The following is a 71,112-nucleotide window of genomic DNA, read 5'->3' on the forward strand; positions in this document are numbered from 1 at the left end:
GGAGAGGAAGTCGGTGCCCTCACTGAATTGTAGGAGGCTCCAAATTCTGACTTCACCTCATATGCCTGTATTAGTTCTTGTCTCATCCGGTCAACCTCTTCTGTGTCAGCTCGATGTTTCGTTCTGGCATCGGTGAGCTGTTCTTGGGAGCTGATTAGCTGGTGATTCAGCTTGTGCAGGCATCTCTGTGCCTCAGCCAGATGGTTTTCCAGGGCCTGGATCCGAGCATCCTTGTTCTTGAGCTCTGTGTGGGCTCTGTCCAACAGTGTTTCGGCCTGGTCCAGTCTGGCTTCGAGGTTCTCTTTGGTGGCTCTGGCTTGCTGTTCTTGCTGGTCAGCTTCAGCTCTGAGCTCTTCCAAAGCCTGTTGAAGCTTTTTGCTTGTTTGAGGAATCTTGCCTTCTTCTGTATCCTCTTCCTCATGGGACGGAGACCTTCTTTGTTGGAGTTCTTGCTCGAAGTTCTCAATGCGATGTTGAGCTTGGGCCGCATCTCGCTGTGTCTCAGCCAGAAGTTGTTGGGTGTCTCTCTCCTGCTGTTGGAGTGCTTGCACCCTTTGCTGGAGACAGGAAGTTTCCTTTTCATTTATCTTCAGCCTGGCTAGAAGTTTGTGTGTGAGGGAGCCGAGTACTTTGGTTAGCCTTTTACTCCCGCATTTCTGAGTGGGTGGCATAGCCATTAGTTCAGCGATGTCGTCCTCAATTTGGTCAGCTGCTTTGGACCGTATGAGATCGGCATGACTGGGCAGGAAGTCGGAAGTCACAACATCAGGCCAGGTACCCAAATCTTTCCACTGGTTGAGGGGGCTTTCCATGTGGATCATTGTGACTCGGTCAACTGCAGGGTGGCCGCAGAAATCTGTTACACTCAGACTGGGGGTTGTCTAGGTGGGTGACCTGACACCTAAATCTGGGTGAACAAATAAAACCAACAAAATAAAATTAAGTAGAACTGGGGCCTGTCACTGGGTAACTGGAAGGGTGTAGTGAACCACGGGAATAGTTACCCACGACAAAATAAACAAACAAAAATTGCTCCCTGGGAGAAGTTGTTGCAGGTTAGAACAGTGTGAGTTACTCTAGGGCTTGAGAGATGCCCTAGTCAGGGGTAAAAGGTAAAACCTTATCCAGGAAATTGTCGGTCTGTGACTACTGACAGTGTCAGAAGATGACAGGAGAAGTTGGGAATAGAAAGTGGGAAGCAAGAGCTTCAAAAGCAATGGGACTGCATTCAAACTTAGCTTGCTGTTGCAGATCAGATTACCCCTGGATTGGGCTCTATTGAACAACTCCGCTTTGACCAGAAGGGGGACCACTAGCAGGTTCTGCTTTACTTGTCCCTATCCGAATTGTTGTGGTGTTAAGCTAGTGATGCAGGTGGAGAGGTTTGAACGCTGTCAGGTGTCCCTCCTGAACAGGGCACGTCCCACAAGCTCAATCCCAGCCAAGCAGGCCTGAGTCCGGCTCCCACTCCCCCGATCCCCAGCAATGTCAACTTGGAAGGGGGTGTTCTGTATGCACAACTGAGACAACCCAGGTGGGGCTCAGCTTATCGGCTGCACTACCTGAGACCTGACTCGACCAAGGCTGGCAAAATAGCCTTCAGGTATCACCCACCCTAGTGAGAGTCCAAGCTAGGGCCGTTCTCAGAACTCACCCTAGACGAGGTCCTGCTCAAAAGTTGTAATGATCGCCTGAGGTACCTGTCAGTGTTGCCCTTAATGAGTCAGTGGGTGCAGCCGGGCTGGCACGCTTTTGGGCGTCCAATTGCTGAGAACTCCCCTTCGGTTCTGACAAACTGTATGATCGCAAGCAGTGACAGCAGAGCCACAGACAAGCTCAACCAACAGAGAGCGAATGGTAGGCACCTAGCACAGGAAGAGCTCAACTGATCAGAACCAAACGACTTTCCGATGTGATTGTGTATGTTGACTGTTGTTAATAATGGTTGAACTTCTATGCAAGTACCCTTGTTGGGGGAGAGGGAGTGAATAAAAGCCTAAAGTGAAATAAGACCTAAAATAAATCAAAAAGATAAAACAGAAATCAAACCCAATGAGTTGTGATTCTTATTCAATTGAAAACATCAATTAGTTATGCAGCAATAACCTAATTAGATGTTAATGTGTTGTAATCAAGTTGATTAAAAAGTTGATTAAGGCTTTCAGGCAAGAACCTGTGTGTCCAATTATGCGTGTTGGTATTACCGCAGATGACCACCAGAGACCCAACTCAGATGTTAACCTACTATGGCTGACCACTAGAGGTGCAATTTCAATGGAGTGGCACTGCTATGGCTTGCCACTAGAAGCGCAATTTCAAAATTGAGTGGTAATTCTATGCCTGACCACTAGAGGCGCAATTTCGAAATTGAGTGGTAGTTCTATGCCTGACCACTAGAGGCGCAATTTCGAAATGGAGTGGTAGTTCTATGACTGACCACTAGAGGCTCAATGGGGCGTTGCTCCCTTTGTGGGGGGTCCCAGGCAAGTGAGCCTAAGGGGTAGGGTCACTGGTGACCCAAAAAAAAATTGGCGTCAGGCAGGCCTTCAGGGCTCTGATCTCTAAGTGGTTAGAGTGGCGTTCGCAGACTGCACTCGTAACCAAAGAGATAGCTAGGCGGTTGCCGACGATCAATGAGTGTCACACACGTTTAATGCATGCACATGCCGCTTGCGGCCTTCTGCGCCTTGCGCAGTTTAACCCCTTAAAACTATTACTGGAGCGAGGAAGCGCTCGCGTTACGGCGACGGATCTAAATAGTGAGTGCACTATATCACGTCGCAAATGATGCTGAAACCACGGCGGGTCTCAAGAACTGGAGACTCCCAATTTCCAAATTACACACACACTTGGCTCGCAGCGCAAAGTGGTGTTAAACTTGCTTTGTCTAAAGCAGGCACACACATATGAGTAAGATCCTGATAGGTAGCTAAGCTATCGGTCTTATCTCAGGGAGTCCAAGCGCAACAGAATTCAGGTTAGAACCTCGTAACAAGAATTCCTGTTCGCTAATAGAGAGATCTCTGCCAGGATATATGGAAACGGAGAAACTCGTCCGAATCGATCCTGGAAACAACGCGCTATATCTGAGAATCTCGTCAGACATAGGGTTAAGGTTTACTGCAGTTTTAACGAAATAAACTAAAATAAAATAACCAAAAATAAAACAAAATAATATAACTACTAATAACAGAAATAAAAATAACTATATTAAGCCCGTATGTTCCCGCTTATATGCCTTCAGATTGCCCTGAGTGCGATTGATCCTCAACTTTTTGCAACCAGTTCACTGTAGCGCTTATTCAACTGTACGTTCAGTCATAAAAAGTTTAAATTGTGTGCTCACAATAAGTTTAAACCTTGTACCTGCATTCTCCACCAATTATGTAGGAATTATTAGCTCAGGTAAATTTTTATATCTCCACCAATATGTTTTGAAATTAATTAACTTTTAATTAATTATTATTTAATGCTGATTATTAACCAATTGTTATGCCGAATGGTCGGCTCCTCCAAACTCAATTGCGAATCCCCGATATCTGTTAATGTGAGACTTAAATGGGATTCATTAATAACCAGTATCGCTTAATAACCTGGGTTAGTGGGCTCGTCCAGCGAGCTGCGTCACCAGGTAATGTAAACGATCGGTAGCGAAGCTCCCCTCACGGCCGATGAGAGAGAGTCTCGCGATATTTCAGGCGAGTTTAGAGGTTTCAGAGCGTAGTAGCCAGATCGCACAGAGGCAGGGACTATTGTGAGCACTCAATGACGGAGGCTGAAGTTGTGTAAAAAGACATGCATTTATTCCTACAACTAACATAAGACAGACATTACACCTAACAAACAATAAACATGAAATAACGGAATAGACACAAACGATGTAATCATGAAAATGCAATGACCAGATTTAAAATGATTAACCTGAAAAGGGAAAAACTGTTCTGCAAAGCAAGCAGTTTGTAAGGATTATAAACCTAAAGGAATATAGCAGGTGAATAGGACAGTTTAGGTTGTTAGAAAGGAAAGGAAGTTGGTTTACTTGGATGCAGGAAAGAAGGAGGTCTTTGCAGTTGGTTGCAGTGGCTGATGAGCTGATGGGTGATGGCTCTCAGGGAGGCGCGGGGTTTGCAGCGGTTGTTGGAGTGGAGTCCCTCCGGTTCTTTCTTCTGGTGAAGCTTGGGCTGAGTTGCAGTTCTTTGGGTCTTCACCGACGGGCTTTAAGAACGCTGCTTGTTTCTCCGTTTTCTTCTCTTTTTCTTTTCTTCTTCTCCGATTTTCTCCGCTGCTTTGTTCTGAGATGCCAGGTTTTATAGCATAAGGTTCGTGATTAGGAGTGACCAGGAATTTGAGTCCTGGACCAATGGCTGACCATCCATTTGGCGGGCTTCGGAAGGGGGTCGGTATCAGTCTTTTTGGGATTTATGACCAGACTGACTTCTCTGGTAATGGTGATTTTCATTAGGCTGGTGTAACTTTTGATACGTCCACTTTTGTGGTAACCACTGACCAGATTTGGAAACTGGAGTGATTTTCCTTCGGTTTGATACCAAACATGCCGTACCAGCCTAGCGGTTCACACCAAATACCATCTGTGATGATTAATTAATGATTACTTATATTATGCTATTATGTTATGTTCTATTACTCACACCAGTATATGGTACAGGTGGTTTAGGTTGTACCTCAACAGATATTACCCTTTATACAGACATTATATGACATATTCTCATGTCATAAGCACATCGTACCCTTAGATAGGCATGGTAGAATACAAAGATCAGATAAGGGTTGCCGAGGAATGTGGCAAAGAAAAGGGGGGGGGGAGAAGGTTTGTCAAACAAAGAAAAAGAATCTCCAAAAGTTAAGACACATTCGAACATAACCTGTACATATCTGTATATTAAGACTAGTAGTCAAGAGTAAATAAATATACAGATATACAAAAGCCAAACTTAACAGAAACTTTCTGTGGGGTGCTGGGTGAGTGGTATGTAAGGCAGGACGTCGGGGGATGGGGTTGTGTGCCAAGTCGAGGGGCCCCTGTCCCTGGGGATCCACTCTGCTATCTGTAGGTTGTTAAAGCTTTGGGCAATAAAAGTTGAAGTGCTGGCCTCCCTGGTTATCTATGTGTGTGGGGTCACAAACCCCCCTTTGGGGCCTAGGTCGATGTGTGCCTTCTCGTACCAGGGTAGGCCTTGTCTCAGGCCACCTGGAATTTAAGCTTTGTGATATGTGCATGTGTGATCCTACAAACATGATCATTGTCAAACCCAGTATGCTGTAGTCCTCTTGACCATGGTGTGGATGTGACATCAGGTAATTAGTGCTACATTTGATTTCTGGGTGGTTTGCCTCTAAATTTAATTTCCAAATAGCAGGAAGCTTGCCAGGTTCATCTTAAAAAGGAGTAATTTGTGATCTGAATATTAATTATAGATGCCGGTAAATCTTGGCTGAAGAGGTCTTTCAGAATATTGAAAGATGGTTTGACGTGGCAGGTCTGAAGATTACTGTGAAATGCCTTATTTATTTGTCTTGCTGAGAAGCAGTTTGAAACTCTTTTAGGGCTGCGGTGATTAGTTGACGTAGTCGTTGATGTTGACGCTGAAAATATCAATATTTTAAGTCGAAATGCCGGCATCCATTATCTAAAGCACTGCAATAACATAAAGTTTGTTGTTGTCAAAATAAAAATCGATCATTTAGATTAATCGGTAAAATAGTCGATAGATTCATCCATAGAAAAATAGTCGTTAGTGTCAGCCCTAAGCTCTTTACAGTAATTAGAGTGACTGCTGATTAGAGAATTATGATCTCCTTCATGTGAAGATTGCTTGTACCATTGACTGTTGACCTTGAGATGACCTCCTCTCTTCCAGGTACGCCCTGCACTTCTTGGTTCAGAGTGGAATTACATATGGTATCATGATTTTGGCTGGTGTGGAGCACATGCACAAGTAAGTCCCTGTCTGAATTATTTATTCACCCCCCCCCCCCCCTTTTAATATCCATTTAGTTTAGTTTAGAGAGAGTAGTGGGGGTTGTTTTTGGAATGCTGTAGTGCAGTTTCTTTGCCTGTATCAAAGGAATACTGGTGTGAATGTAAATGGTCAGTATTTGTCCATTGTTCTTTTACCTTTCCCCTGTTGGGCTACAAGATCTTGCATGTCAAAATCAAATTAGAGAGAAGGTGATTCTTATAGTGTGCAGGCAAAGCATTGCTCAGCACTTAAGAATGACTACCCAACTCAGTCCAGTGAGATCCTAATCACTGGAGCCCCATTAACAAGTGTTTTAATGGCACTCTGTTCACCCGGCACAGCTAAACTCATCCATCGTGATTTACAGTGTCTTCCCTAGACTGGGCTCATGTTGTCGCCTTATGCCAGTGAGTAGGTATATGGTCCAGTGAAGTCGCTGCGTACTTGCTGTGAACCCAGTGAGCCTTGGGAGTCCTTCAGTGACATTCTTATACACCCTCAGCTATTCCTCAGTCAACTGGGCTGACGTGCGAGTGGTTGATCCTCACAAAGAAGCTGCCTACGTGTCTGACAGCACCCAGCCTGTAATAAATGGTCGCTTATAAGTACCTGCCAACATGTCGCTGAGACATAAAGAGTCTTTGAAAGCCCTGTTCTGTCTGACAAACTTGTTGAGGGGGTGAGCGATGCCACGGCCCTGATGTGAAACTGTAGCATAACAGGACTGCAACTTCACTGAATCCCCAAGGACGTACCTTCATAGCCACGAGGCCGTCTGTGATGTAAGGTATCGTGACAGCCGCTGTTGTCCTTGCACTAGGTGGCGCCCTACAGCCCTATGGCTGTGGCTTGAGTAGATCGGGCCAGAGTTACCTTGCATGAAGCACTTTTCTCTGTCTTTCTGGAGCTGTTATCCGAATGTGATTGGTATAGAGAGTAATCATGCTTTTTGCTTCTTTAAAAACCAGCTGGTGTTTCCCTCTGGGTCACTGGTAACTTGGTCGGACAGGGACTGCTTAGACAATATGAACATTTGCAGTGAATGGGCAATGGAAATGTTTCTGCCTGTGCTGGTTCTGCAGCTATTGCAGCCTCATCGTCTGTCTGTCCCTGCACAGAGGACCCTGATACTCCTTCAGCATAGCGACGGCCGCTTGTGACCTGATGGAGCGTCTTGGACCGACTGCCGTGTGTCCCTCATACACCCTATATCCTCATGACCGTGACCTTGTCTATCCTCCTCCTCATCCTTCCCTCCCTGCTTCCTGCTTCATTTTCTGTGATCCTCTCTATTCTTTGACTTAGCAGTCCTTCTCCCCTTCCCATCGTCCCTTGGGTGTGAGGTTGTTTCCTGAGGAGCTTAGGCAAGCAGCAGTTAGCCTACTGCTTTGAACCTGGCAATCCAGAGATGGGATGCCTGTTTGCATAGAAAGGATATGAGTGATGCTGCTCTCGGCTAGGAGGGGTCACCGGTTTGGCCGAATGCTATCCTGGGGCTGAGCATGTGCAATATCTCTGAAATCAGCACAGTGCTGACTCGGATCACTCTGAGCGTTACCCGAGGCCGGCAGCAGCCCCCTGGTGACGCCCCTTAAAATGTCCCAGGGGAGCGACATACTCCAGGAATAGTATCACAGCTTTGGTTTTTGCAGGAAGGTCCTGGCAGCCAGCTGGTAGTATGAGCTGGCTGGGATCTCACTTCATCGCCGCCGTTTGAGGGAGCTGGAGATGTTTGCGTCATCACCGAGGAGTTAGTGGGGGCAGGTCAGCCAGCCCACTGGGACTCCTGCTAATCTTTACCTCAGACGGAGAAGCTAAGAAGCGCTTTTAGCTTCTGGGGGGAGGCTTTGCAGCACCGGCTAAGGTGCGTCAGGGCTGCATCCTGCAAAGAGAGAACACCACAGCAGCACGGCAGTGACATCATGAGAGCGACAGCCAGCATGTTTGAGAAGGAGGTGCATCCCCTTGTTTCTGGACAGCAACCAGCCTGGATTGGCCACTGTGCGCCTGTGTTGGACATGTGTCTGTATATCAGGCAGGCATTTTGCCGAGAGCTCATTTCTGCACCATCCTCTGTAACTCTCTGTGCCAATCAGCAAGGCAATAATGGGGAAAATGATGCGCTCACACTGGGAGGAAAACGATGGACTGGCTTTCACTTCAAAGGCACAGTATTGGCGTTTCCATGGAGACCAAAGCGCTTCCCCTGCTCTCTGCTACTCCTCTCATGCGATGTTTTGATTGATATGCTCCCTTCCTGTAGCTGACGCTCCTGTTTATTCCAACAGGAAGGGACAAGGAATTAATCTGAACTCAAAATGTTAATTAGTGTTAAACAACCTCTGTATCTATCCATTCATCAGTTAAGGGATTTTGATCAAGACATTGGAGCTTGTCTTACATGTGGTTTTGGAATTATAATATGGAAAACAAAATCTTAATTATACAGTTGTTGCTTCCCACAGCGCCTGCACGAAGCACTTCCCACTGCAGAGGCTTTTCAGTGGGGTCGTCCCTCACGGTTAATTTTTCCAGTGGAGGGGGTTGATCGAAAAGGGCCACTCCACACCTTAAAAGGAAACACTTTTGATTGTTTGACCAAAAGTGGCAGGTGCTCAAGTGTCCCCAGCCTGCGTCAGAGACGGTCTGACTTTGACTCCTCTGGAAGCCAGCCAGTACCTTATAAAGTATCACAGAGTATCATAGAGTACCTCGGCTCCCAGCAGGCTTATTGGGAGGCCGCCTCCCTCACGGCTGGCCAAGAGCCAGCAAGAAGCCATCCTTCTGCATAGGCATCCTAGGGAGTGATCCGCGCCCAATCATTTCCCCCTGGGTTTATTTTCACATGCGGGAGGGCACTTTCTTGGGGGAGAACTGCCAGCCTGGTCCAGGTGGGATGTGCTGACAGAGAAGTAAAGTTTGATCCTCCTGTTTTGTCCCTGGGTGAATAATACCAGGGTCACTATGACGAAACCGACCATGTGGTTCTGCTTTGGTTCCAGCCAAACTGGTTTTGTCTTAACGAGATGTGGGGTAAGTATCAACGGTGCTCTTATGAATATTTATAGTTTTGAGTAAAACAGGTGTACCTAGAGTGTAAGGCCTCCTAGAATTTAAGTTGAGGCTCCTAGGCACTGTCCCCATCACCTAGCCTCCTAGGGGGACCCTGTGTGTGGTAGGGCTCTTGTAGCAGTTGGCATGTAAACTCTATGTGATGTTGAGGTGGCTGCCCTGTGGTGCATGGCTCTGCGGGTTAGCATTCTGTGCCCATGTTCCAAAGGTCGCGGTTCACATACCACCGCTGGTGGTGATGTCGCCGCTCTTGAGTAAGTCCCTTAAATCCAATGGACTGGCTGACCCTTCTCTCTCAATTGTGCGTCGCTTTGGATAAAAGCATCTGCTATATAAATAAATGCAGATGAGCTGTCTCAGTGTGGGTCTCCTGCACAACCTGATTACCATGATTCCCTTTTAACCCCTGATACAGCAGGCGAGATTAACAGTATGGAATGATCACTGCAATGAAGTGATGAAAAATCAGCGCAGGTGCTGTGAAGTTGCTAATCCTTGCCTTAATAGAGTTTATGTGTGGTGTGGCAGTCTATGCACATTTCCTACAGTATACATACTTTAAATATATAGTCAATATTCTAAATGGCTCTTTCATCCATATCCCATGTGTTGTAGTAGTGTGAGGCTGCATCCTATTCCTGGGTGCCCTTTATGGAATGTCAGTCCATCGCAGGACACACACTCACATACAGACAATGGGCAATTTAGAGACACAAGCTGCCCAACACGATGGTCAGTCAACCAATAGGTATCATAAGTAGCATGACGTAAAACAGAAAGCTCAGTTTGCGTACACATTACTGCTGCAAGCCATCTTCCCTTAGAGGTCTCTCAGACCTCTTCTTCTTCTGTGGCTTGATGACAAATGGTGGTTTTTCTTTTTGGCTCCCCCGGCAGGTACTGTTTGGTGGTGGCCCTGGGGTACCTCAGCATATGCCAGATCACCCGGGTCTATGTCTTTGACTACGGCATGTACTCTGCAGACTTCACGGGGTAACGCTCCGCCGTCTTGCTGTCACCGTCGTGCTGCGCAGAGGTGACAGGGTCACCGGCACACTTTCATCTCAGGGGACGCCTTGTGCTGATCGCAGATGAGCTCTAGCTGAGCATTTTCGCTCAGCAGTAGATGGGCAAGGAACTGGACATTTAACTTTTTTTACATTTCTGTCATCAAATGGCAGCAACAAATATAATGGTTTGAAATTGCTCATATTAAAAAATTTGTTTTTTCATCTAATTTTGTCGATTATTATAATTGGAATTGACAACCTTTGTATGCTGTGAAATGGGGTGCTGTTGGAAATAGCATGTTTACCTAAATAATGGAGCACTGCAGTGGAGCTTCAGGATGAAGGAGCGGGGCAGGCCTGGCTGTGGCCCAAGGGGCAGGAATGACAGAACAAATGAGCCATCCAATGAAATCTCTCCCCGTTCTTCTCTTGGCCAGTTAAATAAGGTCTCTCTTTATATTAAAGTAGCTGGACTTGAAAGAAGGAACATAAGTGGTCAGTGCATTAACTGGCTTATATGTGGGCATCAAATTACAGTGAGCAGTTTTTCACTTGTAGTGGAACCTTTACAGTGAACTGTCCTGTTTAGCTGTAAGACATAAATGGGAAAAGAAATTTCTTTGTGGCTAGCAGACACTACTTAACCTCACTTAAGGAAGATGATCCTGCTGCTGGTGTCACTTAAGCAAAACGCAGGTTTTTTTGTCAAAAAAATACCTAGCCATGAAAATAATTAAATAAGGGAAATTGTAATCCAAGTAACGACTGCGATACTGGTGATGATGGTAATGATGGTGATGGTGATTCCTGGAGAGTGTCTGCCCAGTCACCTCTGCTTCCCTGCCCCCTTTTGCAGACCCATGATGGTCATCACCCAGAAGATCACTAGTCTGGCATTTGAGATCCACGACGGTAAGTGGCGGCTGTAGATGCCTTGTCTTAATCGAGATTGCTTGTCTCACACGAGGGCGATTGCATGTTGAACCCATTTCACTGGTTCTTGGGTGAAGCAGCCAACCCCCCCCACTCATCATTAATGAGTGATAATTCAGAGGACATATAAAACAAAATGGAATTACTGTAAAGCTTATCGTTTGCTAGGCTCTCGGTTCATCCTTAATGATAAATAGTGTGACTGGACTCTGCTTGACATTTCACACATTGGTCCTTGGGTTGGTCACACTATTCATGGACCGCAGAACGCTTCAGAATGGGGGAGGGTGCAAGTTATGTCCACATATCTGTTTGCTTTTAAAAAACTCAAAACTTCTGATACTATTCATGTTTTATTAAGTTTTACAGGTTTTTTGTGATTATTCTTCACTCCATTCTTAATGATGTTCCAAAACCGACCCAGCTACGTCAGTTCTCGACAGCAGTGTCACCCACAGACAACAGGGGTAGTCGACCAGGGGTGAGGTCCCCCTCCATAAACTTTGCCGACCAGGGGTGGGGTCCCCCTCTGTAAATTTTGTGCCATCATCAGTGATCGAAACAGGACACTTACTGTAAAAGGGGATGCTTTCAATTGTTCAAGCGAAAGGAGCAGGTGCTCCAGCATAAACTACCATACCCCCCACCTCCCACATGTGCCTGCGTGATGGTATCTGTAGGTTTTTTAAGGATGGCGGCCTTGACTGGGGTCACCCTTTCATTAAGGGTAGTTGGAGAACGGGGCCGTGGATGACTCTGATAGCTGAGTAGCTGCAATCAAAATCCATCCTCTCTGATGAACAGTCAGAGAGTGCTGTTGGTCTTGCACATCCTTTCTTCACCCACCCCTCATTTGTTTCTGTGCTTTAGGAAGTTCACTGGAAGGTCTTAGACCTGACACTCAGTGGACTTGCAGCCTTTCAGCGCCAGCCCCGTGTAATGACCCAGGAGCATAAATATAATACTTAAGTTGCACTGATAAGAAAAATTATGGTAAAACCCTGTGACATTTTGAACTTTGACCTTAGTGAAAAGGTTTTATGCAGGTGTTCTTTACCCAGTGCTCACTGAGCAATCAGGTAGTTTATGTAGGTACTACAGCATAGCGTTGGACACCGTCTGCCATCAGACATTAAATGTGACAGGATAATTAAACCGCTGCCTTACTGCTGCCATCTTCACTATAAATGGAGGAAGCTGAATAGCCCGGCCTGTTGAGAGGGCACAGACCTGCAGGGGACCCGTTAAATCACCCCCCCGCTCCCACCCCCCCCACCCCATACATCACAGCGACTGTTTCAGAAGCCGTTCCGCTGGAGGGACGGTGAATTAAATGCCGCACACCCTGACCTGGAAGCCATGCATCTTACCGGGAGCGGAAGGCGTAACCCCAAACTCACTGCCGGTTTAAACTCCTCAAGTGTTTTCTGCATTACTGCATTACCAACGCAGGCACTGGGCCGGACAGCAGGTGGTATGTTTACAGCCCAGCTGAACCTGGCTCATGGACTGGGAGCAGATAGTCAGACTGCAAGACTGCGGCATCAATGTTCATTTCTATATTTCGAGTGAGGAGCGAAACACAATACGCACTCATAACTGGAGACTTTAAAGAACATTGCAAATATGACAGTTTGTAGTCACTGTCTTGCTATGCTGTTTCCCATGGAGACTGAGAGGTACCAAGGGACCCGTTTCTTTCCTCCGATCCACAAAGGACAGTCGTTAATTATTTGTCAGCTGTAAAACACCACAGGGATCAACCCAGGCTTTAACGTTACAGCAAGGCCTCGTCCTGCTCTGTAACGTGCCTGAACGTTCTGGGTTGGTGTCTGACTGATTGGCCTAGGATAGGCTGAGAAGATGGTGCAGAGTGGTAGAGAGCAGCTGGGTGCTGATTTAATAAGATCTGTGCATCACAGAGAACCAGCCAGTTTCCTGTTCTTCTGAAGTGCGCAGAACCCCACCCCAGACATCACTGTCACTTTGGCATTCCCTGCAGGAAAATGTGACTTCTCACTGCAGTGTCAGCAAAGCAGCAAATCTTCATACCAAAAAGTTAGCTTGACACAGGAGATCGATGTGCCCCCCTTGTTCCTGCCCACTGCCCGTGTCTCTGGGGGTGTATAGCTTTGGTCTAGGTAGTCCTCCTTAAAGAGGCTTTGGTCTAGGTAGTCCTCCTTAAAGAGGCTTTGGTCTAGGTAGTCCTCCTTAAAGAGGCTTTGGTCTAGGTAGTCCTCCTTAAAGAGGCTTTGGTCTAGGTAGTCCTCCTTAAAGAGGCTTTGGTCTAGGTAGTCCTCCTTAAAGAGACCCTGCTTCTTCTGTGGCTGCCCAGCGGAAACCAGGAGACCTCATCAGTCGGTGTCAAATTGATTTCTGTGGCCCGATTTAACTGTCAAAACACATTTGGAAATAGATGAAGAATTGTTCCGGAAAATTCCAGCACTGTTTCCTGTGGGCAACGCGGCTGTGCTGGGCTGTCCTTTACCAGCTCACTGCATTCACAGATACCTTCCTGACTTCAGAAGACTCTCTCTGTCGTTAGCACAGCCTCTCACCCTTAAAGCTGTATAAGCTCAGGCGAAACGCCAGGGGTTGCACCTGTGGTTTCGCTTAGTTGGGGAGTTATGGGAATTCCCTGCAGCTCTCGGCACTGGATGTTTTTTATCAAGGGAGCTGGGGGAGGGGAGAGGGAGACCTAGATTTTCCCCAGTGTCATATTCTATTAATCATATTTATATTTAAAATAGCTAAAATCCCTGTGGGACCTTTTACATCTGACGTGAGTTCCTGTTGTTTACAATGTTTGCCATGTTTTTGTTGTCACCCTCTGTCACACACACACACACACACACAAACACACACACACACACACATCGGCTTCCACTCTACTCACCTGCTCATCCCTGTAATGTAAGGGTATCCTGTACTGATGGAGGGAGGAATAAGGCACGGCAGCCTGCAGTGGCGAGGGTCGCTATGCACTGTCACGCACCGTTTAAGCCATTTGGAGTGGGGCACGGATTAAATATTACCACAGTAATGTTCCGCCATCTTTTGGAGGAGCATTACTCCAGTGCTCTGCTCACTGATGTACTAACTTGACTCTCTCAGCTTTTCCCTTCCTGCTTCCCTCTCTGACCTCCTAGGAATGGCCAGGAAAGAGGAGCAGCTCTCCCCCAGTCAGAAAATTCTCGCCGTAAGGTACGCCGTGGTTACACTGCATTATGTTGTTCTGGTGGGTGGCTATAGGTGTCATTTGTGTCCCTCGGCCAAAGGGGGCGCATGTGAGCATTGACATAGGTCTTTGTAGGACATGGTGGGAGCAGAAGTGCCATGGACCACAAAAATGACTTCTGGTTGCTGACTAGTTTAACCAGTTTCCTATCAGTTTCTCTAACTTCCCACTTTCTGGGCTCATGGGTCCACCCACTGTGGCTGGTAGAACCTAATTTCCCACGTTGCTGCTGTTCACCAAGGACCCTGCATCTAGCCCGCTGTGGGTTTCAGTGTCCCGCAGGCTGACCTGCTATTAACTAAACTTTTTAAAGAGAGTTTGCAAAGGGGAATGACACTTGACAAGTCTAAGCAACTTTTATTGCTAACTATAGTTATATGACGCATATGGTTATATACTAAGATGAAATATTCTCCTTGGTCATAGTGCAAATGATAAAGTAATAAATAGCATATGTTAAGACATATAAACAAAAAACATGACATTAAGTCCTAGGTAAGAAATACAGTTAGCTACCTAATAGTGGGGAAAGATTGTTCAAATTATCCTGGAAGTGGAATGTGCAGCAAATGAACATGTATAGTTTCAGATGTATGAGTCCAGAGCCATTAGTCTCTTGACAGTGTGTCTTGGATTGGGAGCGGCCGGACTGTTCAGCAGTCTGACAATAGTCTGTGGAAAATGCAGTTTTTAAGCCTCGCTATCTTGGCTTTGACTGAGTTAAATGTAGAATATATACATGGATTTGATCCAGATAATCATAAGGATAGATTTGTGTTGGAATGTTAGAGCTAAAATACAGGTCTGGGTAACAATCACTTGGGCGGCTACCTATAAACTGTTTTTTCTTAAATCAAATGAGGTCACTGAGCCACAATGTATTGGACATTCAAAGAGGAAGAAATCTATCATGCTTTGAGGTTGCAGACATCAGTTAGTGTTCACACTTGCTTTTGGTTCTTTTTCCCTGTACTAAATTGGATCCGGTCTCGTTTCTGCCTGGGGAAATCTCCATGTCTGTTGTTGCTACCCTTGCAGGCGGATGCCCAGTCTCCTGGAGTATCTCAGCTACAACTGTAACTTCATGGGCATCCTAGCAGGTCCCACGTGTTCCTACAACGACTACATCGCCTTCATCGAGGGCAGGTCCTACCACGCCAAGCACCTGCAGAACAATGGCAAGGTGAACGGGACGCACAAGCAGAGCGACCCATCGCCTAAGGTAAACCACCCCCCCCCCCCCCGCTGCTCTCCTCCTGTCCCCTCTCTGGCCTAAAGTCAAATGTAGATAATGGCCTTGGCTGTGCCCCCATAATGCATTGCTAAATTATGAATCGGGGAAAGTTGAAAGACAGTATAATGTCTTACGATCAGAGTTGGGTAATTCAAGTTGAGTACTCTGTGACTGTGACTCTTTCAACTGATCCTGGTCTGGACTTTTACTCTCTGGACCTGAATTACCCAACTCTGCTTACGATCTACAAGAGTAGAGTACAACAGCCAGATCATAATGATCAGGTATGTTTGCTGAGACGAAACTTCTCTTAGAAAACAAACGTAAAATTTTACCTTCAGCTACTATGTTATGCTGTTCTGCACAACTGTCATGTCAAGCCCTAAAATGATAGGTCATCTTCTGTTAGAAAATGACTTTTTTGAACAACTGTGATTGATGCATTAAATAGCGCCCCCTGCTGGAAAGAGGGCAGCCAGCAGGCCCAGGCATGTGTGGACTGGGGGAGCCCTTCCGTCCACTGATTATAGATCAGCTAGGCATCTGTTGCAGCATCACCTTCACTTTCCTTTTCCCTCTGTAGTGCAGGAGCTCATGGCCGTAGGGGTTTACTGCAAATGGTCACTCTTCTGTTGAAGAGCAAATCCTATCAGTGTTTAATAATAATTCATGTTACTTATTAAGCATAGCTTAATCAGATTGTTCTTTTTTCTGTGTGTCTTTTCCAAGTGGGGAACAAAATAGCAAAACCTGGTGTTTCTCCAGGGCAAGGATTATTTACCGTGATTTAAAAACATTTTTTTTTAATTGAGTGACAAAGGATTTGAGTGAGGTGGTGCATTACCCACCGTGTGTGCAGTGCGTGATCTCGTCTGTAGTTGCAGGTGGGGGGCGGGGCTTTGGGTCTGAGCCTGACTTGTTTTGGGTCTGGGCAGTGACCCATGTTTATGACTCTGCCTGGCTCAAAGGGCGCCGGATGACGGCACTGTTTTCTGCCCTCAGGTGGACGTGATCCAGAAGCTGTGTGTCTGCATGCTCTCGTTGCTGGTCTTCCTGTCCGTTTGCAAAGTGTTCCCCGTGGAGCGCAACATCGATGACGACTTCGTCGCCACCACACCCTTCTATGGCCAGGTGATCTACCTGTACCTGTCCATGCTGACCACTCGGCCAAAGTACTACTTTGTGTGGACACTGGGTGAGTGTTCCCTCGCCACAGTTTTGCGGTCTTGGCATTTTAAAGGTATCCTTTAATGCCTCTATTTATTGTGGTTTCCAAAGGCTGAACTACTTTAAATTAACGTTCAATTCTGCGCAATAAACAAGCCTATAGGTATTGATCGCTATAAGTATTTAGATGCAACAATGTCTTTGGCTCTGGGAGCGTTCTGAGCAATGTTTAGGTTGAAGGACAGGTGCTCAGGTCGTCTCTGCAGTGTTCAGGTAAAAGGATAGCTGCTCAGGATGTACACACAACAGGTTCAAAGACACGCCCACGTTATCTGCACAATGCTCAGGTAGACTGACATGTACTCAGATTGTCTCTACAGTGTTCAGATTGAAGGATAGGTGTTCAGGTTGTTTGTACAATGTTCTGGTTAAATGACAGAAGCGTGTGTCTCTGCAGGGGATTTGCACCCCTTCAAGTGACTCCAAGGTCTTCATTGCAGTGCAGATCTCAGTCACTGCATTGTCATGTTGCTTTACACAGTGTTCTATATGGATGCACATAATTGGAAGAAGCCACATGAAGTAATGCTGGTAGAGAGTAGGTATGACCTGTACGTCTCCCTATGTGCTTTTACCCCTGCACAGCCGACGCCATCAACAACGCTGCTGGATTTGGCTTCAATGGCTACAACAAGGATGGTTCACCCAGATGGGACCTCATATCGAACCTGAGAATTATGGACATAGAGGTGAGGCTCCAGAAGGCCATTAAGACCAATCCCGTGATGTCCATCCAGCAGTTTGTGACTGAAGTGGTTAGGACTCTGCCTGTGATCAGAAGGTTGCTGGTTTGCATCCTGAAACTGGAAGACTGATGCCACTATTGGGCCCCTGAGCAAAGTGCTTTACCTCAATTGCTCCTGCGGTGCCGCACGCTGGCTGACCCTGTGCTGTGCCTCCCACGTTTGCCCCCTCAACTTTATATGCATCTCAATTTCCCCATGGGGATCAGAAAAGTATCACTATTCTATATTCCCACTGTGTATCCTGGTCAGGAGGCCATCCCAGGCAGTACAGGCCCAAGCCTGCGGGTAGGAATCCTGCCTGTTTCCTCTGAACACCACAATGAGCTTTTCCCCTCTCCCTCTTCAGTTTGCCACCAGCTTCAAGATGTTCCTTGACAACTGGAACATCCAGACTGCCCTGTGGCTCAAAAGGTGAGTAACTGAAAATCTAGCGCTTCCACTATAAAATGTGTAATTGCTTTCTATGTACATGTCGCATGAATGAAAATGTGGAGCAATCTTCTTACTGTTAACTAATAGCGAGAAACGGAGAGATCCTGCCACCTCATTCAGGCCTGACCTAAATTATTAATGCAGCCCTAAATCTAGCTGTCACGGTTATAGAATGACACACTACCTTAACAGTGTAAGCTCAGCCTCTCCCCCATCTTATTTGAGACTTGAAGTCAGCCGTCTGACATCAGTGTTGGCCAGCCCAGAGCCCTCGATGGTGTCAGAAGTGTGTAGTCCTTTAAAGGCGCTTATAAAGCCAGGTGCACCGGGGTGACACAGCCACCTGCACAGTGTGAGACCTGCAGGCTTTAATTTACACGCTCGTCACGGTGCCCCGAGCCCAGATATCCTGCGCTGTCTGAGCTGTCGGAAAGGGCAGATATTTTTTTATCTAGAAATCAGTATATGTACATTGAACTTATTTTCCTCGCCCAGTACATATGTATTTTAACAGCTGAGGTTATTATTATAATTTTTCAATTTGCTGAAAGCCAGCAGATCCTGTGAAGGACAGGATGGAAGCCATTTTGTTTCTACATATAAAGTTATCTGAGATGTGCTGAGCCATCATTTTTGTTTGGTTTTTGGGTGCCCTTTAGCTGCGCTGTGCTGTTGAAGCCACCATGATGTACAGTTTTGCCAAATTCTGTGACCGCTTTTCCGGGGCATATAGAGGGGTGGGGTCACAAGGGCAGTGGTCCCAGTTGAAAGCTGATTGGCCCGTGCCCCTGTCACTCCCTGATGTATAACATATCATTGGCTAATGACAAAGTCAGCCCTTGTTTATGAATTATATCCCTGTTATACCCCCCAACTTAAAAAAAAAATCCTGGAATTGCCCCTGTCATTTTTGATCGTTGGTCAGTGTTAACAGTATCCACAGAGTAACTCTCTCAACACAAAACCTTCACTTTGAATTGTATGGGGCGTCAGTCTAAGGTTAGTGCTCTGTAAACTGAAATAAAATGATACCAAAATAAAATCTACAACTAAACAAAAATTATAACTATTGCTTTTAACTGAAATATTATGAATCCTACTACTACTACTACTACTACTACTATTACTAATAATAATAATATTTCTCATGCTCAAGGATGCTTAAACACTGAAATAAAATAAAAAAAAACTTTCAGATATTTTCTGTTACAATTCTTTAAAACTATTCAGCTAAAGTAATTAGCAGCCTATCTTTTATTTCCATTATTAATATGCGTTTTCATGTAGGGTTCCCTACCGATTAGACACATAAAATACCTCTGCAACTAACCCAAAAAGTAAAATTTATAAAACTTACAACTAAAGTTTGTTTTTTTTATATATATACATATATACACACACGGGTTTCGAATAAAAATTGAAAGTAGTATAAAAATAAAAGCAGGCTTTAAAAATCTAAACGGTAATAACGTTGTTGTGCCATGTTCGGACTGGTATCCCCGCTGCAGGGTCTGCTACGAGCGCTGTCCCTTCAAGCCCACCGCAGCCACCTTCCTGCTCTCGGCAATGTGGCACGGCGCCTACCCAGGGTATTACCTCACTTTCGTCACAGGGATTCTCGTCACGCTGGCGGCGAGAGCGGTGAGTGCTGCACCCCCACATCCTGCATGTTGCCGCACGTCCTACCGCTCTCCCTCTTCATTTCTTTGCCGGCAGTTTTATCCCTCATACTTCTGGGTTCATGTTGCAATCCCATATATTAACTGCTCAGAACCCAAAACAAACCCTCTAGGAACAATTTCCCGACCATTTAGTGGTGAAATATTGAGCTGTGTGTTTGTGAAGCCATGGTTAAAGTGTGAATTGTGTAATGGCGATGTGGCAGCAGCTGTGTTAACTGCGTATCTGTGGTTCTTGACACTACAGCATATGGATGAGCCGATTCCTGTGTCAATCAGTAAAACAGCCTTAAATGACTTTAGCACTCCATATTGGAAATCTAGTATAGATGATATGGATTTAAACGTTCATCATTTAGCGATGTGCTCTCTCATTTTGATCTTCAGGTGAGACACAACGTCAGGCCCTACTTCCTGGGCTCTGCGACGCATAAGCTGGTGTATGATGTGATCACGTGGGCGGGGACTCAGATCGCCATATGCTACACAGTGGTACCATTTGTGCTGCTTTCGGTGGCTCCATCACTGAATTTTTACAGGTAAAGGACAAGCAACATCTTCACCAAGAGCAATCGCTTCAGAAACCTCACACATTCAAGCAGACGGTCTTCTACTTGGGCCATGTATCTGACAGTTCCCATCCATCCATCCATCCATCTTCGAACCACTTATCTTTGTTAGGTTTTTTTTAATTAATTTCCCACCCAGCATGAGGGTGCCTTTTCCTCGTAAAGATCACTTTGTAACTTGAACATTGGCCCAGATATTGCTTTAATAAGCTTGAATGAGGGTTGATGTGGTTCATGCTATCAGTTAATTTATCCCTCAAAGCAGCAATGACACAGCCCCGCATTTTTCGGGAGATGTAATTTGCTGCTGGGGGAGACGATTGAGCAGGCTATTAAGAGGAAGTAAGAGATGTTCAAGGACATTTGGTAAAGAAGCGTGGAGCCGTAATGACCGGGAGTACGTGCTGGCTGCCTCAGTGGAGATGTAGTGGCATAGAGAGAGAGCTTCACACAGTCCTGAAGGCGACCATCAGTGATTGCTACCTCTATGAGAGTGGCGCAGTTACCCAGCGAATGATCGCTGCTGTTTGTCTTGATCACACACATGTTGGTCTCCCCTTTCCCAGGTCGTGGTACTTCATTGGTCATATCAGCTGCTTGCTGCTGGTGGTGGCTCTGCCCGTGAAGCCAAGGCACCTGCGGACAAATAATGCACCCAGCAATGACCCCGCCCAGCTGCCCCCTTCCACCGCGGATGACAGCAGCCAAGAGAAGACTTCATGAGGGACTGTGAGCAAGAACCCGGCCTGCTAAGCTGGGGAATTCTCCAACACTGAGACCACTGCAGAGATTTGTTCTTTTCTCTACTTTTTTTAATGAAAGACCATCAGAAAAATGGACAAACAAATGGGTACGATGGATGGGGTGGTGGGGGTTCATATTTTGGGTTGAAGATAGCGCAGCTGACCCTGAGCATGAGAGCTCTCTGGACCAAACGGCAACTACTGACAGCGAAGCGTGGTGGGGGGATCACATGACTCGACTCGTAGTGTCTGATTGGCTCCACCAGCACGTTGTGTGCAAAACGGCTGCTCTGGTGCCTTAAACCTTCAGTCTGCCCAACAGCTTCATGTGCATCTCCCTGGGAAGGGAGTAGCACCATATCAAAGCTGTGCATTTTCTCATTCTGGCATCAGGCAACAGAGGAGAGCAGCGAAAACAAAAAAGATTTTAGTGTTTATGGGGTTTTGGTCCTTGTTAAAACACACCAACTTCTCCCAAAATGAAATGCATACAGAATTCCTGTTAACGTGGTTATAACACCAGGAGAAGAGGGGTGATTGTCAGTTGCCAATCTCCTTGAATTTATTTGCTCTTGCTATTGTTTGATTGGTCTCTTTTTTTTTCCTTTCTTTTCGTAAAATGAGAGACTCTGCCATCTTTCATATTATAGAGACAGCCTAAATCTCCTGACAGTAATGATAGGAAAGAGTTTCTGTTCTGGTTAATCAAATCACCTAATTCAGTTTTGAGGCTCCCTTATTTGTGCATCTACTACATGCAGAGCCAGCCTAAGGCATAAGTGACCTTAGCAGCCCTTTGGGGCCCCAACAAAAACAGGGGCCCCGCTTTGGGGGAAATGAAATGATCTACTCCTCCCCCAGCAAATTTCATCAGCAACACATTTCCCATCACCAGCCCCCGCCCCCCCCCCCCCCCACCCCCACCCCGGACAGGGTTGGCAAGCCCTAATTAGAAGTTGCTGGTGTCTTTAGAGCCTAAGGAAGGAAGTTCATCCGGTTTACCTGGAGGGGGAGCAAGTGAGTCTTGATGAGCGCTTCAGTTTATCATTACTATTCTTACTGTTGTTTTCCATCATTTTAAGGTATAAGAAGAGATTCAAGAAATGTCTGGATTTGGATTGTGTTCTAAAATCTGTTTTATTCCACACGAGTTATTACACTGTGCCTCACCTTACTAGATATCTTACTTGCATTTTAAGATTGTTAAGAGATGTTTGTCTGATTTTCTTTAACTCCTTAGGATAAATGATAACAATAATTAATTATTGTTTTTAGAGTTGAAGATCAGAATGGAGCTGCATCTTTTTTGTGAATTAAAGAGAGTGTCTGGAATCCAGTGTCAACACACTCTCATAAGGTGAAAACAATGTTAGTCTGCTTTCCCCATCTGTGATTCACAGGTTCTCCATCTCTCTTGCCACAGATTGAAAACACCTCACTATTTTTCGGATATGGCTGTAATCTGTTTTATGTTGGCTAATTGCAAACATTCTTGCTAAATGGCCCAAACATATGGGATTATATGCTCATTTGAATATGGAGGAAACAGATATTCTGAAATTGTTTCTGAAAGGCCCTGAACAAATTTGCAGTGTGTATGTATATATGTGGTAGTGTGTGTGCGTGTGTCTGAAAGTCTGTATACATTTTATGGTCTTTTTTTGTATCATTAAAAGATGACTTTTGACACATGTTCTATTGGTGTAATATGTGATTAAAAGATATTTGGATTTTATCCATCGTTCTGGACATGGCTTGTTACTAAATATTCAAGTCTTTGTTTTCATGCAGAATCACTGCAGTAATAGACTCACTGATGCCCTCTGGGGTTAAAAACATAGAAGTGCAAGCGGAATTTGATAGTTATGTAATAAATACAAAAACAGCAAGTACATAACTCCCACAATGAGCCAAGCAGGCTGCTCATTCATCTTAGCTGCTGCCAGCATTTTGCACCATACAGGCTCTTCGTTTTGCATCGGTTCTCAGCCAAGGCCTGTCATATTAGACACAAAACATCCATCCGTTTGTGGCGACACTCACTTTATCCTGAAAGTTCTAGTCACGGAAGGGGAACTTCCTGTTTGTCTGTTTTGGGAATGGTATGTGGGTCTCCAGAAACAAACCCAGCTGTGTGAGCTGATGAAAGTCACTTTGGATAAAAAGAGGTTGCCTAAGTCACAGAATGATAGTATAAATAACCTACATAGAGCAGTGTTTCCCAATCCGGGCCTCGGGGACCCACAGTCACTCCATGTTTTTGCTCCCTCCCAGCTCCTGGTAGGGAGCAAAAATGTGGACTGTGTGTAGGTCCCGAGAACCAGATTTGGAAACACTGACAGAGTAATTTAAGTGGCAGTGATAGGGTGAAGGGCTCTTGAGTATGAGGATGAAAAAATACACAGACTTCCATGCCTATAAAGCATCTTCATTCATTAGTTGAGATGACACAGAGTTTCCTTACCCATTAGCATGCTCTTCCAAAGACGCAGCGCATACTCCAGGAGGTTCCAAGAATGCACTACATTAAGCATTGATTTAGCAGATGCTTAGATCCAAAGCAACGTACAATTGAGAAAGCAGGGTCAGCCAGTTCCTGGAGCCACTTGGGTTGAGGGTCTTTCTCAAGGGCCCAATGATGAAATCACTTTGCTGACCACAGAATGTAAACCGGTGACCATCTGATTACAGGCGCAGCATCATGAGCCATTGAACCACACAACATTCCCACTACCCCTTTGAACAAGAACATTAAGTACTAAGGTTTCAAGGAAAGTTCTTCCACAATGACTTATTCTTATTGAATGTTTTCTGTTTATCATGAATGAATGAATGTTATATATAGCAATTTTCAAGACACCCAAAGCCCTTAACAGAACCAATGGAGGGCCACTTCAACCACCACCACTGTGTATCACCCACTTGGATAATGCAACGCCAGTATTTCTGTGCTGGACACATTGTGATTTTCCCTTGGTCAGCATGGGAGGGGCTTGCTTTGCACTTTTTTAACCAATCACGGCCTTCAGTAACATCACCTTCATTCACATGACATCACCAAATTAGTTAAAAACTAGTGTTTTCTGTTAAGCAGCAAGGCAGCAAGATCTGTAAAGCACCCATTTTATTGCGTAAGCCTTTTGCCAAGGGACATGCTTACTCGCAAAAGCTGTATGGACAGTGTAAGGGTGCAGCGTTATTTCATGATGATGATGATGAAAATAACAATAATAGCAATAATAATAACAACAAGAACAAGGCTTGAACTGGTGACCTTCTGATCACAAGCACAGACGATTAAGGTTCTTAGGCATGTAATGCCACAAGCTCAATGGGCGGAAGCCTTTAGTTTGAAAATGAGAAAAAATTGACCAATGTGGTGATGTCAGGGAATGTTGACTGTGATTGGTTAAAGAAATGAAATGCAAGCCCCTCCGTTGTTGACCCAGGGACATGTTGAAAATCAGGACCTCTGTGCAAATACACTCACCACACAGTAGCTAAGGTGGTGAAGGGGCAGGTGAAAATTCACCAATTACATTCAGGGGATGATTAGGATTGTGTGCATGTGTGAGTGTGTGACTGTGCTCTGCGATAGGTTGACACCCTTATTCTGGGTTGTCCTTTGCCTTGCGCCTGTAGCATCGGACCCCCTGTGACGCTGAATAGGACAAGCAATTATAGAAAATGGATGTATAGCCAGGAATGTGTTGCTAAGTTTTTCTACATGTAAGCACTCTTTTCAGATGTCTAACCCATGGTGTGAGAGCCAATGGTGAATTTGCTATTATGTGTATGAAATGACTAATGTTTTCTTCTCTGGTAAGCCTGTCTTTCTGCTCTGGTCATGTTCATTGAAATCTTTCTGCTGTAGCATCTATGGATTCAGAGAAGTAGCCCATCCAAATGTTCAGGAGAAACTGACATTCCTGCTTGTTGTTCAGCTGTATGATGTTTGATCTTTAACAATTGTATAATGCTACACTTTGAGCAGACATGGTCAAAAACAAAACACAATTATCACTGAATAAAACATGTTCACTTACACCTGACTGCATACGTTACAGATGTGCACCTGAATATGTTTGTATATTGTATTTTTCAAAACACAAATTCACAAATTTCTTTTTTTCCTGTTATTTCTATCTGCATGTTATATTAGGCTGTGCCCATAACTCTCTTGTAATACAAGTGACCGAGCATTGTGTTTAATAATGTGACAACCATAATTATTGTTTATCTCTAGTTGAGTTACTTATGCAATATTTCGGCATTAGGTCAAGCATATTGTGTAAAAACAGCATGGTAGTGGAGTATTTGCACCAATTATAATACTGAATAAATTCTATATAAAATCAAATGTCGTTCAAAAAACAAAAGAGAAACATAGGAATTGTAAGAGACCAAGGGGAACTTCTGTATACTACAAATATATAAACCCAACGTGACCATTAAATTATTCTCCGATTATAAAATCAAAATGTATTTAGAGAGCACATTTAAAACAACAAAAGTTAACCAAAGTGCTTTACAAAATTAAAGGAATCTAACAAAGACAAATAAGAATTAAAACAAAAACGCAAGAAAAGAGGAAGAGAAAAAATAAGACACTCATACTAATGAAAGGCCAGGGAGAAAACATGATTCTTCAGTTTGGTTTTAAAAGTGCTCAGAGTAGGTGCAGACCTAATATTTGGGGGTCGACTATTCAGTCAGTCCTATAAATTATAGATTTAATAGCCGTTTCACATAATTGCCGCGGTTGCTGTCAGGCTGGAAAACGTAGTTTCGTGTTTGTCACGTTCGTCAAATATCTAAACGTGTACAAGCTTGAATCGGTTTGTTTAGGGGATCGGTGCTATTAACACAACGGTAAAATTTTAATGAAAATGTTATCTGCGAGTACTTGGTCGTGGTACGCAGCTCAGTTGCCAGCGATCGAGAAGGTTGTTTTCAACTTACAGGCGAGAAAATAAGCTCCGCATCGCCGGTTACTGTGAGCAGTTCACGGAATCCCGCTGGGGTCGGTGGGCGGGGCGACAGCCAGCACCGTCCCCGATTGGCCACGTCATGGCCGAGTGGGCGGAGCGCGCCATCAGCCGCAGAACGAGCTCCGTCTCCTTCACAGTAATGGCTGTCGGAGGGGATGATCGTGTGTGATTGATCGCGTATCGTTTAGGAGGGGAAAAGAGAGCACTGCTCCGTGTCATTTTCACGTAAGGTGAGTAGAAACGGCGTTAGCTGGTGTGATTTTTTATTTGTAACTCGCCGATCCCATGGACCGGTGTCTTGGTCTCCCTAGGCGGGTGATATCGCCTGCGGGCGCAGCCGAGATGCTAGGCGGCTAGCTGATGCCACAGGGGGAATCGTGTGGACTCCGCACCTTAGCTATACTTTAATGCTAATGGGCGCTTGATAGCTCTTCGTTTGGGGTAGCTTTTCGACATAAAGCCCCCTTCCTTCGTTAGGTCACTACGAAGGGTCTAGCCGTTTTTATTTAGATTCTGCGTCCCACCGAAACCTCCTTTCGCTCGATGCTTTAACCGGAGAATTCTGCCATACCGTCCTCTTATACATAGATACTTGCTGTTGTATGGCGTCCCCATCTCTAGATGCCATAGCCGTGCTCGTTAATTATCTAACAAGGATCACCAACATTTAAAAAGCCATACCAAAAATTTTTCATGATCCGGATTTGTCTGAAGAACCGGCTCGTGACGGGTATCCAGAAGCACCAGCTTCCAGTCTTTCTGTCAACCGGGAAGACTGTAATTTCAGGGTTTTATCGGTGCGGAAAAACAAAGCCCCGCTTTGCTGTCATTAGCGGGTATAGCAGGGGCTGCGATGGACGAATAGGTGGAAGGTTGATGAAGCCGTGGTGAATACACCCTCGGTGGTGCCGGTAAACAAGGCTATGCAAATCACCGTTTTCCATATAGTGTCTGTATTTTATTAAGATGTCGGGTGTTAACGTGTCTGTACTTGTCGGGATGAAATCCCGGCCCGGCGCCGTCCCTGACAGGAATCGTCTGCCTTTCTCCGCCTTATGATTCGTTTGACATCGTTGTAGCTCCACGGCAGCCATCTAGTCACCCAGCTTGTACCGACTGTATCTTAGTGTGACTGCCATAGATCGCCGGCATCGTTTGTCAACAAAAGAAACACACCCCTGGGAAGAGCAGGATGTGGTTAGACTGCATGTTTGCAGGCAGGTGACTGTTCAGTCATCCTGCCATGTAGCGACAGGGACCAATCGTGCTTGCAGGCAGGTGTCGGTTCAGTCATCCTGCCATTTAGCGACAGGGACCAATCGTGCTTGCAGGCAGGTGTCGGTTCAGTCATCCTGCCTTTTAGCGACAGGGACCAATCGTGCTTGCAGGCAGGTGTCGGTTCAGGCATCCTGCCATTTAGCACCGGGGTCCATCATCGCAAATAAGCCGTGTTTGTCTGCGTTCATTGCTTCTGCATCCGCCCCTGCATATTTGACTGTATAGTCAAACTAATGCTGCCAGACCTTCATCCCTTACGTGTGTTTCTGTAAGCACATAAATGTATTGCGTTTATTTAAAAATACTTAATATAATATAGAAATTGTCATTATAAAATAAGCTTATTAACCATGATGCACACACGCACCCTTCTCAGGCTTTAACAGAATGCATTTGGAGGTGTTAAATAGTGGATGATTTTGCTGTTATATCGTACCTCCTCCTCCGTGAGGCTTCCGATGTTTCTTTGTGATCCTCATGCGTTATTCATGGTGCTCGGCAATGTGCAGCTCCGCCTGCTGTGTCTGACACCCGCGCCGAACAGGGCGGCGACTTCCTCTGCGATCTGAGGTAAGATTTATTATGCAGATTTATTCTTGTAAAAGGAGGCACAGTGGTTGTCAGCGCATCTACCGTCCCAGTGTTATCAAATGCACTTTGGTTTACTTGCGAGAAATATACGGCGTTGTAATGAACCGTAAAACGGAGAAATTGCGTAGAGTACAAATGCGGTATTGCTTATATGCAGTATGGTCTGCATGTCAGGGCGGGGGTCTTACACCGTCGGTCTTTCAATGACTGTCCTTTATGAACATAATCCTTGTTGTGTTTCCGTTTGTATTATATGTTAAAATGTTTAATATTTAAAACCATCAAAGCGCGAGATGCCATTCATCAGTTTTAAATTCTACACTGTTTCGTATCTAGAGGGTCTCATCAATGGTTGATCGTACCTCAGCCTAGAATCCTACTACAAAGACGGTCTGAATCCTGTCTGGATTATCGGCCTGAGTGTATTATATATTTTAATAAGCTGCACTGTTTACCGGTAGGATCCCAACACAGAACAAATACACTTGCATAGTTTCAGGCCCATAAGGTACGTTATTGTAGGGCACCGGAGCAGACCTTAAGGATCTCTTTGTTCAAATGATTGTTTATGCCTCTAAACATGAAAGACTTCTGCATAAACTGGCATTTTTCTATGAGCCTCAGATTTTATTTTATACCATTTTATACCATTTATACCACTGGCCAGGTCCTTTTTAATGGATGGGTATTAAAAAATTAGTGACAGGAGATGGTGAGTTTATGAAACAGACTGACTTGTGCTGAGATGAGAGGGTCTGTGAGGTGGTATTTTTGTTGCGACCGCTGCTGCAGGCAGATTTATTAGCTCTGGGCAGCTTGGCCATCATGTGACATTTAAGGCACAGATAACGCGCACCAAGGCCGGGCCTGGCGCCTGGATTTCAGCCACCAATCAGGGCGTCTGCTTTGACAGGAAAGGTTTTCATCCCCTGTCCTGTTCCCCAGGTAAGATTGATGTCTCCCAGTTTGAAGCTCAAACACGGGAAAGCTTCTCCGTTATCAGCCCTAGGATTGCCTCCAGCAGGGGGCTAAATCAGTACCACCTACGTGTTTCATTGCAGAGGGCTTTCATGTGAAATTGCCACAGTGTGACCTGCAGGGCTTATAGTGATGAAACATTTGCAGTATAATGAAAGAATAGCTGTTGAATTATAATTGGGCGATAAGCAGGTGTTTTTGAGGATGTGTTTTTGATGTCGTGTCTATTTGTTTCGCATTCCTGCCTTATGAAGGGTGTATTTTCATCAGTCTAATAGATTGTACTGGAAGTGACCAATTCCTCAATGTGGCAAAGAGTATTTCTTTTTTAAAGGTTCTTATTTTATAGCTCAGTGTTGGTTTCCGTAACCTGTCCTGGTTAGTCATAGATAATTTTTCTTTGTGTGTTTGCTGTGTGGGTCTTGAATTGATCTCCCATCTGTTCCATCAGGTATAGCAGTGTCAAGGTGCAGCCATGGTGGACACGACCACCTCCATGAAGATGACCACTATGGCCATCCAGAACCTCTTCAGCTACGTGGAGGAGGAGAACCTGTCCGCCGTCAAGGTGCACCTGGACAAGTTCAAAGAGGTGGATGGCAGAAGCGATGTGAGTGGACCACCAGAGTTTTGTTTGTGTGATTTCGGAGAAAACAAGGAGTTCTGGCTTGTCTGGTAGATGAGACCCGTTTGGATGTGGAGATGGATAGATGGAGGTTCAGAATGTTTCTTGGCAGTGAAGTGGTGTACCTCCATGAAAGTGTAGCTATTCACTTAGCTGGAGCAGTTTGAGTAAGTGGGAGTCAGTGTTGAGGGGTCATGTGATTTCTTCGCAGAATGGGCAGACCCCCTTGATGCTGGCTGCTGAACAGGGCAGTCTGGAGATTGTGCAGGAGCTCATCAGGAGGGGCGCAAATGTCAACCTGGATGATGTGGTGAGTCTGCGGTCATAGGAAAGAAGAAAAACACACCCCCCCAATCCCCTTTGGAACTCACATAGCAACAGGGTCTCCATGGCAACAACATTCGGTTTTGGTCACCATGGTAACAAGGCCCACTGCCACATTTCTCCTTTGTTGTCCAGGACTGCTGGACGGCCCTGATCTCGGCGGCCAAGGAGGGTCATGTGGAGGTGGTGAAGGAGCTTCTGGAGAACAGTGCTTACATAGAGCACAGAGACATGGTGAGAGGGGAAGAAACTCGGCCAGGAAGATAAAGCAGAATAAATGAATCAGTCAGATAATTCCCAGTTTGGTCACTTCATGCAGATAATTAACGTAAAACTGCTGTATTGAGTTGATTTTATCAAAACATATCATGCAGATTCATTTAAACCGTCATTTTTTTAGGAAAAACAGCCAAGGCTGTGGATGTGTTTCGTAAAATGTCCCAAATAATCATTTGTCTATTAAAACAAAACCGTTTCTCCATATGAAAAAATAGGCCTACCCTGCTGAGCGGGAGATCCTGCGTTCTTAGCCTTTTATACAGTAGAACGAGCTTTAATGTAACTGGCAGAGGATCCTTTCATTACTCTCATAGGTAGATTCATGCAGTGGTGCAGTGTCTGGGAGTGCTGCCTCAGACGCATCCTGCCAGCCGTCAGCAGGCTCCATCAGCATCTGTTTAAACTGTACCTTTTCTATTCCTGTTGTTTTGTTTTATGCTGTTACTGGAACTTCTGCTATTCATATTAGGACTAATAAAGTATCTGTCAGTCTGTCTGTCATTAAAAGTTTAACTTTGACTATATCAGTACAGGTACTCGGGATATTTTATGTATTATCTAATTGGTTAATGGTTTGTAATAAGATTACCCATAATTTTAAGTAATTTTTTGGCCATAAAGTGGAAGCCAGTGGTGGGGCAGTATTGGTATAACCATGTGACCTTGCCTTTGATGTCCAGGGAGGTTGGACCGCACTCATGTGGGCTGCCTACAAGGGCCGTGTGGAGGTGGTGAAGGTGCTACTGGAGAATAACGGCAACCCCAACACCACGGGGCAGGTGAGAAGCGGAGACTCGGCTCACGGCATTTAGAACGGCAGCGAGGGCGAGACAGTCGGCTCATTTTCAGCATAATCCTTCTCATTGGACCAGTATAATAACCTTCGCATATAATAATTATAATTCTTAGATGCTTTTTGTGTGTCGGCACCTTCAGGTTTGTTGTGCTCTATGCTGGCAGGGGAGCAGACCAGGGTTATTACCGTGAACAGAAGCTAAATCTACACAAAAACATTTTTGTGAACTAAAAAATTAGAACTAAACGAAAACTATAAATTATTTCTTCTGAAACTGACAAATAAAAACAAACTTACTTTCCATTGCTGTTAAATATTTAGCTAATGTAATGATTTGTTTATCCTTAATGACAACAGTGCATAATGTACACTATGTATTTATGTAGGATTGCCTAAAGATGAGAAACGCAAAATAGCTCTTCAACTTTCAGTCTATTCCTGAAAATAGAAAATGAAACAGAAATATCTCTGTAAAGTAAAAAGTAATAAAAAGTAACTCATTTTAAAGAAACAAAAATAAAAACTAAAAAAAAACATCAAAACTAATGCTTCAAGTAGGCAGCCAGCTTTTGATGCGTGGTACGGGGCGGGCTTTCGGTCCGTGATGCTGTTGGTGTAATTTCAACCTCCATCCCCCCCCCAGCAATATAGCGTGTACCCCATCATCTGGGCAGCTGGCCGCGGGCACGCAGAAATTGTGCACCTCCTGCTCCGACACGGTGCCAAAGTGAACTGCTCGGACAAGGTAAGCCTCGCACGTGCCTCGCACGGGACAGGCACGATGGCATAATGGCCTCAGTGACAACTGATGGGTATGTCCTCACTCCCTCTCAGTACGGCACAACCCCACTGATCTGGGCAGCCAGGAAGGGCCACTTTGACTGTGTGATGCACTTGCTGGAGAATGGCGCTGACGTCGACCAGGAGGGGGCGGTAGGTGGTACTCCTGCCTCACATACACACAACAGCATGGACTCTCTCTCACTCTTACTCCAGTGTTTAGGCCAATCACATTCTCAAAGAAATAGGCTTTTTTTTAGGATATGGTTACTTCTTTCAAAGAACCTGGATAGAGGTGAGCTCCAGTATTACTTTAGCATAATAAGGACATTATAAGTACATTACCCCCTTTTTTTTTTTACTTCCTTCCCCTCCCTCTTGACCCTGAATTTCTGCTTGTGACAGATAGGTCATGGTCGCTGTATTGTGTCAGTCTGCAAAAGCCTCACCCTCTCTGTTCCTCTCACCCAATCCCAGAACTCCATGACGGCCCTGATTGTGGCGGTCAAGGGCGGCTACACAGAGGTGGTGAAGGAGCTTCTGAAGAGGAACCCCAACGTGAACATGACAGATAAGGACGGCAACACCGCGCTGATGATCGCCGCTAAAGAGGGTCACACCGAGATCGTCCAGGACCTGCTGGACGCCGGCACCTACGTCAACATCCCGGACAGGGTATGGGCTGGAGAATTTGGCTCAGGCACACCCTCACCTATCTAACAGAAATGGGAGCCCGGATTAGATTAATGGAGTGATTTGGATTTGCAAGGAATCCTTTGTTATGTACCTAATGTTTTGAAGCCACGGTGGCTGGTCAGGGAGACAGGCGTAAATTTTGGTTGTCTTATGATCAATTTTGCAGTGGAAGTAGCTGTATGTGTAACCGCTTTTGAAGGATTATTGTAATGTCATTAAATCCCCCAAATGCCATACACGTATTTTAGTGACACGATTGGTGCAAATAATCTACTGAGCTGAAATGTAGCTGCTCTGCTGAGAAGCCTGACCTACTGTGTGTGTGTGTGTGTGTGTGTGTGTCTGTCCACTCCCCAGAGCGGGGACACAGTGCTCATCGGAGCCGTCCGGGGCGGCCATGTGGAAATCGTCCGGGCTCTGCTGCACAAATATGCCGACATCGACATCAGGGGACAGGTAGGTGGTGTCACTGCACTTCCTGCACCAGCAGAGGGCATCCACATGCCGTGATGATCTGACCTGCTCTATATTAGTCCTGTCGCGTGAGCATCTGCAGAGAACTACTCATTATTACTGCCCTTCTGTGTGATAAAATCTCTGCTGTTTTACGTGTGTATCGCATAACAGCTAAATATTTCAACAGCTTTAACAAGATAAGCATATTTTAGATATATTGATATATTTTATTAAGGTTCTTGCAAACACCAAGAGCATTATTCGTTCACATACTTTATCTATCAATAAACTAACAAGGTATATTAGGAACAGCAAGACTGGAAATGTGGGCCATAGTGTCTGTGTTGTTATTCATCCTTATATATTTAGTTCCAGTGGGTGACCACTAGGGGGAGAGCAGAATAAACGCTTATGTTAGAGTCACTTGTGCTTTTTCTCACAACTCTCATGCCCTCCCCATGCTTGTTTCCTTCCTTCAGGAGAACAAGACTGCCCTCTACTGGGCTGTGGAGAAAGGAAATGGCACCATGGTGCGGGACATCCTGCAGTGCAACCCTGACACAGAGACCTGCACCAAGGTGAGGTTTGCACTTGACTCCCCCCACCACCCATGCCTCTCTCCTCTTACCCCCCCCCCCCCCCCCTGCGTTTTGGCGGCGTGTACATAACCCGTCCTTCCATGGATCGATATTCCAGACTTCTGATTCTGTATTTTCCAGAGTTTCCCGACGCCTTCTTAAGGCTACGTTGTTCCTAAGTTCTATGTTAAAAGACAGAACATACGAATGGCGTAGCATTAATAAGACTTCGGGGGACTCGGCCCAGATCTTTCGAGATGTTTGGTGTGGACAGTGGCACCTGCCTGATTGATGGTATTGAGTGTTTGTCTGATCTTCTATGTGTGGCCAGGATTTAGAGACCCCTCTGATAAAGGCCACCAAGATGAGGAACATCGAGATAGTGGAGCTTCTTCTGGATAAAGGCGCCAAGGTCTCTGCAGTGGACAAGGTATGATGCAGAGCTCTCTGTGACCAGAGCAATGTTGCCCAACCCGGCCCATGGGGACCCCCAGTCCACATTTTTTCTCCCCCTCAACTTCCTACTAAAACATGGACTGTCTAGGGGTCTCTGAGGACTGGGTTGTGATATGTCTTCTCCATTGACCCTAAAGCCAGTTGTGGGTGGAGGATCTCACTTGGTTATGAGCCAGGGGGTGGGGGTTGAGGCCTGAATCTCAGTCGGATGCTCTTACTGCAGAAAGGAGATACAGCGCTCCACATCGCCATCCGGGGGAGGAGCCGTCGCTTAGCTGAGCTGCTCCTCCGCAACCCCAAAGATGGCCGACTACTCTATCGGCCCAACAAGGCGGGTGAGACGCCCTACAACGTCGACTGCAGCCACCAGAAGAGCATCCTCACCCAGATCTTCGGAGCCCGTGAGCAGAGCTTCCCTCTTTGTGATGTTTATTTCCATTGGTTGCCAATCACAGTTTATGATACAAGCATTGGTTTAAATTAAGAGGGTGGGGTTAAAGGTTTATGTAATTTTTTTTCTAATTTTAATGTGAGAAGCTACATACAACCAGGTTTTTAACCACTCCTCCTTTACCTTTTTCCACTCTGACCTGGTATGACCAGGCCACCTGTCCCCCACGGAGTCTGACGGTGACATGTTGGGCTACGACCTGTACAGCAGCGCGCTGGCGGACATCCTGAGCGAGCCCACCATGCAGCCCCCCATCTGCGTGGGCCTCTACGCCCAGTGGGGCAGCGGCAAGTCCTTCCTGCTCAAGAAGCTGGAAGGTAAAGGTTCATCCACGGTCCCAAGGACCTCCTAACGGCAGTCTGTGCTTTGTTGTGTCGTCTGTCTTAGGAAGATGGGAGTTTGGTCCTTGTATGTGTGTGTGCATGTATACAGCTTCCTAACACTCAGTCAGAGCTTAAGTATTTTTTTTTTCTGGTAATTATTGAAAACTGGGGGTCATTTATTATTGTTATTCATGATTTTGAATATGACCTGAAATGAGACATGGTTGTTATCTTGTTACAAGGATAAATATAGGCCCGGGTTTGATCTAAATGTTGCCCATGGAAAGTTGCCAGCCAGGCGGTGTCACTTGTCAGTTGCGGTGCCAGAACTATCTTTGCGCTCGCGACCCGATCGGAGATGTAATTCCAGTATCCCCTTCCCTTGGCGCAGACGAGATGAAGACGTTTGCTGGCCAGCAGGTGGAGCCGCTGTTCCAGTTCTCCTGGCTGGTGGTAGTGCTGTCCCTGCTGCTGTGTGGCTCCGTGGCCCTGGTGCTGGGCTTCACCGTCGACCCCAAGCTGACTGTGGCCGTCTCCCTCAGCCTGCTGGCCCTGCTCTACCTCTTCTTCGGTAACCCCTTCGGCTCTGTGGCCGCCCCTCCCTCAACACGCTCCTGCTCCTCTGTGCCTGGGAATCAGTTCAGTGCTCCCCATGCCAGCAGATCTGCTGTTTTTCCACTCCATATAGCCTTTAATGTAACTGCACTGATGACTGATCGATAGCATTGCTGCTTTTAACCACAAACCTGCTCTGTCACACTGCCTCTTCCTGTGCAAAATAAATATCCCTTTTAAGCCCCCCCCCCCCCCCAATTTCAATCTATTGTCCTAGACCTCACTTTTACACTTAAACCACTGCAGTATAACAGCGAGTAGAATAAGGTCTCGCTGTTACATGCATCATTTTCTGTAGCCCTAAATGAGCCTTTTTCTGCCTTGGGCTGTACGTTGTTCTGGATAACAGTGAAACGCACAGACATCACAGGACCAGATGGGTGTTACAGATATCAAACTCCAGTGTTTAGGCATAAATTCATAAAATTAATAGAATGAGCAATGTGAAGTTAAATTTGTCTTTGAAACCAGTTGTTACCGGGAGTAAAACAGAATCATTGGAAAGCGTTGATAAATCCAAGCGTAGGCTGTGATACCACCAACGTTACTTGCTATCCGCTGTTTTGGTCATTAGAGGGCACTGTTGTGCTGAAAATAAGACACTCTCAGACTCCAGCACTCATTTCTCCCAGACAATATAGTAATCAGCTGGAGCTGTTTGGTATTGGTTTGCACCTTTAAATAAATAATTCTTAGAAATTGGAAACATTGATACGGTGTACAATGAACGATATAAATCTGACAAAGAGTCATGACCTCTGCTGTCTGGCACTGGTTTGTATATGTGGGGGCATGGTGTGGGGGGGCATGTGCTGTATCTGAGCTGTGTGTGTCTCCTCAGTGGTGGTTTACTTTGGTGGACGAAGGGAAGGTGAAAGCTGGAACTGGGCCTGGGTCCTCAGCACCTGTCTGGCGCGACATATTGGCTACTTGGAGTTGCTGTTGAAGCTGATGTTTGTCAACCCCCCTGAGCTCCCGGAACAGACCACCCGCGCACTGCCAGTCAGGTACCCTTCCCGATTTATGCCCAACCGTACCCTGCACGTTGGATTCCTGTCCCAAATAATGCCCGTCCACACCCTGCCCATCAGGTAACCATCCCAAATAATGACCATCCGCACCCTTCCTGCAAGGTACTTGAGCCATATGATCACCACCACCCTGACTTCCAGGTACCTCTCCCATATAATGGCCACTACTGCCCTGCCCGTCAAGTACCCATCCCAAATAATGACCACCCACTACCTGCCCGTTAGGTACCTGTACCAAATGAAGACCATCACCCTGTCCTTCACGTATTTGTCCCAAATAATGGCCACCTGTGCCATACCTGTCAGGTACCCATCCCAAATAATGACCACCACCCTGCCTGTCAAGTACTTGATCCTGACCTGCCGATCAGGTTACTGTCCCAAATAATGACCACCTGCGCCCTGCCCATCTGTTTACCATCACAAATAATGACCACTCATACCCTGCCATTTAGGTTCCCGTCCCAAATAATGACCGCCTTGCCCTACAGAGTCCCATCTTGAACAAACACCTGCCCCAATCAGCATCTTGACCTTGTTGCTAACGAGGTGAAATGCAGGCTGTTCTCCATGTTCAGTTGTAACGGGCTGAATTCAAGCTATATTCCCATAAACTTGGGAGCACAGAGTGTCCTCATCTCAGACACCCCGAGGTCCTGACTGCTGTTCCTCTTCACAGGTTTCTCTTCACAGACTACAATCGCTTATCAAGCGTGGGCGGAGAGACGTCTATGGCTGAGATGATCGCCACACTGTCAGACGCCTGCGAGAGGGAGTTTGGCTTCCTGGCCACCCGCCTCTTCAGGGTCTTCAAGACGGAAGACACTCAGGGTGAGAACCTGCTGCTAGGGGTAGTGAAGCTGGAAGTGGAGGGAGGAGCCTATAACGTGTGATGCCCATTAACTGGGCTCCCTAATGGTACAGTACTGGACACTGAGGGCAGTTTTTGGCATCCTTCATCCACAGCTGTGAGGTTTACCATGTCTTATTTTTGTGGTCTATGTGTCAAAACTTATAACTTCCTATATCCTCAGCCTGACTCCTCTCAGATCTACTGTCCCCCCTCCTGCAGAAGGAGGTGGTCTACACCCTTACATCGTCCAAAATATCTGTGTATGACTATATACACATGTAATTTTTATAGTACATCAGTTGGCTTGTGGGAGTTTTACTGGTACAAAAATGTTCTGAGGCCAGAAATAAAAATGATTGGTTTAGAGATTTAGCCAATAAGATTGTAGAGGAGGTGAGTCAAAGCAACTAGGAGGTGGGACCAACCAGTCAGATGTCGAGATAACCAATCGTTTTACCCATGAGCTCCAAAAGATCGCTAATGGGTTTAGCAGCCAGTGGTGGTGAGTGCCAGACCGAACCTGACGTGTTTCTGACCAAAGCTGATCCGTTTCACGCTTGCTCTCGCAGGGAAGAAAAAGTGGAAGAAGACGTGCTGCCTGCCGTCCTTCATCATCTTCACTTTCGTCCTGAGCTGCCTCATTGCCGGCATGGCCCTGCTGGCCGTCTTTAAGGTGGATGGCAGCAACACCACAGTGAATGCAGTGTTGATCGCCATGGCCAGTGTGGTGGGCCTGGCACTGGTGCTCAACTGCCGCACCTGGTGGCAAGTGCTGGACTCTGTGCTGCACTCGCAGAGGAAGCGGCTCCACAGCGCCGCCAACAGGCTGCACAAGCTGAAGAGCGAGGGCTTCATGAAGGTGCTGTCCCCACACATACAGGCGTGCCTGCACACACACACACACACACACACACACACACACACACACACACACACACACACACACACAATGCTCATGTTAATGCCATTAATATTTCTTAACAAAATAATAAAAGACCATAAAATGATTTAAATTCCTTTAAAACTGCTTTTTAACCACATCACTGATCTCTGTGCCAGATCAAAAACAAATCAATTAGACATGTTTATAATGTGGGGTGGCATGGTGGTGCAGTGGTTAGCACTGTTGCCTCACACCTCTGGGACTTGGGTTCGAGTCTCCACCTGGGTCACATGTGTATGGAGTTTGCATGTTCTCCCCATGTCGTCGTGGGGTTTCCTCTGGTATTCCAGTTTCCCCCCACAGTCCAAAAACATGCTGAGGCTAATTGGAGTCGCTAAATTGCCCATAGGTGTGCATGTGTGAGTGAATGGTGTGAGAGTGTACCCTGCGATGGGCTAGCCCCCCATCCTGGGTTGTTCCCAGCCTCGTGCCCATTGCTTCCGGGATAAGCTCCGGACTCCCCGTGACCCAGAAGGATAAGCGGTTTGGAAAATGGATGGATGGATGTTTATAATGTTTCACACCCATAAGCATATGTCTCTCTCGTACTCCTCTTTAAATGACCCCCCCACCCCCAATAGGTGCTTAAGTGTGAGGTGGAACTGATGGCCAAGATGGCGAAGACCATCGACGGCTTTACCCAGAACCAGACGCGACTGGTCGTCATCATCGATGGCCTGGACTCCTGTGAGCAGGACAAAGTGCTGCAGATGTTGGATACGGTAAGTGACCCCCCCCCCCCCCCCCCCCGAGACAACCAGAATTAATGCCTGTAATTTATCAATGTCAAATTAGCACTTTTAATTTAGTTCTTATTGAGAGGATCATGTTAAAATTAATGACAGCCTGGTCGTCGCCTTCCATGTCTGTGTCCGACACCAGATGCAGAGAAGGTTTTGCTTTGAGCAGGAAAAGGGAATTTCACACAGAACTTAACCGCAAATACGTCATGCTGCAGCGAATTTCCTCCATCTTAAACTGGCTTATGCTGGTCAGAGCCTGTTCCAGGCAGGACAGGGCACAAGGTTGGGGGACACTGTGGACGGGTTTATAGTCTATCACTGGGCCCGTAAATAATCACACATTCCAAAACGATGGGCTATTTAAAGATGCCAGTCAGCCCAATGGAATGTCTTTGGGTTGTGGGAGTTTCCCAGAGGAAACCTGTGTCAGGTAATATAAATGTGCAAAGTCAGCACAGAGTGTTTATCATGATGAACAGTTTTTAAAATAAGTCCCAGTAAAGCTCAGTTCTCAGAACCCCATCTAAACACTGCTGGTGATTTCATTGTCATTTCCAAGCATATAACAGCTGTAGAAGCTAAGACTGACGAAGTCAGTCCCTGGCGTTAGAGTCCAGACCCTTGTGAGTCTTTCCCACCCCCCACCAGGTGAGGGTGCTCTTCTCCAAAGGCCCCTTCATCGCCATCTTCGCCAGCGACCCGCACATCATCATCAAGGCCATCAACCAGAACCTGAACAGCGTGCTGCGTGACTCCAACATCAATGGGCACGACTACATGCGCAACATCGTGCACCTGCCCGTCTTCCTGAACAGCCGAGGCCTCAGCAGTGCCCGCAAGATGTGCGCACTCGCCACCGTCCCTGCCAACGGCGACGCTGCCACCAACCCGGAGGGTAACCACCGCCCCGGCCGCTGTCCTCTAGCCACATGCGAGTAACATGGGTTAAACGTGTTGGAAACTGCATGCATTTATCTGAGAGCTTATAAGCCTGATTGTGATGCACAAAAAGCTGGAGGATTTGATTCTCGCTGCGGCAATCAACATATCGCTCTGTGTCTGTATATATTTTTATGTCCTTAATCGTCTACATTTGCTTACATATTTAGACTGCCTTTATTTGCATATGTTTAAAAAAATTAAATGATGCTTTATCTGCAATTTGCACATGTACAGACACATTGGAACACTTCCTTTTGCATAAATACAAGATAAAAGTATAATTTGGGGTGTGGGTTTAGGGTCAGACATGCAACAGGATTCAAACCCACAACCTTCTGATCAAAGTCACAGATGCTTAACCCACTGAGCCACACACCACTTATATTCTTGTAGGAGTTTTATTTAATTCAGTATATCATTATAATGTATATGTGCATCGACTCCCCAGGCTGGCATGAAGAACTGGACAGGAAGCTTTCTCAGCACAGTTTGGGTGAACTGACCAAGGTTGGCAGCAAAACCACGCTAAACAGGAGGGTAAGAGAGCCTGAGTGGCCGTCTGTCTGCCCCGGCAAACGAGAAACCCACAGAACGGAGCTCGGCCAACCTCACATCCGGGGAAAGGAGTCAGTTACTGCCTGTCGCTCTGTGAAGCGAGCATTCAGGGGAGCCGATGGGCGGGAGTGAAGTGACCCGGAGCGAAAGAGGAACAGAGAGGGCCAGAGGGGGCCAGAGGGGGCTTCCCACGGCACATGCCGAAACTGCCAGGCCCGGCATGCGCTTCTTTGGTCCAAGCCTCAATCTGAGAATGCAGAAAACTCGGGTCTCTTATCCTATCTCATGAATCATATATTTTTTTTCATTATTGCTCACACAGGAGTACAGGATCTGATTATCTGCGGTATACTAGTAGTCTAGTTAAGAGCCGTGCCAGGAAGTCATGTGATGTTTATCTGGTGGTGCTCTGATCACGGGACTGAGCGATTTAAAGGCGCGGTAAAGTCCGAGGTCGCCAATCCCAGGTTGTTATACCGTATCTTGCGGCATCCTGTCCTGCACCGCCTATCTATTCCCTCTTTTTGGGTATAAAAGAGATTAAAGAGACTGGGATGTGGCCCCCAAATCCACAACCTTGTCTATCTTTCATGTCAGTGTAGAAACGTTGGCATTTAAGTGTCCACAGCGTCCTAGGTGTAGGGCTCAACTTTAATGCAGGTCCTAGTTAAAGGCAGTTATACTACGGTGCAGCTGAATTCTGAAATCTGATTTGGTTGGAAGGGTGTTGATTGATTTTTGCATAACTGCACGCATAGTGTTAGCCAGGCGAATCACAGTACTAAATCGATAGTTCTAGCTAACATTACTTAATGGTAATTATAAAGACAAAGAAATGGCTACAGGTAACTTAAGACAACAACAGTGCTTCAAACTGCGGACCAAGACCTGTAGTTAGTGATTTAATATCGAAATGATTTACATAAATGGGATGGTACTCAGTAACTGCCGTTTTACCCACAATGCAATTGAATAACAAGATGTTCATAAAGGCTAATTCATAAAACTAATGGCTACATACTGATGTGTTTAGTTTTCTTTGCCTCCTCAGCCATGCATTAACACTTAGTTATGGAGTTCTTACAGGACTCGGCTGTCAGGGTCTTGCTGAAGTCTTTTCCGGTGTCGTCTCTACGTGCCGGGCATATCCATCTGAATGTTGCACTCCGCCGCCCCCTGCAGGACACTTACCGCCGTCGGCAGATCCAGAGGAGTGTCACACGGCAGATGTCCTTCGACCTGACCAAGCTGCTGGTGACTGAGGACTGGTTCAGCGACATCAGCCCGCAGACCATGAGGAGGGTGCTTAACATCGTATCCGTCACAGGTGACCCCCCTCACCGCGGAGCTTGTCCATCTGCTTTTCCACATCTGCACAGGTCCTCCGGGGGGGGAATGGGATTAATATTATTTGATGTTAGCAGCAAAGCCACCCAGAGATTTTGGTTAAGACTGTGTCAGATCGCAGCTTTTTCTTAATGCCCCTGTTCCAGAGGGTAACCCTCTAAGCGCACGCTGTGGACGCCATTGTCGCTGAATCTCACTCTCCCTCCACGCTGGCAGGTCGGCTCCTCAGAGCGAATCAGATCACCTTCAGCTGGGACCGGCTGGCGTCGTGGATCAACCTGACAGAGCAGTGGCCTTATAGGACCTCCTGGCTAATCCTGTTCCTGGAGGAGACGGACGGCATCCCGGACCAGGCCACACTCAAGACCATCTATGAGAGGTGAGGACGTGTGCACTGAGCGCGTGCGAGCCAGCCGCGCAGACAATGGCGCGGATGTTAGGCGCGGCCTGTACCACTTCTGTCGCTACGCTAAGCAAACGCAGGCCCTGTCATTCAGGATTCCTGTATAAACTCTGATAAGCTGGCCTATTCACCCATGGGTGTGATGCTGTGATGAAAGCAAACACCTGTGACGTCAAGGATGGGGGTGAGGCTCCGCTTAGCGTGCACACGGGTGCCCACGCTGCCGATCCTCTGCATGCTGGGAGGCTTTGATCATTAACCTTCATTTGTATGATTAACTGTGAACTAAATCTGCAGGTTCTGGGTTTGGCTGCTCTTTACAGTGGTGCACCTAGAACATCCAGGCACCTAAAGCTAATTTGGCCGAATGAGGAGGGGGGGGCACTTTGAGCCCCCTTTAATGTGTGCTGGGCCGTTTGAATCTGCGGGGGTACCTATACCCCTCCAGTACCCCTGGTGTTGCATTACTTGCGGTGTATTAAAATGCGTTTGACTGCTGTATCCATTTATATGACCAGATTTGTTTACTGAAGAGGCTGCGGCTGTCCTGACACATGCAATATGCAAACAAGCACAAGCAGCCATGTGCAGTCCTCAGTACTGGGCTGGCATGATGTGCGACGTTAATGTCGACGCTGCATGAAATGCACATGCACTTGTCACATCTCAAAAGACAGCAGTAGTCAGCTGGGTTGAGACCATCAATAAGTTACGTTACAACAGGAAGACGGGAATAGGAAACAACTTAGCAAGCATTGTCATTTTAATAGTATTCCTTTTCAACGTCAACTTGCATAGGAATACCCAGTTACGGGACTGGAGGGCCAATTTGCGACACAGTTCACAAATTTCTCTGCTCAAGCACACCTTAAATTAAACTTGGTAATCGGCTGGCTAAGATGTATTTAAGCAGCAAAATTTTCAAACTGTTTTGGGATCCACTTGAAATCGGGAAACCCTGATCAAGTATATGTTGAACAAAAACAGTCTAAGGGTCCCTACCGTTGCTTTTGCATGAGTTCTGCATGGACTCTCCCAGACAATCATAATAATTCTTGTTCTTGCTGTCAGAACCACGTACAGACAGTGTGGCGCGTTTGTGGTGAATTTAACAAAAATGACTGAGGAGACGAAAAGACGAACAAGAATTGGTCATGAAAAGTTGGCTTTCACTGTATGGAAATATTTTTGATTCCAGAGATGATATTGAGCAAAAACAAGTGTATGTCAGCACTGCCACGTGTTGGTTTGCACAGCTCGCAGCTGCACTGGCAATATATTTGACAGACTCCATTGGAGGAAAATAGGTTCTATTTGACTCTAGTTAATTTTAAATGCCTAAATATCACAAAAACTTCACATATTGCACTGAACTTCCCCCAGTATCTTTCAGCCCTATTCAAAACACAATACGTTCACGAAAAATATATTATATGGTGAATATTATTTAGTTTCTACCAGAGTTGCACAGCCAGGGTGATATTTGCTGTGTGTGCGTGTGTGTTTGGGATTTCACGCCTGAGCTGTGTCACTACTGCTGGTCTCTTGGGACTAGCTTCCCGTTGTCTTTAGGCCCTGCAGACATTGCTGAAGCTCATTTACAAGCCAGCTTCTGGACAGTAAACTGGTTTCTGAACCAAAAACCTCCCCTTTCTTGGCCTGCAGCAGTGTGAAAGCTGATCTCATGCACACTGGTGATTGATCTGTCTGCCTATTCATCTCCTAAAAAACACCACAGAATCTCCAAGAACATCCCGACAACCAAAGACGTGGAGCCCCTGCTGGAGATTGACGGGGATGTGCGCAGCTTCGAGGTCTTCCTGTCCTCCCGAACGCCTGTCCTAACAGCCCGTGACATCAAGACCTTCCTGCCGTGCACGGTGAACCTGGACCCCAAGCTGCGGGAGATCATCGCGGGTGAGCCCCCCCGTGACGAGTGCTTGAGCCTCTGCGTGACAGTCCTTGGGAGGCTGCTGTGGGGCCTCTGGGTGTGGCTTTCACTCCTCCATACAGTAAAAGCTCTCGTATCCAGCATTCAAGTAACTGGCACAATGCGAATAATATCATTATAAAAATGAAAAATTTACAACTAATAACACCATTCTGTTAAAACTTCCACTAAAAATAAAAAAGAAAACCAGTACGCAATACAGATGCCAGTTCCTGTGCATGCCTATGGAGTGGCACTCTTTAGGAGTCTCCGCTTGTTCAGCCATGATTTACCTTGCAGCCTCCTGTGTTGTATCAAATATCTGACATTGCAGTGAAAGTAAGTGTACAGTACCAGTCAAAAATTTGGACATGCCAATCTGCCTACAAAGGAGAGTGATAGTGTCAAATCACATGACCTGGCCACCTGACCTAAAGCCAGTAGAGATGGTTTTGGGAGAGTCTGACCAGAGAGTGAATGGAAAGCGGCCAATGAGTGATCAGGATATGTGGGACCTTCAGGAAAGCTGGAAAAGCATCCCAGGAAAAGCACCTCATGAAACTCGTATAGAGGAGCCAGCAGGCTCAGCCAATCCCTGGAGTAACTGGGGTTAAGGGCCTTGCTCAAGCGCCCAGTGGTGGGACCACCCTGCCAGCCATAGGGTTTGAACCAACAACTTTCTGAGTCCCAACCTATAGAACTGCCCCCCACAAAGTAATTTAATACTTTTAATTACTACAGTGTATAATCCCATATATGTCATTTTATAGTTTTGATGGTCTTTATTCCAAAATGTAGAGAATATTAAAGAAAAAGTAAAGCATTCTATGGGTAGGTGTGTCCAGACCTTTGACTGGTTCTGTATTATAGAAGAACTAAAGTAAGAAATGTGTTACATTTCAGTTTTTTTTCTTTTCAAAAGTAACATTTAACTACCTGGAAAACTGCTACTATATGTTGCTGGATACAAGAACTTTCACTCTTTTCATGAAAGCTATTGGGTCAGTTTCCAAGTGTGGATAAAGACTGAAAATCCCGCTTAATTAAAAACTACCGTCACTTCCAAAAAAGAAAACTACCACTGCAAAAACCTACTCAAGTAAAAGCACTGCTACTTCCTAAAAAATAGCTCATAGTAGAGTAAAATTACCTCTCCTAAGAGGAGCCTAAATAGAAAAATCTTGTTTAAAAAGTACTCATAGTATTATTGAGTCTTCCATCCTTATAACATAATTTACAAGTAATTTTCAAATATAGTGCACACATTTAAATTAACCTTCCATTTTGTTTTTCAGAAAAAAATTGAAAAACTGAAATGCATCCTCTCACTGTTTTTAATCTCAACTTGCAATTAATGCAATAATACAGCCCTTTGCATGTAAAATTTAATCCCTTAAAAAAGCACTAAACATCAATCAACTCAATGTTCCACTGCAGTATTTTATGTGCTTAAGGCCTCCAATTAATAAACTCAAGACTGCACAAACTCCACAGCGTCGGCCAGAGGCACATATAATATTACAGTGCAAATGTTTAATGTATAAGTTTGTATAAAATAATAGGAAAAGTGCACCAGCATGCAAATAAACTGAAAATGGGGTTTTTTGTATGTTCTCACATGACATTAATGCAAGTTTCCGGTAACTTCAGTCTATGGGCCTGTAAACATTCAGTTTAGCTTCATGTCGGTGTGATGCCCTTGAGCAAGGCCTTTAACATCAGCTGCTCCAGGGAATGTCTAGCCCTGTTTAGTCAATTGTATAAAAGCATCCCCTAAATAAATGAATGTAATTTAACATAATTTTTATTGTTAGTATTAAAAGGGGCCTTTTTGTATTGTTGATTTTTTTTTTATTTTGTTCAAGTACTAAATATGTTACAAATCAGTTCAAAATGTTTTTTTTTTCTTGCAGTTTAATAACTACTTGGACTCATTTAAAAAAATAACAAATAAAAAATAATTCTAGTAGGTCAATTTAACAGCTTGAGCCAATGGCATGTGCGTATAGTATCCGTGCAACAATGCAACTACCCAAATCAAAATAAAACAGACATTTACACCAACACAGAAATCAACTAAAATGTGTCTTACCTTCAGGTGCAAAATAAATAAATCTCAAGTTCTCAGATTTACAATAATGTAGGTTTGCTGTAGGTTTACCAACACCGAGCCTGCATTTTCAATTTGCTGTATCAGAATGAGCTGATTCTCAAACATTGTACTGTCCAGCTTGGCTCAGTTAGGTGTAAATGGTCACGTAGTACAAGGGGAAGGCATTCACAAGCTGTGGAGGCAGTCAGGGCTTTTTCATTAGCTGTATTAAAAAACACACATCATATGTTCTTGGTTATTAATAATGATGCCCTGATGGCCTGTTCACCAAACTTATCACCATTTTAAATGACATCATATGAATAACTTAACATCGTCTTAGTACTTTGATTCAAAACCCTCTGGGGCAGCGAGCTTCGCTGATGAAGCTCAGATAGGTCAACAAAGTGAGCTGATGTTACACTGCAGCTCTACAAGTTAACACATGGGCACACACACACACACACACACACACACACACACACACACACACACACACACACACACACACACACAGGTTTGTAATTATATTTATGTGGGGACTCTCCATTCATTCCTATGGGGAAAACTCTTATCACAACATGATGAGCTTATCCCTACCCAGCCCCGACCTTAACATTTGTTCCTCGCAATGTAATATAAATGGCACAGTAAAAGTAACGTCATGTAAAAGTACTCTAGTAGAACTACACCAATTTCAGCTACTTAATTACCAATTTTGGGGAAAAAAACACTCAAAGTAACAAGATTATTTGTGGTTTGTTACTTTACACCCAGTCAATTTCCAGAAAATCATGGCCATTGCAGAAGCTTAAAACCTTTGAAACAAGTATCTATACTATTGTTATTACTTATTATTTTTATTATTGCATGTTGTTATTGTTGAAAGTTAATAATACTCCATTGTTAGTATACTTTCTGTAAGTCTGCTTCTTTACAAGTTTACTTTATCTCCTGAGTGGTCGTGACAACGGAAACTGAGGATCTGTGTTTCCGTGGTAACCCCCCCCCCCCCAACTCCTCCCCACTCCCCCAACTCCCCCCCACTCCCCCAGACGTGCGCGCCGCGAGGGATCAGATGCACATGGGGGGTGTGGCCTACCCCACGCTGCCCCTGCAGGACGCCCCGCCCCGCGCGTCCTCTGTGTACAGCCAGCACTCATCCGCCTGCTCGCCCACCGCCTCCTTCAACGGGCCCTACAACCCCCCCGGCGTGGTGTCCCCGCCCCAGGCCCCCAGCAGCTACTTCAGCGGCCTGACAGGACCCCAACACCCCTTCTACAACAGGGTGAGTTCTTCGACACCCTCTCTCTCACTTACAACAGGCTGCTTCCCTCCTCACGTGGACCAGCTGCCTGTACCCTCCAAGTCCCAGGAACTGAACCCATGCCTCACCTATATGTCCATTGTCATGCTTCTGCTCCCTTGGCTCACCCACTTGTCAATCATCATGCCCCACCCACATGCCAGACATGCCCCTCCCCATGTCCCACTCGTGTGCCAATCATCATACCCCTCCTCTGTCCATCATCATGCCCCACCCCTAACCGCACCCATATGTCACTCATCATGCATAGCCCACATGTCCATCTTGTCCTGCCCCCTTTCCATCGTCCATGTCATCATGCCGCACCCACACGTCCATAATCATGCACCCCCCTCTTTTCCCACCTTCATGTCCATCATCATGCCCCTCCCAAATAGTTTCTTTTTCGGTTCCTTTTCTTCCTCGGTCAGTTGCTTCACATTGCATTTGATATAGTGTTGCTTTCATTTTGTGTTCCTCTATTTGAGCCTCATTGTGTGTTTTTATTTCCGTTTCCTAAATTTTTGTTTCCCTTCTCCCCCCGGGTCTCCTGACCATAGCCATATTTCCCCCATCATGTTTATCAGCTGCCAAGGCAGTACATTGGCAGCTTCCATCACGTCCCGCCACGTCCATCCGTTAAATCCGGCTTCCCCAGGGATCCCTGCAATGGACTCGTAAGTACAGAACTGTCGCTCGCAGACGTGGGAACTTCGGCTGGCGTTTAGCGCAGGACGTCATCAGGACATTGTGCCCCTTAAGCTTAGAAAATCATCTGCAGAAATCACGGGGGTGCCTCCGATGGGTAGATACTATGCTCGCCGTTCCGGAATAAGAACGTTCGCCTTGTGTCTTGGGCCTCACGTTGTGGCAAATCTGTGAATTATCATAATGATCTGATCTTCGCTGTTTTCTGAACACCTGTTTTTTTTTTTTTTTAAATGATCTCAGTGCCCTTTGAGTCCATTGTGTGTGTGTGTGTGTGTGTGTACGTGTGTGTACGTGTGTGTGTGTGTGTGTGTGTGTGTGTGTGTGTGTGTGTGTGTGTGTGTGTGTGTGTGTGTGTGTGTGTGTGTGTGCGGCCCCATCTTCTTCCCTTGCTATGATGGCTCACTTTCTCTGCTCTTATTGTATCGCCTTTTCTCCGGAGCCCAGTACCGGGATGCCTGTCTCCCCTTGTCAGTGAGGAAGCTCTGGATGACTACTCCAAATTTTTTCCATCCTCTTCCTGGTTTTCGTGGTAACCCTGTGTATCACGACACTACTTGCAGCAGTCAGTCGGATCGCAGCATCTGCTGTCGCTGCAGTGATCTGGTGACAAATCAGCAAGAATATGATTAAATGTCAAAATTGCCCCTGCAACTGAATAACGAAGTTTCAGACCATGTCAGCAGGTCCGTCCACATGAACGCCATTGTTTGACCCTCCGTGATAAACGTTCATCAGTTTCCTAATGTTTTCTGATGCCTCTTTCTCTTTCTCTCCACCCCCTCTCTTCTCCTCCTAAGCAGAATAGGGCACAATCTGTCAAACACAAGCAGGTACAGAATCTTGAGTTTTTTTTTTTAAATGCCAGCTTTCTGCATTATTTTTTTATTTTTGCTGCCCCCTTAGTTCAAAACTAACACGCTCTGTCATCTTTCTGCCACTGAGTTCCCAGCATGCTCTAGGGGAAGTGTAGTACATTCCCTGTCAGGAATTTAGTCATTAAACCTGTAGTTATAGCTGAACCGAGGACTTTACCTGGTCTGAGTTTGGCCCACCTGCACGGCTTTCATGTCGACCTTGACCGCCGTCATTTCAGTGTCGCCATTTTGCCTTCTAGTGGGTGGGTCAATCTTTCCATCCAGTTCCGGCTTCCTAGTTCCTGTTGTGTCCACCTTGCTCGCTTTACCCATTTTGACAGCCTGCTTAAGTAGCTTTTTACTTGACCCTTCATATTGCCATCGTGGCCTCTCTTTGCCGGTGAAGGGCTCTCTGTACCGTCACACAGCTCCCAGGCTGACTCTGATTCGCCAGCTGTGGCCTTATCTGGAACACAGATTGGCCCCTAACTATAAAGGTAATTTGAGCTCTGCTCTGCAGTGAGTTCATATTAGGAGGCTAGAGGGATCTGCTCTGTGGAGGTAAGAGGCTGGAAAATACCTCCAGGTTGAGGTTGCACCCGTTTTATTCATTGTCCTATTGGATGAAGGTTGAAGTGCATCACACAATGCCTGTTGGTTGTTTCTCGGCAGCATGGAAGCCTCTAAGGTTTGGGGTAGCTACTGGAACACATCTGGTGGTTCACAGTGTGTGTCAAAGACCAAAATGTATCCTGTGTCCTTTACCTGTGATTTTAATGATGTAATTTTTCCCAAGGCATTGTGGGATGTGCTTCAGTCCTTGTCAGTGTGATCTGAAAAGAGGTCATCAGTTCTTTGCTAAGCCGGCCAGCTCAAGGGTAATATTCCCTGATATTGCCATAATACCACAGCAGTGAGCTATGTTGTAGACGCTAACTGGGTAGCGAGTCACCTGTGAAATGTCCTAATGTCTTCATCAAACCCACTCTGACCCTGTACTGCAAGCAAATGTAATACATTTAACATTAGAACGTTGCTTATAACATTGTAGTCGGCAGGGGAAGCTGCTTTTAATTATGACGCTGAATGTTTTTGCGCATATGACTTTGTAGCTTTTGGTTTGCACGCCGCCTTGCCAAACTGTTTGCTGTGGCGCCCCCAGACCGACACGCTCATAGCTTTTGCTCTCTGCAGTTGCTTTCTCTTAGCTATTTATTTCAAAGCCAGTCCTTCTCCCTAATTCCCCCCCCTGTTCGTTCTTTTAAATAAAAGGTAATTATAATGATGCTTTTTAATTACTGGGCCTTCTCAAGCATGCACTGCTCACAGCTTGCTAAGTGTTGCTGTTATTTACCCCAAGCCATGATGGTCCATGAAACATGACGTCAGAGTTAATCCGCTAATTGCATTCTGTGGTGCTCTTACAAAAAAAAGTAACCTTAAATTCATTACAGACAAAATGGAGTGAATATTCAAGTTATTAAAGTTATTAAAGTCATCTTTCATTTTTTAAAACCAAGTCCTTTTCCTGCAAGATGGTAAAACAGATCAGTTGTCAGTTTTGCAGGCTAGTTTATCAGCAGCTTAGGAAGGTCATAAATATTGCTTAAGATCCACTTAATAGCACCTTCTTTTTTACTGATTATTACCATTATTTACACAGAAATGAAAGAATATTGAATAAGATGTAGCATTTGGCCTGGAGACGTCTCTGCCAGATGAATGTAAAACAAAATAGCACGAAGGAAGCCCCTAATTACAGAGTTAACTGTTCACTCTCGTCTTTGCTGTTGTCTTAGTGCGTGTAAGGAAGGAATAACCTGTTAAGTAATACATGTGCAACGGAAAGACACGCACGACTCATGGTGGCTTTTTATTGGACGCCGTGGCTGATGGTGACCTTTCTTGCCTCACCCTTGACCGATACATCGGGCTCAGACTGACTGGTTCAGTGCTGTAGGTCTTGCAGACAGCCAATGGACTAGCTGCATGCCAGGCGGCTGCTGAAGTTAACCTTCTCCCCACCTGCTCAGTGCAGACTGTGGTCCCAGCGCTGGTTTTATTTCACGCAGTTTAAATGCTCCAATGTTCAGCTTTCTTTCTCTGATTAACTAGGCTTCGGGTTACATTGCAAAAGCAGGAAACTCTGTTTCTCTTTTGACACAAAACAGTCCCTACCGTGGCCTGGCTCACGAGTGTTCTGTGTGACATCTGTCTCTGATGTCGTTTTTTATTGGCTCTCCTTGGGGGACAGGGCTCGGCCTCCGTGGCATCTGGTGCCCCGGCCGTGATGCTGAGCTCCATGAACACGGACTCCGTGTGTGAGCACATGAAGCAGATCGAGGGCATGGACCACAGCATGCTGGGACAGTACACAGCTACCATCAAAAAGGTGAGGTTGGACCGTGATGAGTTGGCTCCCAATGCGTGTGTCTATATGCACTCTATCTTTTTGCAGATGAACTCAGACACTAGGAATTGTAATAATCTTGCTTATTTGTTTGTCGAGGAAGCTGCGGTTCTTGTGGATCTGCTTATTAAAAATGAACCCACAAGCCCGTATAGCTCTGCCCACAGCCTGGCTGTCCCATATAAACCAAACCAAAACAATTCACTTGCATGAACAGCTCAACATGAGGGCAGCCCCCACAAAGGCTTCCAGCTTGCAGCCAGTTGTTAAAGCCCGTTTGTATTTCTCCATTGTAATCTTCCATTACGCTGAGTGCTGACCTCTTTGCACTGTCCCAGGCCAACGTGAATGGAAGAGTCCTGTCGCAGTGCAACCTGGATGAACTCAAGAAGGAGATGAACATGAACTTCGGAGACTGGCAGCTTTTCCGAGGAATGGTAGGCTGGTCAATTTTGCCCGACCGATGTATAGTATGGTGGAGATTCCCTCATGTTCTTTTTTCACTGTAATGTATGTCACTTTATCAGAGGACCATGATTTGTAGCTGTCTAGGTTCAGTTTTGCACTTATGTGCACGAGTGGGAGAAGATACATTGACGAACGCTCCCTGATCGGATCCCTGCTGCCCCCCGCAGGTGATGGAGTTGCGTGTTGTAGAGAGCCAGACACTCCAGGATGGGGCCCCTAGCGAGCAGGGAAGTGGCCCCGTAAGCCATGGGGAGACAGCCCGGCGTCCCCATGGCTCTATGTACGAAGGCGGGGCAGCTAACCCGGACACCTCCCCCATGTACAGCTTCAACCTAAGCTTCGAGGAGCTCAGCACTGTGGGCCTGGAGGAGCCCCAGCGAGTCAACAACACCCAATGGACGGTAACTTACAGCGACCCAACCAGACGCATGTGCCTTGGCCTGTGTTGGCACCTGGCGATGTATGTGGGCAAAATGTTGATAAGGAGTTAAAATAACTGCCTCTCCAAGATAAACTAATAGAGATAAACTATGAATAAACACAAACACCTACTTATGCATAGGATTCTGTTTGAATTACTTTTTGCTTACTGCAGACCATCAGGAAACGCAGTTTTTGCTTGATATTAAACATAAATCTCATACCTTTTACCAAGGAAATTTTATTTGAATTAAATGCCAATATAATAAAATGCCAAACTTGTAATAATTTGCACCTAATCAGTTTAGTATTCGCTTATTCAATCGATCATTTTCTTGAAGTTCCTTAAGCTGCTGTGTAGGAAGTTGGAGTTGGTTGATCATTGGGGTTTGGTGTGAGCTGCTATATGTTCCTGCATATTTGATAATTTGTTTGACGTTTGACTTCTTTCCCAACACAGACCACCACACACAGGACGCCCAGCATGTCCAGCCTGAACTCCCAGGAATCCTCCAATGACATCTGCAAGCTGACTGACAAGCAGCAGGCTGAGTACCGAAATGCGTACCAGGAGTACATTGCCCAAATGGCCCAGTTGGAGGGTACTGGGAGCACAATGGAGAAACCACATCCTGGCCAGTTCGCACACTCTGCCTCAGAGGATAAAGGCAAGGAGAGCTCGGAGCAGGATGGCCGTAAACCCTTCGTGAAGAGAAGTTCCGGCAAACCTGGCGATGTTGATTATACCCCAACCGCAGCAGATGCTTCGCCGCTGGACCCCATCACGGAAGAGGACGAGAAGCCCGACCACAGCACCTCCAGATCACTGCTAAGCCGCAAGCTGTCAGGCGAGAGGGTCGGCATCTTCCAGGGTGCCGACCTCAAGCTGAAGGCAGCCGCCGGCCCACGGTACCAGAAGCTGACAAGCGACGACGAGGAGTCGGAGGAATCTGACAATGCCCCGCTACTCGGGGACGGGAATAAGACCGACGGCAAAGCCGCAACTCTCCCAGAAGACTGCGGCTCTCGCCCGTTAGCCAAAGGCAAGGAGTATCTCTCAGATGCTATGCTGGACAAGAAGGACTCCTCGGACTCCGGCGTGCGTTCCAGTGAGAGCTCGCCTAACCACTCCCTTCAGGATGAGGAGGCGGATCTGTCACAGCTGGAGCGGAGCAGCCTGATTGAGCTGGAGGAGGAGAGCGCTGCCAGAAAGCGTACCTGCCTGCCGCACAGCCTGAGTGGCCTGCAGGACCCCGCCGTGGCCCGCATGTCCATCTGCTCTGAAGACCAGTGTAGCCTGTTGGCCAGCAGCCCCGAGGAGAGCTGGCCATCCTCCAGGACATATAACCTGAACCGCACCCCCAGCAACACCACCCTGAACAACAACACCAACAATGCCCAGCAAGGCACCCACCGGCAGCCCAGTGAGGGCTCCAGTGCTGAAGTCATTGTTGCCCCCAGCTCTGGCTCGGGCACCAGCACCAACGCTACCACGGCACCAAACGACAATGTGCGTGTCGTGCACTTCAAGAGGGGCCTCAACCCCGGTGACCCCCCAGAAATCCGCACAGTCACTTCCGAGACTGTCACCTTTGGTGAGGAGCGGGAGAGCATCCTTTGAACATCCTAAGCATATCTGAGTGGTCTTTCTGTGACCTTATTAAAAAACCATTCCTGACGAGGCTTATCTGTAAAAACCGTGAAGACTTCCCATGATTCCTTAAGAAGACTGAAGAAAAAGTTCCTGTGATTCTTTATGAAGACCCAATACCTCCCTTCCATCCTTATGAATATCCAAGAATAAGTTAACATGATTAAACCCAAGAAAAGTCCCTAAGAAAAGATAAAGACCCAAGAAAGTCATTCCATGATTCCTTATAAAGACCTAAAAATGACTTCCCATGGTTCCTTATAAAGACCCAAAAAAGACTCCCCATGGTTCCTTATAACGTCCCAAAAATGACTTCCCTTGATTCCTCATAAAGATCCAAGAAAGACTCCCCATGGTTCCTTATAAAGATCCAAAAAACGAATTTCCATGATTATTTACGAAGACCCAAGAATGACTTCCCATGATTTCCTTATGGGGACCCAAAAACAACTTCCCATGTTTCCTTATGAAGACCCAAGACCAGTTTCCCTTGTTTCTTCATGAAAATTCAAGACTTACGTGATTTCTTAAGACCCCAGAAAGAGTTGCCATGATTCCTTATGGAAACCCAAAAAAGAGGTGGCACAATTCCTTCTGAAGACCACCCAAAAAAAAAAGAATTTACAGGAGAGTCATATTTATGTTGTCTGTAGCAGCATGTGTAGAAAAATGAATGTTAAATATGAAAGTTCAATGTTCTGAAGTCCACAAATAAGTGCGCACATTGCTCAGGTTTAATATTCGGCTATATTTCAATTTTGCTGTGAACCTGTGGTGCTGCTTTTCAAATTTAAAGGGAAAAAAATCTGGGACACTACTGGTACAAAAACCTTTAAAACAACTGACCTGGTTTCCAACCTGTGTCGCATGCTAGAAAACACGCAAGTAAAGATATTCGGGAACCAATGTCACGTTGACTTGCAGATTTAGAGTTTGTAGTTTGTTGAGGAGCTTGTTAAGTGGTAGGCGAAACAAAACTATAAGGTTTGTCTTCTGTGAAACTGCCCCTGTGGTCATATTGTAGTCACTCCTTTGTCATTGTAAGCATCTCCAGTGTTATTGTGCTACAGGGTTGCATGAAAATGATGTCTAATTGTTTCAGTAGCCCATTAATGCCCTTGCCTAAACTTAGTTGAACTGCTTTACCTTTGGTCCTTGCTAGTAGTGTTGATGAGAAGTGTCCCAAGTGTTAAGCATGTGTGTCATTAGAATATAACGTGTGGTAACTGTGACGTGTCAAAACCTGATGGAGGAGAAAGGCACTATAAGCCCCAATCTGAATTTGCATGGCTCATGTAGAACCTGCTAGTCTTTGCTTATCTGTTGCATGTACCACGACGTAGCTACCATTCATTGTGAATTTCCTTCAACTGACAGTATTTGACTATTAGTATCTCTAATAGTGCTGTGATTGTCATATTTATTGAGATGTTCACTAGTGGATTAATAAATGTGTAACCAAACACTGAGGGCTGTCTTTTTATCCTTAAAACCAAGGTAAACTGTTGTGTGAATAGGGTAAGAAATGGTTAAGGGGCCTCAAGGCCCAAGGAAGACGCACATCTCGGCTCTTCTCTGTCCTGGCACCTAGTTAGTGGAATGAACTCCCCCTAGATGTCCGAACAGCTGAATCCTTGAATGTCTTCAAGTGACAACTTAAAACATTCCTTTTCAGAAATCTCTGAAGTAGTACTTCTGGCATCTAACTCTGAGCTCTTTTCCTTATTAAAAATAATAATAATAAAAATTGCACTTTCCCAACAGAGTATTCAGATAGATGGTCTTCATAGCCTGGGTCTTTATTGAGCTAGTATCTGAAAAATTTATTGTAGAGTCTTAAAGCACTTATGTAAGTCGCTCTGGCTAAGGGCGTCTGCAAAATGCTGTAAATGTATTGCATGGGGGGGGGGTTCCCACTCTACCATTCATGTCCTTGTGTAAAAACCCAGGCATATCAGTGGATGATGGCAAATCTCTAAAAAGAATTAACTAAGTAAATAAGGTTTTCTTACAAGTTTGCCAAATGGAATTCAAAGGCCTCTACGTCACTGTACATATAATCTCCAGTTGAATGTGAAACACTCTGGATATTATCATAATGCTCTACATTAAGCTTGTTCACTGGTGAAACCTTTCTTTTACAAAATACATCCATGTGTTCAGTTTGGTGGTGACTACAGACACCAAAACATAAACTGTTCTATGTGCTGGAGACTATATGTTAGACTGACTCTAACTTGGGGCGCGTGGGCTGTAGTAATCGGAGCTGGTCCACTTCGTGGTGTTGGCTCTGTAGTCGCTTCCTGTCTTATTATCAGCTAAATTTATCTCTAACTGATATTTAGGCTGCAGCAGTAAGACGTCCACTTCCATGGGGCAGTGTGTAGCTCAGTGGACTAAGCTTATCTGCCTGTAATCAGAAGGTCACTGGTTCATACCCAGCCTCAGCATGTCTGCGGGTTCTTGAGCAGGGTCCTTCAGCAAGGCCCTTAACCCCCAGCTCCCTGGGCGCCCCAACAGGTGGCTGCCCTTCGTAGATAGCTTACTCTGCAAAGATCAAGTTGAGGGTGTAATAAAGACAATTTCCCCACAGGGATCATTAAAGTGTCAATTATCATTTTCCTGCGGCCCTGAGGGAATCGATCTCAAGATGCTGCCATTGAACCAATGAGCCTTTGCGAACAAAATTGGGTGTCCATTGGATAAAATACAGACAAGTTGTGCTGTCAGGGCTGAGTCTTTATTTTGAGCAGTCAGCTCCATAATGCAAAGAAAAAATAGTCACTGCCCGCAGAAAGAAAAAATCAAGATGAACCTGTTCCCACGATAATTAAAATTTCTCAGAAAGGCTGCACGATAGTCGGCAGGGGGCGTCCGCGTCGCATAAAATCTGCAACAAATGACTTTCACTTGGCGCTTTTGTGCTGCGGCCTTCCTGTGCGTGCATGCAGTCAAATCATTGATGAATATCCACTGTCGAAACTGTCACGTACAAATGTACGATAGCCGTCTGTGTTTCCGGCACAAGAAACAACGGATATTCTAATTAGCCTATTATCTACATTGCGCCATTATTTCCAATAATTCCATCAGGTATTTAATTGGTCCCCGGTCACTCTCCATACAAATCGTAGTATAAGCCAGTTTATTCAGTTCCAATATCAACAGGATGTAGCCTATAGGTGGACAACATTGACTGCGGCTCGTCATGACATGCTTATCAGTTTCAAATAAGCTGTCAGGCTATCTGTATTGTAAACACATTAATGCCAATCACGCATGTGAAATAAATGAAAGCACGAAGCATGAAATGTCTATTAACCAACTTCCCTGTTTGCCCTCAGGAACTGATCTGTACTTCACCCGGCAATACGCCAAGCTGGACTCGATTAACACCTGCACACGAAGAGGGGCTTCCCTTGGCGATCATCGCGGTCCTTCCAGACTGCTCCTGATTAACCCACTTTCCACGTTACTGAACACAAGCTGTGCCCTGTAGCTACGCGAGCAGCTTTCCGTGCAGAGTAAAGCTTCCCGTATAATACAAATATAAACTGGACAACAGACATTGCTTTTTTGAAGTATTCTGTCTACACAGTGAAATCAAAGACGAAGGGTCGGCCACGTGGCTAACCTGCAGCGCTCATTTGTTTACGTATCTGGTTTTAAGATAATTATCTAAGCATAAAATCTTAACATCCAGATCCTGTTCATTTAGCAACGCGGGTAGATTTTTTTGTTTGTTCTGGTTTTTAACCTGCAGCCGAGTCAACATCATGAATGCAATCTAAAACCTGATTCAGTGTTCAAAGGCATGCCTTCACAAGACAACATGTTCAAAAGCACCGTCAATTGGTACAAGTAATTTCCTTATGGTCCTTGATACTCAAATAAAGCATTATATTTATTTTCTATAAAAGGTACAATTTACAATACAACTTTTATAAAAAGTTTCATCATGTCTATATACAGCATTACATTTTCAGCCCAGAATTTCTGTAGATATACAAGGTTTCATTACTTTTATACACATTAAAATGCCCCTTATAAACAAAAAAGTAAAGTTTATGGCAGACTTTATAAATTAGCAATAAAAGTTGTCATTTGTTCACGCTCCACCTTCTGCAGAGGCAAAGACTTCTTGTGATGGTGATTCTGTGTGACTTGGTTGTTTTGAGTTCCCTTTTTCGGGAAAAAAGAAGCTGTTCCTTTCTTTCGAAGAAAGGACATAGATAGGCTACTATATAAATAGCTGCGACTGTCCGTACAACATAACACACCACATAGATGGCATGTTATGGAAAAGAAAAAGAAAAAAAAAACTGAAGTCGATTTAGGACGAAGTGCAGAAACTAGAACAAAAATGAAGAACATGTCAGGTCCATTTTTAGTCCAAACCAAACACCTGCAAAAGATTGTAAAGGAGAGGCGTGTTTAGAGACGGCAAATTGGGCAGAAACCCGGACTGACTGGCGCCGGGAAGGAAGCCGCATATTTTCAAACATTTAAGCAAAAGAACTTCATGCTGTAAGACCGAGCGGGCGGAGATCGCATAACTATCTAACTATAGGACCAATTTAGCGCTGGTGCCAGCCTTCTTTTTCCACCAACTATTTGACGATATCGCCTGATGTAGTATAAACAACCACAAATTCGCAGTAAAACTATTAAATGCAACAGAACATGTTATGAATATATAAACTGCCACCTAGGTCAAAGTAGTGATTTTTTTCCGACTATTGAAAGCACGTCAGTTTACTGACCTTTTTGTAAAGCGCGATCGACTGTCTGCACTGTTGCGTAAACTACAGTACCACACAATACCTTCATTTGCGTGAAGAAAATAAGATAAATTAATTTGTTAGGCAATTAACTGTGAGGTACATGCGCACTACTTACCATTTTAACGGAATAGAGTCTTCCTGTCATCTTTGTTTAATTCTGTGGAGATCTCCGGAGGCTGGAAAGAAAGTATTGAATTTGGAGAGAGTTAAATTTAATAACGAATGCGGCATGCGTTTGGTACTTTATATATTTATCGATATTTTTTATTAAGATGACTGCAGCGAGTTACCTGCAACGGATGACTGTTCAGGTCTGTGTTGAGGGTTGACAGGGGAGTGCGGGGTGTAGCCTGCCCCTGTCGCTGCTGGTGCTGTAGACTTTCTATCGCGGAATGGGTGTCAAGTGCAATCTGAAGGTCCAAGATGTAGTCGATGACATGCTGCAGGATTTCGATCTTACTAACGCTCTTGTTTGGAGGAAGGCTGGGGACAAGTTCCTTCAGTTTGGAGTAACAGTCGTTCATATTATACAGCAGGCTCAAGGGATCGTCCACTGGGGTTTTACTCCGAGATATTCCCAGGTTTTGATCCATGACACTGATGCTCTTTTTCGTGAAGGATCTCTTAGGGCTTATTGCTTTCATGTTGCAAATTTCGATCAGTCGATCAATGAAGAAAACCTGTACCGCGATGGTAGCTTGCTCTTCCTTGTCACACGCAAAGTATACAGACAGCGCTGTCAGTAGAGTTATATAGTATCCTCGATATGGGCTTGTCGCGAAAGGCTAACGGCGATGCGGATTGGTTCACAGCGTGACGTCGATCAACGCCGTCCACCCACGACACAGGCTGGCGCAATGCAACATACGTATGCCACGCCCACATTTTCTGAATACCTGACCAATGAGGTTCGCGACGGATCGTGTACTCAGATAGGTTTATGTTATTTGAAGAATTAAGCTTTACCTGTCTGTGATAAACGGAATTAGGCATTTGTTGCGTGGTCCTTCCTGGAACCTTTTTGCTTCCTTGTTAATTTTTTTATAGATTGTGATGAATGGCAACCAGGGTAACGACTTCAAAAATGGAATCCTATCATCTTTTCATTCCGCAATGCATTGGAAATAAAACGTTCATAATTATAGATAATCGTATTATGTAGGATTTTTTTTTAAAAAAAAACACCATTTGGCTTTTTGAGTTAAATAGTAACTGTACGGTAAATTTGATATGAAATATCAAATGCACACGTTAAATCGCTTCAGACGTCGCAGCTGAGCTCACGTTAAGTTTACTCCGTATTTCTTAGGAGAGTGTCACATAAATGCCATAATTAAGTATAAGAATCATATATGTTTCATCATGGGCGTCGTTCGGTTCGTTGACTCGGGGCTATAGCCCGAGTATTTTATTCCGAGCCCCGAGTATTTTAGTTCCGATACCTAAAATCAAAATCTTTTAGCCCCAGGTACTTAGCCCCCAGTCTTTTCAGTAGTTTAGAAACTCACGTGTGTTTGATACTTTAACAAGTACGCAATAAAAGCAAATTCATTTGTTATGGAATCATACAGCTTGAATAAAACTATACTTCGCAGTTTCATTTGTCGAACTTGAATAAGGTGACTGTCACTGTATTTTAATTTGAGAGCCAGGGACATTAAAATCAGTTTTTGGTTTATTTAACAAAGACTGGTAATATTATGCAATTGATTCGAGCAAGATGAAGCTTTTGAATGGTTTAGTCAACATTTATTAGCAAAAAATAAACCTAGTCGTGTAACTCCGTAAATGGTGAAAGGGCAGACGAGAAGGTGGCCGAGTAGAAAAAGTAATATGACAAAAACCCTTTGGCCACAGAGCTTTTCTGGGCTGACAGGAATGTTAAGATGTTCGTGCTTGTGCTGTGCAGCTCCCAGTGCTCAGTATCTTCAACAGAGCTCATTCTACAGAATAATGCAAATATTATGACAGTACACTGGGGAATGAACGACTAACAAATCAAACAGATCTAATCTAAATGTAAAACATGCTGAAATAACGCATACATAAACATCATTCTTACCAGCCATCAACATTGCTGTACTCCTGGAAATCCGTGAAGTGCCGTTTTATTATGTTTCTGCAGTGGATGAAAAGGCTTGTCACTCCCAGCAAATGTCTCAGGCGTATAAGTTGTACTCATAATTAGTCTACCATTATGAGATTATGATTTTGCAATTGTTATGGGTCACGGTAATGCATACAACAAAGAATGTCATTCTTAATAAATAATAGGCCCAAAGACATGTAAGGTATTCGAAACAGATGTGACTGTCAAAACGTTACAAGGAACGTTTATTAGTCGAAATTGAACTGACAATTAAACAAATGGCGTAATCCAATCAAAGTAAAACGCTTATGCATTTTGAATTTTACTTTGATGGAGTGACAAAAAATGGCAAAATAATAAAACGCTTTTTATTATCGCCGTATAATAGCGTAAAGTCCTTGGTGGAGGTCCGCGACGGAGCGAACCCTTCAAGGATTATATGTCAGTTCATGCACGGAAGTGAAGGTGCGAAAAAAGATCATAGCACAGTATTTAACTTAAATTTATAATTTATAAATACAGTTACACGAAACAATGTGCAATCCTATATTAAAGTATTTTAGTTATAAAAAACTTTAGAGTAAATATTCAGTTTAATTGATACGAATGTCATTTTAATGTTCACGTTTATTTTTCTGGACAGCAGTTTTCGTGAGGGCTAGGCTACATCTGCATAAAAAAGGAATAAAACATCCGTATTGAAGTAGAGCATCTAGCAGCCCCCGCTTCAGCAGATGTGGACTGTAAAACCGCGTTACCGGAGCGGCGCTTTCGGACCCAACACGATTTCTTTGCTTTGATAAGGAAACAGAAAAGGTGACACTGAAGGCGAGCTGGTTAGGCCGACCTCAGCATGTCCGCGCCGCCGCCGATTCACCCCGCATCAGCTTTTCTCTGGAGCGCCGCTCCTCTTTCAGCGTCATCTGCTATCTGTCCGTAACTAGTCACAGCACGCAGCTTGCAGGATACAGTCTCCTTTAAAGAAGCCATACCCAAAGTCTGTCTGTATCTATCTATCTATCTATCTATCTATCTATCTATCTATCTATCTATCTATCTATCTATCTATCTATCTATCTATCTATCTATCTATCTATCTATCTATCTATCTATCTATCTATCTATTCTTTATGTTTGTCTGTCCATCATCCATCCATCCATCTTTATATGTTTTGATGAAATTTATCAGTTCTGCAGTTTCCCTTCACCTCCAGAAATCTGTCTTGAAGTCCAGAGATGTTAATAAGGTGAACTGCCTCACCCTAAATCATCAAGCAAACCAAGTATGTCCTGAAGTCCGGTTTAGGGGACGATACCTCTCTTACGGTGTATAAAAATTCAAGGAACATCAAATATCAATGTGAAATATTTTTTAAACATGGATACTCTAGGGAATTGCATTCCCCCTTGTGTTGCATTGCAGTGTGAATGTCATTGCCCCTGTCAGTCCTACTGTCTCATTGCTTGTCTTGCATTTCTGGAAGGAAGAGACCAACACTGCAGAGTCACAACTAGCTCTGCTAGTACAAGGCCTACAGAGACAAGGAGCTACCAATTAATTTAAATCAAACTCCTCTTCCTTTTATTAGACTTTTCTTGAACTCGCTAGTGCAGCCCACATCTGAGTGCGACTGCAAGAGCAGTAAGGAGCCCCTGAATGGCGTGGTGATGTCACCAATGCTGAATGGCAGCTCTAGGGAAACAGATTCTGCTTTGGGCTGCTACCTCTCAGGACACGGCAATCTTCTCTCCAGGGCTTGTGGCTGAATCAGGGGGGACACAGCACAGCTCTCAGTCAGAGACCACCGGCCGGGAAGGGAAAAGGTTCTTCCAGTATGTCCTCAACCTGCTCTTGTAATTGTCATGCATGCAATTTGCTGTGTCTGTAAATGATATTTTGAGCTTAGTTAGATAGAGCTGTTATGTCACCTGGCTGGGTATGATAATAAATTACTACATATTCTGGTTAGTTTCTTTACGTTTAACATCAGTTTTTTTTTCTACAAAGTGAGAAAACAGTGAGGTAAGTATAGACCAAAAAATATAAAAGAAATCAAGTAGACAGAGGATTTGGTTGTATCTGCAACGCACCTATTAGGTACATTGAGGGTGTTTTGTGTTTTCACGTTTCTTTCTTAGAGCAAACTGCTTGACACTTGTCTTGGTAAGATTTTTTTTCTTAAAACAACCCGAGACGCCCTTTAGGGATGTGGCTGTATTAGCAGGCACTTAATCCCATCCCTGGCTTGGAGAGACCTTGCTTGCAGGCAGTGGTATGCTTTGACGTAAACAAACAATTAAACCTTCTTATCCAAGCAGGCTCTCTCTTCCGTCCGAAAGGGGCGACATCCAATCAATCACGTTGACAATTACGGCGCAGCTTTTAAATAACGGTGAGCGCACAAAAGTTCGGGACCATAAATCCTCATTCCTTGCAGCTGTCTCCAGCCTTCCTCTTCTGTTACTTGAAGAATGGGTGTAGAGGAGAAAGCATGACCTAATTCAGGAAATATGAAATTCAGTATTCGGGCCTCACTTTGACACCTACCTTGGCAAGCTGTCTATTGATAAGCCGGACATGTTTTATTTAGATTCAGTACAGTTAACATGTCCGCGGGCTCGAAGGTCAAACTGTAAGTCTTTAAGAACCTCCCCACCAGGAAAGAGTGATGCAACCGACTTACGGTGTCAAGGTATCGTGTTTCAGGCCCCCTTGCTAAGGACCGGCATTAAAATGGATATACTGATAACAAACAGACAGTTAAATAGATTGTGAAAGGTCGAAAGGCACAAGTCCAGCCCCCATCTCAGTCACTTATAAAGTCTTCAGGATTAGGCCTGAGATTGGACTTCAGTGTGACTTGTGTGACACCGGCGTCTTCCTTAAGCCTGAAGGTGCAGACATGCCTATGTAGACCTCAGCGTCCTCCCCTTTGATTTGAGCTAACAAACCCAGCCTGGATACTTCTGGACTACATTTTACTTTTTTGGGTGACAGATAGTGTTGAACGAGGGAAAAAAATGATCTTGATCTAGACTTTTTGCTGTGAGAAGGACTTTTGCTGGAAACAAAGTCTTTGGCCTGCCATGCTTTCTCCTTGGGTGGTCTCGCAGCTGTAGGGTTGAAGGTTCGAGTCCTTCCCCTGCTGTGTGTGTCTAGTTAGCATGTTGTCTCCAGGCATGTGCAGGTATCCGCCCTCAGTCCAAAGCATACAGTTAGTTGGATCAGTGTCTCTGGATTACTGAGAGTGTATGATTGCACGTGTGAGAGTGTGCCCTGCGACATACTGGCGTCCCATCCCGGGTGTGCCCTGTGCTGCCTGGGACAGACTCCAGGCTCACCACGGCCCTGTACCGCAGAGGCAGCTATGATGGATGAAATGTCGTTGGAGAACGAGAGGGTGAGAGTCCTACTGTAGCGCCAGTGTTCCTGCTGCTGTGTCTGCCCAATAGCAGGCATGTTCTTACTATAGCATTGCTCTTGCCAAGCCGTCTGTTCCTTCCCTTGCAGCTGTCACTCTTCTGAGTTTGAATCAAACAGCATTTGACTGCCTCTTCTCTCTTACCAGAATGAAGACACAAAAGCCTATTGCTTGTGGGTGTTACTCTGAAGCTGCCTAATGACCAGGATGCTTCCATGTGGCATTACAGTCTGAAAAATAATCCAGGGGGAACTGTGAGGACGCTCTGAGTGACCACCATTTGTACTCTGACTTGAACTATTTCTGCAAACTGGCAGTAGGGGGAGGGAATTTTTCCTTTTGTCCTTTTCCTGGGCAGGTCTGTTATCAGGGGCCTGAAAGTCTGTAGTTCTTTATATATACTTTCATTTATTTACTGTGATTTTCATAGATGAAGAGAGAGGCACAGATGAAGGAGACAAGTCTTACCTGTGCGACTTTAACCTAAGCTAGAAGGAGTGTTAGTCTTTGTTTTCTCGTGTAATTATCTTAATGGGATAAGCACCATTTGGGAGAAACTGTGTTTAGAAGAATGTGAATGAATCAGCTGAATTGAAATGATGCTTTACTTGCCATCTGTACAAACACAGGTACCTTGTTACACTTACATATATGCAGGTGAGACTGAAGCTTGGGGTCCAAGTGCAGAGTCAGCTGTTTATCTGACTCCCCTGGTGAATAACAGAGGCTTTAGTCTTCCAGCCCTGGGATTCAAACCAGTGACCTTCCAATCACACACGAACTGTCCTAACCCGCCGAGCCGCACGCCAGGTATGATTCTGGCTCCGACACAGTGTGAGCTGCGCAAATAAAAAGTGACGCCCCCCCCCTTTGCATCCACCGCAGACGTGATGCAGCCATATTGACGTCTGGCGGTGACTGAGGTGTCGCAGAATGCTGACTGGGCTCCCCTGCGGATGCTGGAACACCTCCCTAACTAAAAAACACCTAGCTACCCACCTAAGTGGTGGCCTGAGGTAGCTGGTACCTCACTAATAGCAGGTGTGCAAGAGTGTGTGTTGTGTGTGTGTGTGTGTGTGTGTGCATGCGTAATATCGCTCAGTACTAAAGCACTTGCAGATTCCAGAATAGAGCAAACCAAAGTCTGTGTAGATTGAATTTGTTCACCTTCAAATCTATCTATCCAACTGTAAATTTTACAATCAATGAATAACAGAGTTAAAAGATCATTTCTCTCACCTGCACATTAAATAAATAAAAGCTTGTGGTCAGAATATCATGGTGAAGGACCTGTTCATTGCAATCCATGCACCTCTCAAGGGCTGTTTGAGATAACTGCTTCTATCTGGGTGGCTGTGGGGGGTGCGGGAGTGGGGGGGGGGGGGGGGGGGGGGCACATACTCACAATGGAAATCTGCAGAATCCACTTAAGCAGAGGTGGAGTCAGATTCAACAGCTCTTTTAAGTGAGTAACACAGGGGTCTCGTTGCTAGATTTCTAGGGAGCATCAGTAAATTTTTACTTTTGTTTGTGTATAAATCTTTAAATTACACTGCTCTACATTATCTTTCAGAGTTTTGAATCCTTTACTCTCCTTCATCATGTCTTAGATCATGAGACCAGTTGATACAGTCTAGAATAAATTTGTGTGGTGGCCGTCCGTGTGTTCCTATACAGTAGCACCCCTACTAGGGAATGTCTTACCATTTCAGACTAGGTCTGCATCCTCGATTTCTGTTTTCCAATCTAGATTGATAACTTGTGTTTATTCCTTGGCGTTTCGTAGCACTTAACCTTAATGTGTGCTGTTCTGGTGTAACTTGATTGAGCAACTAAGGTGTGTATTGGTATTGTTATGTCCTCAGTCATTTTATTCATTATTTTATCACTTTTGTTTTATTTGATATGTATTTGCTATATTGGAGTTTTATTATTGCTATTCAGCACTTTAGCTAAACCTATTGCATTTATTTTAAATGTGCTCTAGAAATAAACCTGAAACAGAGCATTGAGATGTGGAGTGTGGAGCCACCTCAGTAATAACAGGGGAGCGTTTCTCTGATGTCTGTCTTGTATGTGACCTTCATTCTTCTGCCTAACACACAGTATAACTGGGCCTGTGCCTGCTGACTGAGTGTGGGGGTCCCCCAGCCTGTCTCTGGAGCTGGCATCTTCTCCCTGTGCTCCTGAAAGAGTCGCCTCATGCTCCGTAGACAAATTTTTTTTTAATTATTATTTTTTTCTCCTCCTTGGATTGCCACCTTATTGGAGGGGTTTGCATGCCTCAGTGACCATGGGGGCTGTGTTGTCGGGGGCAATAGCCCCTGGTAGGGTCTCCCAAGGCAAAAGGTCTCAGGTAAGGGGCCAGACAAAGAGCAATCGAAAAAATTCTGATGAGGAAGAATACTACCAAGGTCTCATTTCTCTCGCCCGGACTAGGGTCACCGGGGCCCCACCCTGGAGCCAGGACTGGGGAAGGGGCCGGTTGGCAAGCGCCTGGTGGCCGGGCCATTGCTGCTTTTTGCTGATGATGTCGTGCTGTTGGCTTCATCTGCTGGGGACCTCCAGCGAGCTCTGAGGCGGTTCATAACCGAGTGCAAAGCGGCGGGGATGAGGATTAGCACCTCCAAGTCCGAGACCATGGTTCTCAGCCGGAAACGGGTGGATTGCCCTCTTCAGGTCAGGGAGGAGATACTACCTCAAGTGGAGGAGTTCAAGTATCTCGGGTATCATTCACGAGTGAGGGTAAGCGAGTTCGAGAGCTGGACAGACGGATCGGAGCAGCTGAGCTTTGCAGGCGCTTAACTGGTTCATCGTGGCTAAGAAAGAACTGAGCCGGAAAGCAAAGCTCTCGATCTACTGGTACATCTTCACCGTTACCCTCACCTATGGTCATGAGCTATAGGTAATGGCCGAAAGAATGAGATCGCGGATACAGGCGGCCGAAATGAGGTTTCTTCACCGGGTGCCTGGGCTCTCCCTTACAGATAGGGTGAGAAGTTCGGATATCCGTGAGAGTCTCAGAGTAGAACCGCTGCTTCCCCATGTTGAGGTGGTTTGGACACCTGGTGTGGATGCCTCCTAGGCGGCTACCCGGAGAGGTTTTCCGTGCATGTCCTACAGGGAGGAGGCCCCGGGGCAGACCCAGGATGTACTGGAGGGATTATATCTCTCGGTTGTCCTGGTAACGCCTCGGTATCCCCTCCAAAGAGCTGGTAGAGGTACCTGGGAAGAGGGAGTTCTGGGTATCTCTCCTGAAATTACTACCCCTGCGACCGGAACCCCGGACAAGCGGAAGTTAATGGATGAATGGATGGATGGATATATGTATTCATATGATCATTTGTCTCTGAAGACCTGACTGATGCTTGCTGTCATTATCAATTGCCAAATGATTTTTTTTGGACTATTAGTCAACGAAGCATCTGCTGTCTGTCTGGGGAGAGAAGTGAGGATGGGGGACTGTGGACAGCTGTACGCGGCCTGTCCTAAACCCCTCGTCGTCAGCTCTTCTGCAGAAGGACTTCACTACTCACGGGAGATTAACCAGCCCTGAGGACTTTATTTAACAGCAACAACTCAACGGTGTATATGTATATATAAATGTGTCTGCAAACAGACAGAAATAAACAGTTGTGCTTTATGTGACTAAAGCAAGTGGACAACAGCTGCAGCTGCAGCACTGGAGTCACATGGACGGAGCTCGATGGCGCGCCTTTCTGGCTGTACGGCAACAGTGAACCAAAAACGACCCGTAAGAGTGTGAGATAGGGGCTGACAGCAGCCTCGGCAGATAAGCACTGTTTGAGATGCACTATCTGCCTCGCTCAGTCAAATAAATAAACCTAAGTGTAAATGTTAAACATGGTAGTACCGCACTGTGTACTTCTGCTTTTACCAGCTACACATCTGTGAAGCATATACTGTTTGATTCTAAGAGTATACAAGGCATACGGAGTCCCCCATGAGACACCATTTCCCAGCTGACTTGCATCAGAATCCAGTTTGAAGTCAGCTGACAGGGGCCCGTGCCATGCAGGGGAGGCTGCTGTGTGTTCAAAAGCACCCAGGTAAACAGAGCGCAGGGGTGGCCTCAAGAAGAACCAGGAAAGACTCTGCACAAGGCTTTTAGAGGTCCTACTGACCGCAAGGCTTTCCTGGGGGCTACAGCCATCCGCTTGGGATGGAGGATGGCCATGGAAGTTACCGGAAGAAGAGGCATTTTACTACACGACTCTCAGTAGAGGCGTGGAGTCAGGGATCCTGGGCCCCGTGACAAAATTTCACGTTGGATCTCCTTAGCAGATTTTTCCAGCTGGGCTCTGGTAGACTCTAGGAAAACATACCCAGCAAAGCAATTGTTCAAGAATACTAATCCACATGCTCAGAAAGAGACAACAGACAACCAACAATCAATTCTACATTTTACTGACTGTGCAAAGAACCGCTTTCTGAATTGTAACTAGCTCTTGCCCACTTGGTCTGATGAATAATATTAAAATAAATTGACCGCTGGGGCTTACGTCATTAATTTCTGACTGCAAGGTCTCGCTTCGCTGTCTTCTAATGACGCTGCTGTGATTGTGGGCTTTCAGTTTCGGAGAAATGTGTGATACCCAATTCTGAATGTTAAAGCTTCTCTGTTTTTTTGGTGGTGGAATTGCTTCCACTCGACACAACATTTAAAAATTATTTCTGTGAAAACGGCTTCATTGCAATTGCCTATTCTGGCACACACGGTGAGGCTGAAACACATCTTAGTCAAATAGTGATTTCCACTGCCACCAAGACCCGAGCTGTACCATGTGATCCATACCCAAGGCATAGTAGTAGGGCCGAAAAGCGTGACTAAACTGAGCTGGTTGCATCACCACCATTTGATTGGTTGAAACGCACAGAGATACTGCTGTTCAGTGTGGAATGTCTGGACACCTTTCCTAAGCCTTGTCCTGCATAGAATGACTACATGGATTACTGCATCTAAAGAGTAAAAGTGTATATTATATATATTTTGTTCGTATTGATGCAATCCCAATAAATTGAAAATTTCCAACCACCTACTTTAAAAAAGTACTATAGAATAGCGGAACTGAATGGATTCATAATGCATATTGTTAGCAGAAATTAGCACATAGTAAATCACGATGCATACCGTGTGAACAGTAAATAAGTGCCTCTTCAGGTTTGTGTCACTCGCTCTCCATACCTGGCCACGCCTTTACCAAGCCGACCCTTCTGCAGTGGAAAATCAAGCTGGAACCGCACTGTAACGTCTCTCTTTGCAGTGCGGGTCTGTTCCTGTATGTCAGCGGAAAAACGTCAATACTGTGGGTGGACATTGAATTGGATACATGAAAACTGTCATATGAGACATATTTGTGTGGGAGTTCCCTGGATTCTCTGGGTTCCTCCCGTGCTGTCTGGCTGAATGGATAGCTTATGAGTGCCCTGTGATGGACTGGCATCCAGTTCAGGGTGTATCCTCCTTCAGAATATCACCACACCCTTAATATTGGTTACTTGAAATTAACTGGTGGTTGGATGTCACATTTAAATGCTTAGAGTATGAGTTCTTTAAGCCAAGAAAGTTTAAAGGGCCCCCACTATACTCATCTTCACCGTTAATAATCTTGTTTTTTGGGGTCTGCTACAATAGATTTACATGCCTCAAGGTTCCAAAAGCACATAAATTTTCTCATTCTGTACATCTCTATTCACTCTGCCTATAACTTTGTCTGAAATGCTCTTAGAGATTTAAGTGCTACCCTCAATGAGCCCAGGGTGTTCTAATTGGTCAGCTTGCCCAATCGGTCAGCTTGCCCGACACATTCCACCGTGTCTTGCAGTCGGCAGATTGATCTTTGCAGGTAGGTGGCCAATACGAATTGTGTTATGAGGGGACTTCACCATGTCGTGGAAGTAAGGGCTGCAATTCCAATGAGGCGTTTCAGGCAGATTAGAGAAGAGTGGTTTCTGCGGTGAGAGTTACTCCCTTTGGCATGCCCTCTGGACCATAACATTTTGCAGGCCGTTTACATGCACAGAAAACCATATAAAACACCAAAGAAAAGGGAAATACCAGAAAATAACAGAATAAGCCCCCTTCACCTATGCTTTTAAGAGCACTAAAATGGAATGGAAGTGGTCTGATTGTGGATTGTGAAAAAGCCATATTCTGGATGAGGGTCATGTGCTGGACCCTGAGCTGATGATTAGAGCTTTGGCATTCGAGACACAAGGCCATAAAGAAAAATGTCTGAGGCTGTTTATCTGGGTATTAAGTGTTTACTTCTTCAGAAAAGAACATAATTTATCATTCGAATACAGCAAATGAACAGCAAGACAATAGAAAATAAGAACTTCTTTCTTCTGTTCTCCAAAAAGTTACTGATATCTAGTTGGATGGCTATATGAACAGCACTTCACTTCCCAAACCTCTCCTCAGGGGCACCCCAAATATTTGTTAAATTTCACCACCAGCTAATGTAATTAACTGAATTAATTAATCGAATAACTTGATGAGGTATTGATTAACCGAACATGGTGTGCTGGTGGTTGAGTCCACAAATGGATGGCTGCTGCAAATACTGGCGTGACTTTTAGAGAAGTTTTCAAATGGCTAAGCTAACAGACTTTGACAGACATTTTTTAAATATAATTTTACACCAACATAATAATAATATTTTAAACTTGATTTTCATTGGCAGCCTCAGACTTTCCCACAGTATAATATATGTGTACACAGGAGTATCTATCTGTGGAAAAGATCAGAGGTTAGGTCAAGTTTACCTGAGGCTTGACTTCTTCTTTTTTGAAGGAATACTGACATCGGGGCTAAAATACTTGGTGCTAAAGCGATCCGATCAAACGACGCCCATATGGGTGCACTGGATTGAAACATTGTAGTGCTCTGGTAAATGAAATGGTTTGGTGAGCAAGGCACTAGATTCCAGAGATGAAAATAGGCTGTTTGAGCTCTGGACAGACGCTGCTCAGCCCCATCATCACGTTCAGATGACATCCACAGCCGTGAGTCAGTGAGCAGAGCTGCCCGTCTGAGAGGTGTGTGACACAACA

The 71,112-nt window shown here is 45.3% G+C and overlaps 3 protein-coding genes across 10 annotated transcripts in view; 2 read left to right on the plus strand and 1 right to left on the minus strand.

The window, feature by feature from the left end:
• Positions 1-21,758, plus strand: part of mboat2b (membrane bound O-acyltransferase domain containing 2b) — a 54,889-nt gene extending 33,131 nt beyond the window's left edge. For 3 of the 4 annotated variants that reach the window (XM_048984827.1, XM_048984826.1, XM_048984828.1), the window contains 11 exons: positions 5,880-5,957; positions 9,951-10,046; positions 10,920-10,975; positions 14,146-14,200; positions 15,273-15,456; positions 16,471-16,663; positions 17,281-17,384; positions 17,788-17,852; positions 19,382-19,514; positions 19,940-20,091; positions 20,688-21,758. In XM_048984827.1, the coding sequence (XP_048840784.1) occupies positions 5,880-5,957; positions 9,951-10,046; positions 10,920-10,975; positions 14,146-14,200; positions 15,273-15,456; positions 16,471-16,663; positions 17,281-17,384; positions 17,788-17,852; positions 19,382-19,514; positions 19,940-20,091; positions 20,688-20,844 (1,273 nt within the window). In that variant the 3' untranslated portion in view covers positions 20,845-21,758. Of the gene's footprint in view, positions 1-5,879; positions 5,958-6,013; positions 9,015-9,950; positions 10,047-10,919; positions 10,976-14,145; positions 14,201-15,272; positions 15,457-16,470; positions 16,664-17,280; positions 17,385-17,787; positions 17,853-19,381; positions 19,515-19,939; positions 20,092-20,687 lie in introns of those variants that run through there. The other variant, XM_048984829.1, reaches the window with a different exon arrangement.
• A 4,181-nt stretch (positions 21,759-25,939) lies between these two features.
• Positions 25,940-55,203, plus strand: kidins220b (kinase D-interacting substrate 220b). Of its 5 annotated transcripts, none has more exons than XM_048985232.1 (30): positions 25,940-26,085; positions 29,154-29,312; positions 29,539-29,637; positions 29,787-29,885; positions 30,611-30,709; positions 31,370-31,471; positions 31,561-31,659; positions 31,984-32,181; positions 32,560-32,658; positions 33,138-33,236; positions 33,568-33,666; positions 33,916-34,093; positions 34,296-34,460; positions 34,858-35,037; positions 35,923-36,088; positions 36,792-36,943; positions 37,535-37,824; positions 38,490-38,630; positions 39,300-39,546; positions 40,042-40,130; positions 41,331-41,475; positions 41,712-41,874; positions 43,637-43,815; positions 46,976-47,208; positions 47,787-47,903; positions 48,738-48,767; positions 51,046-51,183; positions 51,540-51,638; positions 51,837-52,070; positions 52,550-55,203. In XM_048985232.1, exons 2-30 carry the CDS (start codon positions 29,178-29,180, stop codon positions 53,708-53,710), a joined length of 5,235 nt encoding a protein of 1,744 aa, XP_048841189.1. In that variant the 5' UTR covers positions 25,940-26,085; positions 29,154-29,177; the 3' UTR covers positions 53,711-55,203. The 5 variants fall into 5 exon arrangements, with proteins under 5 accessions (XP_048841189.1, XP_048841192.1, XP_048841193.1 ...); XM_048985234.1 differs by lacking the exon at positions 25,940-26,085 and adding an exon at positions 27,560-27,703; XM_048985235.1 differs by lacking the exon at positions 48,738-48,767.
• Positions 55,204-58,127: 2,924 nt separating this feature from the next.
• Positions 58,128-59,168, minus strand: id2b (inhibitor of DNA binding 2b). Its single transcript, XM_048986331.1, has 2 exons — positions 58,815-59,168; positions 58,128-58,145 (listed from the first exon to the last, which is right to left on the minus strand). Exons 1-2 carry the CDS (start codon positions 59,166-59,168, stop codon positions 58,128-58,130), a joined length of 372 nt encoding a protein of 123 aa, XP_048842288.1.
• Between the last annotated feature and the right edge of the window lie 11,944 nt (positions 59,169-71,112).

This window comes from Brienomyrus brachyistius, chromosome 19 (assembly GCF_023856365.1).
Source record: "Brienomyrus brachyistius isolate T26 chromosome 19, BBRACH_0.4, whole genome shotgun sequence".
NCBI classification, from domain to species: domain Eukaryota; kingdom Metazoa; phylum Chordata; class Actinopteri; order Osteoglossiformes; family Mormyridae; genus Brienomyrus; species Brienomyrus brachyistius.

Bases quoted from the DNA above. Each gene is read 5' to 3' on its own strand.
- kidins220b (XM_048985232.1), top strand. From the start codon at position 29,178: ATGGTGGACACGACCACCTCCATGAAGATGACCACTATGGCCATCCAG. The intron at 31,472-31,560 runs GTAAGCCTCGCA...ACTCCCTCTCAG, and splicing joins AAGTGAACTGCTCGGACAAG to TACGGCACAACCCCACTGAT. The intron at 43,816-46,975 runs GTGAGCCCCCCC...CCACTCCCCCAG, and splicing joins GCTGCGGGAGATCATCGCGG to ACGTGCGCGCCGCGAGGGAT.
- id2b (XM_048986331.1), bottom strand. From the start codon at position 59,168: ATGAAAGCAATAAGCCCTAAGAGATCCTTCACGAAAAAGAGCATCAGT.